Source organism: Coloeus monedula (genome assembly GCF_965178545.1).
Source record: "Coloeus monedula genome assembly, chromosome: Z".
Classification (NCBI taxonomy): Eukaryota; Metazoa; Chordata; class Aves; order Passeriformes; family Corvidae; genus Coloeus; species Coloeus monedula.
Window position 1 is genome coordinate 29,557,387 of NC_138822.1, and position 71,486 is coordinate 29,628,872.

At 45.2% G+C, this 71,486-nt stretch overlaps 1 pseudogene across 1 annotated transcript; it reads left to right on the forward strand.

Moving 5' to 3' along the window:
* The first annotated feature begins 29,511 nt into the window (after positions 1 to 29,511).
* LOC309584717 (3'-5' RNA helicase YTHDC2-like) lies at positions 29,512 to 58,670 on the forward strand (annotated as a pseudogene). The gene is made up of 29 exons: positions 29,512 to 29,572; positions 30,398 to 30,488; positions 30,848 to 31,044; positions 32,647 to 32,846; positions 33,452 to 33,618; positions 36,068 to 36,170; positions 37,370 to 37,526; positions 40,208 to 40,301; positions 41,400 to 41,548; positions 41,927 to 42,062; positions 42,412 to 42,538; positions 43,549 to 43,614; positions 44,381 to 44,563; positions 44,734 to 44,830; positions 44,907 to 44,994; positions 45,096 to 45,176; positions 46,121 to 46,203; positions 47,515 to 47,620; positions 47,755 to 47,874; positions 48,222 to 48,494; positions 49,015 to 49,141; positions 49,623 to 49,828; positions 50,545 to 50,740; positions 51,863 to 51,972; positions 53,419 to 53,708; positions 54,111 to 54,288; positions 55,295 to 55,498; positions 57,329 to 57,511; positions 58,581 to 58,670. The product of its transcript is annotated as a 3'-5' RNA helicase YTHDC2-like (transcript).
* The last annotated feature ends 12,816 nt before the right edge of the window (positions 58,671 to 71,486 follow it).

The following is a 71,486-nucleotide window of genomic DNA, read 5'->3' on the forward strand; positions in this document are numbered from 1 at the left end:
AGGAATAAATCAGATGCAAAGCTGTTTAAATTATTTCCAGAACAACTGAAAATTTCAAAATAACATACTTTCTCAGATTTCAGTCCTTCTGCTAAAGACTCATCCCAAAATCTGCTGGAGCCTTTGAAGAGACTGTGCAATTTAGTGCATATTCCTGAGTTCTGGCAGTGATGTGTGTATTCCAGTGGGGTGCTGGGGAACACTACAGGAGTTTTTCTTCTTTTTTTTCCTTGAGGTAATACCTGTATTGGGTTTGCATGACCTGGTTTTGGTAGAAGGGCTATAGGGGTGGCTTCTGTGAGAAGCTGCAGGAAGCTTCCTCTGTGTTCAGCAGAGCCAGTGCCTGGAAGCTCCAAGATGAACATGCCACCGACCAGTGCTGGTTCAATTAGAAATGGTGATAACACCTCAGTGACAACAGATTTAAGAAGAAAGGGGGGAAAAAAAATTACCGTGTGTGGAAGTGCAAGTGGCTCCAGCCACTCTGTCTCCTGAGAAGAATTCAACCAACTAGCTGTGGTGGTCAGCAACCCAAGTTTAGTATAGCACTTTCAAGTTACGGTGAGAACCCATGATTCCTTTGTTCTGATATTTGCATGTTTTCCCCTGATAGGTTAATATTTTCCCCTCCCAGTTTTATGTATGAGTGTATGTATATTCATTTCCCTTGTTTAATAGCCAAACATATGCATATTAAACAAGGGAAATGAATATAACAGATCCACTGGATCCATTGGATCCTTCCCCAAGTCCCTCCTATGTTTTGTTCTCACTGGTTCCCTTCCTGTCAACCCCGCCTACTTGCCCTTATCCCATTGGCAATGATCCCTTTCCCTGCCTATCTCATACCAAGTATAAAATCCCTGGACCCTCCTACCAATTTGGCTCTTCATCCCTGTCACTTCACCAGAATAAACCTGTGCGTGGAACACAAACGGAGAGTCCTCTCTCTTTCACTTCTTCTCCTCTGCCATTGTGTGCGCTCACATCAGGTCAAGGGGAAGCTCTTTCGGGTGAGGAGCATACCCTGTCTGCCCGCGTATATTTGTGAGTGCGTGCCTGCCGTAGTGCAGACGGGTCCGTGGCTTGACCTCCGGGCTCTCTTTTGGACTAGCACGCAGCACACCATCAATTGTGCAGATGTAGTTGCAGCCAGAGGAGAGCAGGGTGAGAACATGTGAGAATAACTCTGCAGACACCCAGCGCAGTGCAGGAGGAGGGGCAGGACGTGCTCCAGTTACCGGAGCTGGGAATACTCTGCAGCCCTCGGTGAAGGCTGTGGTGAGGCAGCTGTGGCCCTGCAGCCCATGGAGGGCATGGGGGAGCAGAGATCCAGCTGCAGCCTGTGAAGGAGCCTATGCTGGAGCAGGGGGATGCCTGAGAGAGGCTGTGACCCCATGGGAGGCCTGTGCTGGATCAGGGTCCTGGCAGGGACCTGTGACCCTGTGGAGAAAGGAGCCCATGCTGGAGCAGGTTTGCTGGCACGGCTTGTGACCCCTTGTGCCTGAAGGACTGACCCCATGGGAGCACATGGTATCCACATGGCAGCAGTTCATGGAGAGCCCTTGCCCACAGCATGGACTCACGTTGGAGAAGTTCATGGAGGGATCCCACGGTGCAGCAGGGGAACGACTCCTCTTCCCGAGCAGCTGGAGAAACCATGGGTGATAAACTGGCCATAATCCCCATTCCCTGCCTCCCTGTGCTGCTGGGGCAGGAGGTAGATCTGGAAAGAAGAAAGTCGTGGGGGGAAGGTGCTTTCAAGGGCTTATTTTACTTCTCATTATCCTGCTCTGGTTTTGTTAGTAATACATTCAATTCATATCCCCGAATTCAGTGTGTTTTTCCCGTGATGGTATTAACTGAGTGATTGTACTAGTTTGAAAACAAACTAGTGGGAGACACCCAGTCAGAATAACAATTTAATAGGGAAATAAAAGGAGGGGGGAAAAAGAAATAAAGGTGGATAACACTGGTTCAAACTGACAGAGTCAGGATACAACCTGGCACCCTGTTAGTCAGGGTGGTTGTAGCAGTCTGGTAGAATGGTGGCTGCAGTCCTCCTGAAGCGGTGATCCTCTAGAAAAAGGGTCTGCTCTTCCTCAGAAGGTCCAGTGGTGGCTGTGTAGCTCCTGTGCTCTGGAAATCCAGTGGGAAGGTTCTCTCTGGTGTTCAGAATCTCAGATTATATCCAGGATGGAATGCTTGGTTCCTCCCTCTGGGTGGAGCATCTCACAATGGGGTAATGAGTCATGAGGCCAAGTGTTGATTAGGCTCATTAACAGAAGATGGTCCGGAGGGAGTTATCTCTGAGTCATGCAGCAGGGCATTGATGGGCCATTAACAGAAAGATAGTCTGGGGGGAGGAGGCAAGGAAACACTGCCCCACCTGGTTTCAACAGCTCATGGGGATGGTAATAGAATACACTGCAACCCAGGACAATGATCTCTCCTGGTCCTTATCTCAACCTATGAAACTTTTGGTACATTTTCTCTGCCCCCAGCAACTGCATCAGGGAGGGTTCTGGCTTCTGTCATTGTCCCTTCTCAAAGGCTGCAACACACGGAAGCAGAGCATCTGCGCTCCAGAGAACTTTCATCACACATTTGAAATATATGGCAGAGGAAACATGAAATGAAAACTACTTCTCGCTTTACTGGTAGAAAATAATGCAATCTCAGCAATCTTCTTTTCCACTCCAAGAAGCTTAAAATATAAAACTAGATTAATTTTATTTTAAATTCTGCATTGTACAACAGAGAACAAGCCCCATAAAATTGTATTACTTGTTGTTAAATTATACAACTGAATTTTTGTTAATTTAGAATTGAGGCTTTCTTGGCCCCTCTAAATTTCTTCTCAGGTGAAGATGTGGCAACAGCAGAGGTTTAGGGAGGATTACAACTGGTCTAAATGTCTCTAAGAAGCTCCAATGGCAGAAAAGAGCTGTTCTTTCTATCTCAACCAGAAGAACAGCCTTGTCTTCCTGGAGGGCATCAAACTCCCCCTTGCTGCTTGCTGCCACCACAGGGGCTCCATCCACTGCTGGTTTGTGTCTGATCCCTGCTGGGCTCCCTCTGCCACTTCAGCCGATACCGCCCTGGAAAGGCCTCCATGCTCTGGTGTTCCCAACTTTGGGCTAAATTCTTACCAGCACTGAAAGAAGTGCAAAAACAAAGAGCCATTTTCAGTCCTGCCTGGAAAATCTTCTCCAGTGCCGCTGCCAGAGATCGATCATCTCTCTGTCAGCTTGGCACTGTGCCTGCTGCATCCTCATCCCTGCCCCTTCCATCAGCAGGAACTCCTGCACATCAGCACTCAGGCTGTCCTACGTCATGAAGAGAGCTGTGTCAGAAGAGCAGAGATCACATTTCCTTGGCATTCCTAACAGACACAGGAAACATGAGTCACAACAACTGCTTCTTGGACACGACAGAAAATATTACAGTCACGCAAAATTCAGTGGAAAAGACACTGCTGAGATCGAAGCTTCCAATGAAATGCATTGACATCTGTGAGTTTTAATTTGGGGTCCAGAAATTTCTTGAGTTTAAAAAGAACCAAACTTCATGTCAGAAAAGCTTTTTGTGCAGGGGATAAAATTGCCTGAGGCATTGGAACACAGAATTTCTGATTCCATCTCAGGTTACATATGTGACCCTGACAAGTAATTCTGTTGTCATGTGCAACAATAGCAGAGGTTTTAATATTCCAAAGAAATAAACACTTCAAAGCATGGAGCTCAGTAGAATCTTTTGAGATTCTGAAAGAGGAGCTTACTTGCTTTATCTCTTGATGCACTGGTGTCCTCAGGGGTGAAACACCCCCAATATGAGGAAATGCTCAGTGTGCCTGAAATCATGGATTCCTAGAGAGTGGGTTTTGGATGGAAGGGACCTTGAAGACTAGCCCAGGACAGGGTTGGTTTTCTGGGCTGCAACTGCAGCACTGTAGAACCTGGTGAGATTGCCATGGCTCCCCTTGTTGAGCTTGTCCAGGCCCCTCTGGATGGCATCTGATCCCTCAGGTGTGTCAACCACAGCAACCAGCCTGGTGTCATCTGCGTATTTTTTCCTGGCTTTGGGGATTTTTGACAGGTCGGACAGTTGGTTTTGTAATAAATGGTTAAAGAGTTCTTCTTTTTGGTTAAGAAGTTAAAAGTTGCTTGTTAGAGGAGTGGGGGTATGCAGTTAATGAGTTAATTGTTATTACGATTGTACGGGTGTAATGTTGCCATGTATCCACTAGCTGGGGACACCAATGGGGGAAAGTAGTGGGTCTACAGGAAGGAGGGGAATGCTCTAGAATGTTCCTGAAGACAACCCAATAATTATGATGTAAACACTTTGAAAGATTATTGGTCAAGGGGCCAACCAATCACTCGATGCCCCAGAGACTGACAGAATTGAACACCAATGAGGACCCTAGCAACGAGCCATCAGAGGGAGGATCTGAGCTGCACCAATCACAGCATCAAAAGAGACTATAAGAACTGCTCCGGGGCTCAGCCCCTCGTCGTCCTGGGGAACTTGAGTGGAAGGGAAAGTTGTGTGCGACACACAGTTTGTTTTTCTGGGTTGTTGAGTGGGAGTTGGGCTTACTTCGAGTCTGCGCTGCTAGTTTTCTTTTTAGTAAACGAGAAGACTTTTATTCCACCCAAAAAGTCCAAGCCTCATTTGTAACAGGTTTGCTTCTGCTTTTCAGTGATTTTTTATCAGCATGTTTGCAAGATCAGCTGCACGCAGCCTGTGCCCTGCGGCCGTGGTCGCGGTGGGGTTCCGGGCAGGGCTTTTCGGTCCCGGCCGCAATGAGCTGCCTGCCGTGGGGCCCCGGCCGCGGCGGAGGCTGGCGGGAGTGTGGCGGGGCCGGCAGCGGCGGGCAGAGGCCGCAGAGAGCAGCAGCCCGGCCGGGCCCGCTGCGGACGGGCAGGGAGCAGCCGGCCCCACTGCGGCTCCCGGCCAGCCCTCAGCCGGGGCCGTGCCCGCAAGGCAGCAGCAGAGGCAGGAGGCGCGGCAGGAGCTGGGGCCAGCGGCAGCTCGCCGTGCCCAGGCCCGCAGCCGCAGCCCCTCCGCGCCCGGCCGCCGCAGGGGCCGCTGGCCTGGGAGGCTCCGGCGCTGCCGAAAGAGGAGGGCCCGCAGGCCCCGGGACGCCCTGGAGCCTCGCAGGTTCAGGAGAAGGACATGAGGCTCGTGCTCTGCCACGCTGTGGGAGCAAGATCTGCTCTCTCTCTCCCTTGTCCTTGAGCCCTTTGCTGCTTCTCCCTGATCCCCATCCTTGGCCAAGGGCCCCCGGAGCCCTTTCCAGAGGTGCAGGAAAAGCTCCTGCAGCCACAACCATGGAAGAGCTTTGGGAAAAGTGTCTATCCCGTTGCTCTCCGTTAATCAGAATTGTTGTGAAGAAACATAACATATGGAGCTGTTGTATAGGAAGAGTTTTCAGGCATTATTCCTCCTCAAATTATTTTTGTTCCAAACCCGAAGGAAAAGAAAGAGGAGGTTCACTGCTAATGCAGCGTTAACGCTTGCTAGTAGTGTCATATTAGTTAGTATCAGTATTGGTTAAAAACAGTGCAGCAGGTATTTCTGAGGAAGGCTAGGGAGTAGATAAATTTCATTTTCAGTTCTTGTGAAGAAGCGTATACATTATGCAAACAACTCTCGCTCTGCGCACACACCTTCCCAGTGAAATGTTCATAGCCAGCAGAGGTGTCAGCAGTCTGTGCAACAGCTCTGCCTGGCAGCAGCCAGAAATACAGCACTGGGCTGTTGGGCATTCTTAGAAAGGAGCAGGGAACGCAACACAAAACATGATTAGGCCGCTCCGTGAATCTTGTGGTGCTGTTTCAGATATCATTTGCTGTTCCCAGTTATTTAAGTTTATTTTAACCCAGTTATTAAAATTACTAGAGAGATGCCTCTGCCCCAGTTAAGGTGCAAACAAGACCATATGCCAAAATCAGTAGCATGGACTTCATTTAACAGTTAATGTGAGGAAGAGCGAGAGATAAAAAGAAATAGAAAAAAAAGGGGGTTTGTAGAGGATGCAGATAGTACTGGCATGCAAAAGCTAAACTCTTTACTTTGATCCCATCTCCCAAGACTACTTGAAACACAGATGTTCCTGTCAGCTTTTGCTTTCCATTTTCTTTTAAACTTCACATGGTTAAATACTGAAACACAAAATCTTTAATTTGGGGAATTATTGATTATAAGAATAAGCCAGATGTTGTTAGACATGATTGTTTAACTCAGTAGTAGAAGTTTATTAATGGAATTTCTGTTTTATTCAGCTTCTACACTGTAGAGTCTCCCCCAGAACCTGTGTGGAGGAACTTCAGTGAACCCTGAGAGCTTTCAGTCTGGTTCCTGCCATTTTGCACTCCAGAGGATCTGAGCCAAGTAATTAAACAAGCTGGAGCTGAAATCAAACCTTGCCAGACGAGCAACCAACAGATTTATACGGAGCTGCAAAAATGCCTTTTCTTGTTGTAGCTGCTTGTATACGTGTTTGAATTGTCACAAGGTCCAGTAAATGGCTCATTTCTATCATAGTCAGAGGGAGGAAAGGCTCATGGAACTGCGGGGCACACAAATGACTCAGTACGACCATTTATTTCCCACTTTTCATTTAGAGCTCTTGGGTAGCCTTTAAAAGCAGTGGAAGTTTCAGTGAGTTTCAGTGAGTTAAGTGTATCTTAAGAAAGAAAAATTAGCAAGTTGCTTCCCATTTAATTAAAGAGATCTTCTCTACTGCAATCACAACAGTATTAAGGAAAGAATTAAACTCCTTGTGCACTGTAGCTACATGTCACAGAGGTAAAATGCATAGATGCAGACAAAGATCAAATCCACTAGAAGATTTTTCAATAGTGGTGTTGTCTAGCGTAGGCAAATATCACTCCTGACATTTACAATTTTTTTCATTTCAAATATCCATTTTCTCACCTTTTGTGTCCTCTAATATTCTTACAGGTGTCAGAATGTTTGCTCTGGACTGGACTAAAGTTCCACTTGGTTGAACAAAGAACTAAGCGGAACTTAGTGAACAAAGAAAGTTCCATCTTGTTTAGAACAACCCCTGTTATTTATTAGCAGGGCAAAAAAATTGTTTTCTTTCTTGGACAATGTGGTGAGACATTTGTTTCATGTTCTGGGAAGTCTCTGCAGTTCAGAGCACCACCTTTCTGGTGCTACCAGTGTGTTGTTTGGCCAGTTCAAATACAGCAGCAATTTCCTTCCAGAGTTGCTACAGTAGTGTAAAAATCAACAGATTAAGATCTGGCCACTGGAGACACAGAGTTTTGCGAGGAAAGAGACAACATCCTGCCTGATTGCTTGAGGCCATTTTGTCAACACCCAGACTGGAAGCACACAGCTGTAGATGCTGCCTACACCAAGCAGACAATTTAGGATTCCACACCTCAGTGCAGTAAAAGCATTACAAGTAAAAGCATTACATTTAAATTTCACAGTCTCTTGAAAGGACACAGCTCTCCCTTCTTGCTTACAGGAGTATCTTCCTAAATATTCCCAAAGCTACAGAGCGAGAATACTCTTTACCACTTCTGATACCAAATTGCATTTTTCCAGTCTACAGGATGTTCAAAGTGTTATGATCAGAGTTAGGAAAAGTTGGCTTCCGCAAAGTTGTTGATTAGTTGCTGAACTAAAGTTGGTAATTAGTGGGTAAAGAAAGTTGTTAATTAGCTCGTTGAGTGTTTCTGCAGTTGAGCAGTTGTGCATTGATCAGGTTTGGTTGTTATAACTTATCAAGATTGAAAGTATTAGTTAAAGTGTTCATTGTGTTTGTTGTTACTGAAATCATTATAGGGATTGGGGTACAAAATGGAGAACAGGGGAATGTTCCAGAACCTCTATGAAGTAATCACAAAAGGGAGGGCTTCACACCGTATCCGTGTAAGGGAGGAAATGAAGGACTATTACTGGATGTTCCCTGAACCATTCAGAAGACCCCAGACAACAGCCAGATGACAACGAGCCAGTGAAAGGACACCAGACATCAGTGAGCCAATCTCGACACTCCAGTTGGGTGGGGAAAGGGGTGGCCGGGAGGCGGGGACTGGGGGTATAAAATGTGTCACCGGAGGCTGGGAGGGGAGCCTCTGATCTGAGGTGTCGTGGGTCAGGCTCTCAGCACTGTGCCCTTTGTCTTGTGTGAGGCAAATAGCCTCAAGTGGTCTCTGATTGTCTTTCAGTTTAGTTCTTGTTAATAAATGTGTTTTAAAGCTCAATCTTGAGCCCGTTTTTAACAGAGATTTAGGTTGGATATTAGGAAACTTCTTTTTTTCACAGGGTTGTAAAGCATTTTCACGGAAATAGTAAAGCCAGTAGTTCTGGAAAGTGTTAAAAAAATGTGCAGCTATGCCATTTGAGGACATGGCTTAGTGGTGACTGTGAGATAGTGGTGCTGGGTTAATGGCTGGACTTGGTCTTAGAGGTCTTTTCCAACCTGAACAATTCTGACTCTACGTCTCTGGCACCCTGTTTGTGCCACACACCTGTTCATCAATGTGTAGAACACTTTTTTTAAAAAATTTTTTATTTGTTTCTCCGTTACCACCCTGTTAAGCTCTTGACAGCAGCCTGAGAAATGCTGGCAGTATTCTCAGTACTGCTCTGTTCAAATCCTCTTCCTCCAGCTCTTCCAACCCACAGCACAGGATGAGCAGGGACTGCTCTGTCAGTGGGGCATCCAAATGCTGCTGATGAAATTTCACCAGAGGCAGTATGGAAAAACCTTGGCAACAGATGATAGAGGGAAAACAGAGTTATAAAACCAAGCACAATCTCTTCAAAGGAGAGCATCACTGCCACAATATTCACAACACAGATCCCAGGTTGTTGGGTCAGGTTTGAAAGCCAGGAAGGACTTTCTGAGCCAGAAAACAGCTGAACGTCTCTGGCAGGAGGATTTCAACATGGGGCGGAAAGGCACTGGGATTTTTCCCCACTTTGTGTATATGGGGAAGGAACAGAGAAGGAAAACAACGATAAGTATTTATTGCTAAGTTTGCTCACAAGGCTGCTACTGCTTTATGTGACTGCATTTAGTAGAGTCATAGGTCAATGGTGTTCCTATGTGCTTTGGAAGGACTGAAAGACAAGGAAAAAGTTTCTGCCGCAGACTGTCTTGAACTTGTGAATGCTTTTGGTCCGTGTGTGTGTGTTTCCTCAGACGGATAACCTGCTGTTTCCATAGTGCAAGCCCTGAATCCCCTGCTCTGCACTGGAAACTTGGAGCAAAGGAGCCAGAGAATGAAAAAATCCACCTGTACATTGTAACTGGAAAACTGGATTGGAACACTACACATTAAATAATAAACTTGAGTTGTTGTGCATTCAGGCTAAAGCTGGGTTTGTTTTGGCAAAGACATATGAGTGGTTTAGCGCCACTGGAGAATGGGAATAACCCCTCAGCTGAAAGGCAGTTGTGAGGCTGCCTAATCCAGTGATTTACTCTCTCTTCACCAGTCAGCTGTGACGGCCTGAGGATCACATAGAATGGACAGGTATAAACACTTCCCTGCAGTGCAGCAGGAGACCAGAGAGGCAGTGCAAGGGCATCTTCAATAGCCTTAGAAAACCATTGTTTAACACTTGGATAATCCTCTTTGTACCAGTGAAGTGCTGCCACCAATGAAAGATAATTAACATGTTGTGTAGATTCCTCGTAGCTTAAAACAAAAGGTATTTAGAAAGACAGAGAAGGTTTTATTATGTTTGTATATATTTAGTTAATCTCCTCTGCTATCTTTGTCCCAAACTTTTGTCTACAACATTTTTTTAGAAGCCTGAGAAAGTGTTCAAGAGAAAAAAACATATGCTTTCTTCCTCTGAGTCACAGATAAGAAAAATTTGGAGAAAATTTGAGCTGTTTCTCTAAACCACACAGCACCATTGCTAATCCACAGCAGTGGAGGTTTTAACATTACAAGTGTTTATTGTTAAAAGAATAAAGTACCATAAGACAAAGCTGAATAGAATATTGAACATCGTGTTCAAGAGGGTGTGAAATCGTTCAGAGGTGAAAGGATGGGCTCACACAGTCCGCCCAGAGGATTCAACCTGGCAAGTTGCAGTCAGCCTACCGCCCGCTGGTCATCCTGTGGCCACGCCTCGGTCACTCCTTCAGCGTGGGCAGCAGAAAGCAGCCGCCAGCCGGGCGCATCATGTGGCTCTGGAGTGCCTGTGCTCCGGCGAGCAGCTGCTGGGGCAGAGGTGCTTTGTGCACGCCTCATGTGGCCAGCTGCCGAGGGATCAGCACTGGTACCTGCTGGACACCCTCTGCACGGGCTCCTAGTTGGACATGGAGAAAGTCTCCTGCTGGGTCCAAGAGTACGTGAAACCATTAAGAGGTGAAGAGGTGGAGCACACGCAGTTCGCCTGGAGGATTCAACTTGGTGAGTTGCGGTCAGCCTACCGTCATCCTGCGGCCACCCACCGGTCACTCCTTCAGCGTGGACAGAACAAAGCCACTGCCAGCCAGGCGCATCCACGTGCCTCTGGAGTGCCTGTACTCCAGCAAGCAGCTGCCTGGGCAGACGTGCTTTGTGCACACCTCTGGTGGCCAGCTGACGAGGGATCAGCGCCGGTACCTGCTGGACACCCTCTGCACGGGCTCCTGCTTGGGCATGGAGAAAGTCTCCCGCATCAAAGTTATTCCATGTGGCACACGGTCCTGTTTCAGGGAAGTACTAAATAAATCCGTGGCTGGAGTTCCAGTGAATAGATTGTACCTCTGCTCAAGTAAAACCAGGAGCTTTGGATAGATGGGAAACAAATGTCTGCCAGTGCTGGACACTGTTTCGATTGTGGAGAGAAAGCTAAAGTCGCATAGAAAAAATGGAAATTTCCTGCAACTAATTTGTAGTGTTGATCCTATCCACAGTATTTGCTCTGTGTATGTGTGTTGTGTTTGCAGCGGGAAGTTTGCAGCATTCCTGCAGGCACTGATTGCTGGAAAGTGCAAAAATCTACTGAGAGAAAACCTTGCACAGCTCCTGCAAACAACCCTTAACAGCCAGAATGTGCACAATAGGTCTGAGATGGGGCAAGAACAACAAAAAATGTTTCCAAGTGAAGGGGGAGAAAGAAGTGTTTCTGAAATTCTTTGTTCTCAGTGGAGTAAATCTGATCCTGAAAAGGACCAGTCATTAAAAAACCTTTCAAAATGCAGTGACTCCATGGAACGTCAGCAATTTGTTATGCAGAATATATTTCCTCAGTGTTTCAGGGTTTTTTGGCTGCCCGGAGTGTGCTTAAGGATGCACGGTTTTGCTACCTCTGTAGTACTTAAAAAAAAAGACAAAAGGAATTTCCATCTATTTTAAGATCAGAAGAATTTTGACGCTTAAGAAAGACAACAGCGGAGCTCTGAGCCACTGTAAATGCCTTAGAGCATTTGGTCATGAATGATACTCCTCAGAAAAGTCCATGCTGGCTATTTGTTATGACCCAGTTATTAAAATTATTAGAGAGATGCCTCTGCCCCAGTTAAGGTGCAAACAAGACCATATGCCAAAATCAGTAGCATGGACTTCATTTAACAGTTAATGTTAAATAACATTAAGGAAGAGGAAGAGCGAGAGATAAATAGAAAAAAAAAAGGGGGGAGGGGGAGAGAAAGAGAGTGACAAAGACAGGTTAAGTAGAAATTGGCACCACTCCATGGATCCTGACGGTGTCCTGTTGATCCTTTCCTTCTGGTGTTCTCAGTGGTGAGGGCCACAAAACACAGAGTTCAATGGTTTAATGCACATTTGGGCCAGGTGGGGATGCCCAGGTACCACCCCTGGGGAGGGGCAGCTTGACAGAGTCTCTTGCAACAGACTCTGGGGGTGTTGCATCACTTTGCATCCCCTGCAGTGCACTGGTGGCCTCAGCAGTGAGTCTGGGGGACACCTCTGGGTCTTTGATGGTTTATGACCCCTCCTCAGCTGCCTCTCATGCCAGTGTCCCATGTGTTGGCCTTCCCATGGTGGGGAATTTTACAGCTGAGCCGGCTTGTGTGAGGGAGGATGGTTGTTCACTGCCTCTGACCAGAGATCACACACCAAAAACTCTCTATTTCATTCTGTGTTTCTCTGGAGGAACAGTGGTAATAACTGGTAAAAAAAGGAGGCTAAACATGCCCAAAGTAAAAAAAAAAACCAAAACAAACACGATTGTATAATGAAACACAGAACCTAGAGTTTCTGAACTCAAAACAAAACACTGGCTTGTGATTTCATGTAAGATCAGGAATTGGGTATGTTTTGGTGCACAGAGATTGGGGTATATTCAATGGCTGTTTACTTTAGAAACATGATGGTTATTCCCCTGGGCAAGTGTCTTTGCCACTTAACCAATCCAGGTCCAAAATACACCTGCCAAAAGGTGCTGGGCAGGACTGCCCTGGCCATGCTAGCAAGAACAGAGCTGTGGCTGAAATCTCCTGATCACTGTAACACAGCAGAGGAAGGAGAATGAATCTTCAGCACAGAGGGCTCACACCTGAAAGAAGCCCCAAGAACAGGCAAATAATGTCATGAGCTGTCAGCGGGTGGTGTTCAGCTCATCAGGACATCCAAAAATCCCAGGGACAGAGGGTGCTGTGCTCACAAAATGTGTCTTGAGGATTGTTTGCTTTGTTACCAGTGAGAACAGGCTGGGATCTTTGCTCTTGAGAAACTTCTCTGAAGTGCCCTAATTCAAGGGAAAAAAAAAATCCTTAAACTTGTATAATAAAACGGATCGATTCTCATTACCTTTATAAAAAGCCTGAGCTAATTGTAGCTTTTAAGTGTCTGGGGGGAAAAAACTAGGAAGGAGCTTGCATTTACTCAAACAGAAAAGGGATGGAATTTTTATTTAAGCATCTGGTGGTTTGCCCAAAACTCAACTCCCAAACCACCCCATTTTAGCCTTATTGTTAAATGCCCTTTAAACAGGCTGTGAACATTTTACTTTTCATTGTATATTACAACATCAAAAGTATAACTTCTCTGCTGCTTTTGTCCTCCATATCCAGAAATCATTGATTTTTACCTATGCTACTAATGGAACTTGAAATTATTTTCTTCCGTGTTTGTGTGCTGCAGGTGTCTGAACTCAGAGCAGGATTTGGAGCAAGCTCTGCTCCCATGTGTTACCCATACGTGCCTCTTCCCAGAACTGTGTGGATGCTCATAAAGAGATCATCTTCAAGAACTATTTTCCTGAAGTAACTCTGTGGTCAGTCATCAGAAATGTGCCCTCAAGCCTCTTGAGTCATTCTGCCAAGTTATATTTCATAATATGTTCCCTGGTGACTTTTAATATTTCTGCCTGTGTGGATACGATTTGATGAATTTAGGCAAGTAAGGAGAGTTTCTCTCATGAGAAATAGATAGATAGATAGACAGACAGACAGACAGATAGGTGAGATAGGTGAGATACGTGCGTGTGTGTGTGTGTGTGTGTGTGTGTGTGTGAGATATACGGCAGGAGTATCAACAGAGTGCCTCTAAAATGTCTCTTAAGTTACATTAATTCTTGAGTCAGCTTTGGGATGGACATAAACAGGGCAAATAGAAATTGTAGGGACAGAGCTTGGGAGAACTGCAGTGGAACAGTGGAGCAGCTACAATGAAGGTCAGTGAGGAGAAGGCCCTTTGCTCGTCCCTGCCCTGCCTTGGAATCGATCCCACAGGCTGCCTGGGAGCCACCACTCCCTGCAGAGCAGTGACAATGGTGGCTGTGCAGCTGAAGAGCTGGATCTGATGAGCAGTTTTCAGGGAGCTCCAGTCCTGAAGCTGTAGACTTCCCTGCGTTCTCCTCAGGCATTTTCCTCCCACCATCCCCAGGTGGAAAAGAACAGCTTGCTTCCTCCAGCTGTCCCCTCACCCAGCTCTGTCACAGGGGTGTTTAATGCAGTGCAGATGTGTGGTGTGAAATGAGGCTGGATTATCAAGATCATGCCAGTCAAGACCTACAAAGGCATCTATCCACTATGGCAGCAGGGACTGCTATTCAGCTGAATCGAACCCACACACTGTCTGACTCAGTCGGCTGGCAGGCAGAATACCAAACTTGCTGAGAAATGGGATTCCAAACTGTAGTGCTTAATTCTCAGATTGCTTTGGAATTGGTGAAGGAGACTCAGAATGTCCCACAGGACTGTGTGGTGGATGTGCCACACTGCGAAATGTGGCAAGAGTTGGCCTGAGGCTGTTACTATTTGTTCATGGTGGTAGAGTGGGAGTGTGTTTGTTTGGTTCGGTCCAGGTCTCCCCTTTGGGTTTTGAATTGTTGTGACTGTCCAGTTTTGTACCCTCCCAGTTCTATGTTAATTGTCTTACCTTCCCTCTTTGTCTCCTCCCTGGCCCCTGCCAATCATTCCGGCACCCCTCCCAGGCTTCTTGAAAGTTCTGGCCGGAGCATCGGGTGATTGGCCAGGGGAAAAGGGTCCCTCCTTTCTTCTCCCATGATTGGTTCCGTTATGCGCCCTTTATCCTGTTCACCACACCCTCCCCTCTTCCGATTGGTTGTTCCTATGATCCCGCCCTTGTTACCGCCCTCCCATAAAACCTCCTGTAAGAGCTTTCCAAGCTCGCTGTGAGCTGGGCGCGTCTGGGAGGTGGGGCCTTGTGCTCGAGGGCACAATAAACTTCCCAGATTTCACCTAGATCTGAGCCTACCTCCTCCTTCCACCACCTGCCTCCATCGCCGCGGTCCTGTGGAAGGACCCACGAGCCAGACCTCTGGTCTCCCGGAGTCCGGAGGCTGGCCCCCGCAGCCGACTGTGTCCTGAGCCGACCAGGCTGAGTGCGATCTGCTCCAAGGGGACGCAGAGGCAGTGGCAGAAGTAAAATTTCACAGACAGTGACATCTCAAGAGTTGGAGGTACTTGAAATTTAATTTTACATGATGGTTCCTTCATTGGGCTTAATTTTATTTCTTGCTTTCTTAAATAAGATAATTCTGAGGTTTAAGAAACTTTTCACTGTAAGTAAGCCCAGATTTGAGGGACCTTAGGGGGCAAGAGGGAGTGTTTTTCCCAGGAATGTACCATTCCTATGCTTTACCTCAGGTTGGGTGGTGACTGTCTAAAGACTGGAACCACTGGAGTGTGAGGCACAGAATCACATATGGTGCCAAGAATGAAGCTCAGCAATCTCAAATCTAAGTGTGCAGAGTTTGTGCAGCTAAAAAACCAAGAAATGCCCAGAGCAGAACATCCCCGTTGTCCCCAGGAGCATGGCAGTGACATTGCACCAGAGAGCAGCGGGGCACTGCACAGAAATCTGTAACGCTCAGAAGGCGTGGATTTGCCCTGGCCTTTGCTGCTGGCTGCTCCAGCCAAATGCTACAACTCTCTGACAGGAGGCTGCAGCCAGGTGAGGATCGATCTCTTCTCCCAAGAGACAACGGACAGGAGGAGAGGAAACGTCCTCGAGGTGCAGCAGGTGAGGTTCAGGTTCCCGTGGAGGGCAGCCAGGGTGGTCAGCACTGGAACATCCACCTATAGTCCCCGTGTGCCTTTCCAGATGCCTTGAGGGAGGGTGCAGCCTTGATGCCGAGCGCCCTGGGGGGCTCCTGTGGCTGGGTTTGCACTCAGGGTGAGGATGCCCAGGAGCCACTGAGCTTGGCAGTGGGGACGAAGGCTGGGGCTTGTGGGGTGGGAGGTGTGGCTCTGGGGGCTGTGACATGCCAGGGGATGGGTCACAATGGGAGCTGTGAGCAGGGGCATGGCCCGCTTGGCAGCCAGGTGACATGGTTCTGCTGGCTGTGACATCACAGAGGACAGGTCACACTGGCACCTGTGTCCAGGGCCATCAGCAGGCATTTGGATTTGGGCAGCCAGTGAGGGCAGATGCAGAGGGAACGCTGGGCTGGATGGGGGCTGGCAAAGCTGGGCTGGATGGGGGCTGGCAAAGCTGGGCTGGATGGGGGGTGGCAAAGCTGGGCTGGATGGGGGGTGGCAAAGCTGGGCTGGATGGGGGCTGGCAGAGATGCCCAGGGGGGTTTAAACCCAGAGTGAGAGCTGGGGCAGGGCTCTGTCTCCAGAGCTGGGGCAAGAGGGGCTTGGGGCTCTCAGCGTGGCAGGGGACCAGAGAAGCTCTGGGGACATTCCAGGTGCCCCCAGCCCCCTGCTCCCTCCCAGCCACACCTGCTGAGCCCCCTTTCTCCCACCAGGCCATGTCTCCCACACTTGCCTTCATCCTGGCCCTGTTAGCCACCCACACTGGGCTGAAGGTGCAGGTACAGGTGAATGAAGATGCAGTCAAGCGGATGCAGGAGCGCGAGGAATACCTTCATCAGGAGATGACTCGGCTCCTGCAGGAGGTTGAGGGGAGCAGTGGCACCATGGAAACCCTGCTCCCTTCAGCACTGCAGCAGCAGTGGCTGTTCTGGGTCACTGTAGCAGCTCTGGTTCTGGTTCTGCTTGCTGTGGGCTGCTGGCTGGTGAGGAGAAGAAAGCGTGGCTCTGCCAGCTGCAGTGAGCAGGAGAGATCCAACAGCCTGGAGAAGGTCGGCAGCCAGGAGAAGGTCAGTGAGCAGGACGAGAAGGTCAAGGGTGCAGTCAGTGGTGGCAGCACTTTGGCTGTGCCCACCCAATCACCAATGGGCACATCTGGGATAAGGCTGGAGCGGGCTGTCAGCAACCTGGTCTAGCTGAGAATGTCCCTGCTCATGGCTGCGGGGTCAGACTGGATGGCCTTCAAAGGTCATTCCCAAGCCCAACTGTTGGGTGATTCTGTGATTCTGCAGCAGGACCCGCCCAGCTTGGAGGTGCTGAAGGAGCTGCTGGAGGACCTCCTCGGTGTCTGCCGAGTGCTCTCCAGGAGGAACTTCATGCCGGAGTTGCACCCAGCCACCGGGATGGACACCAGCTCTGAAGCCTGGAGCATCCAGGAGAACAGTGCCGTCTACCGCCCGCTGGTCATCCTGCGGCCACCCCCCGGCCACTCCTTCCATGTGGACAGCAGAAGGCAGCCACCGGCCGTGCGCGTCCGTGTGGCTCTGGAGTGCCTGTGCTCCGGCGAGCAGCTGCTGGGGCAGAGGTGCTTTCTCCACGCCTCTGGTGGCCAGCTGCCGAGGGATCAGCACTGGTACCTGCTGGACACCCTCTGCACAGGCTCCTGCTTGGATGTGGAGAAAGTCTCCCGCTGGGTCCAAACGTTGGTGCCATCGGCCTGGCTGCTTTTGCCCCACTCGCTGCACTGCCAGCTCACGGCGCTGCCCTGCGGCAAGTCCTGCAGCTTCCAGCTGACCACCACCTCTGGACTGCAGATCAGCCTTGAGATGGCTCTGGCAGTGCAGCAAGGCAGCTCAGGTGCCTACCTGAGCTTTGAGTAGGCAGCAGCCAGCTCTGCCAGCAGCACCGTGTGTGCCAGGGAGCTGCCGCCTCTCACACCCACAGCCAACATGACATTGCTGCTGAGGGCTGTGATAAAAATGAGTTGAGGAAGGTGAAGTCAACCATTCCTCGTGGAACATTTTTTGTCTTTTGTTAAGATTCTTTAGCTTCTTTTTTCATTAATCTGAAAAGTTTAGCTAGACCATAGTAATTCTGAAACCTCCCAAGGCAGAGCTGGGAAGGTTACCATGATTTCAAATACGTTTGTTTTTTTTTGTTGTTGTTGAGAAAAATATATAGCCATAGGAGCTTTTCCTATACCTCTTTTTTCCATAATCAAAATAAAATGAAATGCTTTGACTAATATTCAGTCTCCCAACAAGTCACTTGTGATGAAATACAGACAAGTCACAAATATTAGTAAATTGTCAATACTGTCAATTACAGTGGCAATTAAAAATTTCCTTGATTCTCACACAGCTCCATCTCATCTGTAAGGGGGTTCCTATAAAAGAAAGGACAAAATTGGGCCCACTACAGGCCTATAATTAAAGGAAGGAAAAGCCTCCTGTCTCTATCACAAAGGTGACAGAGGCTGAGTGAAAAATGATCATCACATCTCGATTTAAATCTGCCAGCAGCTCCCCTGCTCCCAGACTCGTTCTGACCTGCAGTAGGGAGGTGCTGGCGTTCCCAGGAAAGAAAACACCACAAACTTCCTGGGCAAACCCAAGCTGTGTAACTACATCAACGTGGGATCTTTTAGGTGGCGTTCTAACTTTTATTTAATGAAGTGCTTGCTGCACTGCCCTTGTTGCTTCCCCCAATTTACTAACTAATATTAGAGTAGTTGCAGACAGAACTTGGCACCAGCAGTGAACCTCCTCTTTCTTTTCATTGTTCTTTAGAACAAAGTTAATTTGAAGAGGAATAATCCATGAAAATTTGTTCCTTTACAGCTCCATGGTGAGATGTAACAATTCTGACTAACAAAACCAGAGAGCAATGGGCTAGAAACTATTCCAGAAGCTCTTCCATGGCCATGGCTGCAGGAGCTTTTCCTGCAGCCCTGGGGCTCTGGAGGCCCTCGGCCGAGGATGGGGATTAAAAGTATTAGAAATGTGTCTGCCCGAATTAAAGTGCAAATGAGACCATTTGCCAAATTCAATAGTATGGATTTTATTTAATACTAAATATATGAGAGAAAGGAAGAGAAAGAAATAGAAAAGAGGTGGCAAGACAGAAAGATAGTGACTGACAGATTAAGAACATATCAGCACTCTGTAGATCCCACCAGCGTCCCGATGATCCTCTCCAGCTGGTGGTGATGATGCCTTTTCTTGGTCTTAAAATCAAGAGGCATACACGGTTAGAAGGGGAAAAGGGATTTTACCTTGGTATTTATTCTTAAGGATCCTTAGGTGTACACGTCCAGGTCATATGCATCGAGATGTACCCCACCGAGTCTTTCCCTGTGTCTCTGTGTCTCTCTTCTTCCCATGTCTCCTCCTCCCCCCCCCACATTGGGTATAACATTATAGGCTTTACTAATTAGCATATCTATCAAAGATTCCCCAATGAGAGGTTCAAGTGAGCCCCCCCTTCCCCAAGGAACCTTCCCCTGGATGGTTTACAGAATATGTTCTGGAGAGGACCTTGGGGTCTGGGGCACACTGATCCCTAGCTACGAAGCTTCTAAAATGTTTAGTCTCTTAGCTTAACAAACAAGTCCAAGAATGTAGGCAAAAAGCACTAGGAATGCAGAAGCTGTAAAAAGGTATAACAGGGGTATAAAAGAAAAGGCAAAAATCTTCATGGCATCAGTGAGAGTCCCCTAACAAACACAGAATGCAATGGATTAATAGATTTCAGGCCAGCTGGGAATGCCCAGGTAGCTCCCCAGGGAAGGGGAGGGGCAGTTTGACAGAGTCTCTTGCACCAGGCTCTGGATCTGCGGCATCACTTTGCATCCCCTGCAGTCCTGTGGTGCAAGGCCTCTGGGCAGCGCTTCGGGGGGGGTGTTTGATGGATTCTGACACCCCCTCAGCTGCCCCTCACGGGAATGTCCTGTGGATGTGGCCTTCCTGCGCTTGGGGGTTCCACAGCTGGGCCGGTTGGTGTAAGGGAGGACGGCTGTTCTCTGCCTCTCACCAGAGGTTACACCACATGCCCAAAACTCTCCTCCTGCCTCCTTCCTCTGTGCAAACCTGGCCTCTGTGTGCTGTGGCTGCCCCCACCCTAAAGCCAGCCAGGATGATTTTCTGCTGCCTCTGGCTTTCTTCAGATGCATTCGTTTCCCTCAGCTTTATTTCCTTCTCCCTAGACCTGAAATGATTGAACAGTAGTGTTCCCTTTATCTTACCTAGGCGGCTTAACTCACAGTCCAAAGTTCCAGTCAGGCATCTTCAGGGAGGGCTGAGCTTTTTTTCCAGCATGGTTTTCTCCTCCCAAATGTTTGCAGTGCTCTGGTGTTGCCTTTGTAATTCTACTAGAACCTTGCCTGTGCTTTGGGAAACAATGGCAAATGATATCCAAAACAGCACCACAGATTCATGGAGCGGCCTAATCGTGTTTTGTGTTGCGTTCCCTGCTCCTTTCTAAGAATGCCCAACAGCCCAGTGCTGTATTTCTGGCTGCTGTCAGGCAGAGCTGTTGCACAGACTGCTGACACCTCTGCTGGCTATGAACACTTCACTGGGAAGGTGTGTGTGCAGAGTGAGAGTTGTTTGCACAATGTATACGCTTCTTCACAAGAACTGAAAATGAAATTTATCTACTCCCTAGCCTTCCTCAGAAATACCTGCTGCACTGTTTTTAACCAATACTGATACTAACTAATATGACACTACTAGCAAGCGTAACGCTGCATTAGCAGTGAACCTCCTCTTTCTTTTCCTTCGGGTTTGGAACAAAAATAATTTGAGGAGGAATAATGCCTGAAAACTCTTCCTATACAACAGCTCCATATGTTATATTTCTTCACAACAATTCTGATTAACGGAGAGCAACGGGATAGACACTTTTCCCAAAGCTCTTCCATGGTTGTGGCTGCAGGAGCTTTTCCTGCACCTCTGGAAAGGGCTCCAAGGGCAAAAAATCCCCAAACCCAGGAAAAAATACGCAGATGACACCAGGCTGGTTGCTGTGGTTGACACACCTGAGGGATCAGATGCCATCCAGAGGGGCCTGGACAAGCTCAACAAGGGGAGCCATGGCAATCTCACCAGGTTCTACAGTGCTGCAGTTGCAGCTCAGAAAACCAGCCCTGTCTTGGGCTGGTCTTCAAGGTCCCTCCCATCCAAAACCCACTCTCTAGGAATCCATGATTTCAGGCACACTGAGCATTTCCTCATATTGGGGGTGTTTCACCCCTGAGGACACCAGTTCATCAAGAGATAAAGCAAGTAAGCTCCTCTTTCAGAATCTCAAAAGATTCTACTGAGCTCCATGGTTTTGATGAGCAGGAAAGACTCCACTACTGGAATAAGGAGTAAAGTAGGTACGTTTATTCCAGCGCTGGGACGCATGGGGGATAATTCCTCCAAAGTCATGCTACCGACAGCTGCATTCAGCCTGGTATTTATTGGGTTACAAGTCCCATAGTCATTGAGTTTCCCAATACACCTATACATGTTCATTGCCCAGCCCTGCCCAGCCTCGCCTCGTATTACAATGAGCCCAAAAGTCATTTACATCCGCGTTGCGCTTGCGCGGTGTTGTCTGGTGGTCGTGGGCAGGGGTCTCCGAGATGAAATAAGAGTCTTCCTCAGATGAAGTAAAGGGTCTTCCTCATCCTGAACTTTTCACCTTTCCTCCCTGCGCATGCTCTTTATGCCCCTGGGCTAAGTCCAAACTTCAAGACTGGTCTGAGTTAGCTTTAGGTTAAAAACAGGATCTTTGGTCAAGGTTCCTTCCCTTTATCAAGTCTCGTAGCTTCTCATCCTGCTTTGGTAGGCACAGTAAGTGTTGGGCAAGCGGTATGCATTGCTTCTAACAAACCAATTCTTAGTAAATCTTTTAATCTCTGCTTCCCCATCCCCGATTCAGTTTGTGTCGCAATGACCGCCACTGACCACTGCCCAGGCTAGCTCCTGCAGTGTGCGACAGGAGTGGGGAGCAGCTGGAGGCTCTTGGCTTTAAAGCTGCTCCTCAGGAGTTCAGCTCTGCCCACGGGAGCTGAAGCTCCCTCCAGGCACAGTGGCTGTCAGCAGTCCGGATGAGGGAGAGGATAAAAAGTAGCAAGGAGGCTTGCCACACGGCATAACCCAAATTCATTGGAGGCAACTCCCAGGAGACAGGCCTCGAGCAGCTCCAGGGAACCTGTTATAAAGGGAGGTGTTACAATGGAGATGGCTTAACTGGGGACCAATAGAAATCTCTAAGGGAGGGATATGGACGAGGATAGACATTTCCTTGGGCCAATAGCCTCAAGGGGAGGAGGGAAAGGGATCACATACCCCAATGGGGCATCGAGGTTTAGGGGATTTCCAAAGGGGGAGGTATCTAGAGGCCTAGGGTTTCGGGGGATTGATGGGGACCATATAAGGGTAAATTGGGAGGTTTCAGATGATGGACACTGGACCTTCGGGAACAACAGGAGGGGTTTGGGTGATTGATAGGGAAAGAGCTAGAACAAGGGGAGGAGAACAACCATGTAGCACTGGAGGAGCGGCTTGGGTCTGGGGCAAACCAGCTGGGAATAGGAGTGGGGAAGGTAGGGATGAACCATTGGGGTACAGAAAGTTTATATAAAAATACAATAAAGGTATCACATCACCACACATTACATTTCTTGTTCCATCACTCTGTGATTAATGTGGGACAACTAATTTTTTTTCCTAACCTGTTTCTGTATTTGAAAAAAAAGACCCTGTTATTTAAGGACATGCGTTTCTCTCACAGTATCAGGTATTATCCTTCTCCTATTAATTAAGTCTTTGAAGACATCCAGTTCATGCCACAAAACATCTTCCTTGTTGCTGAGAGGGATTAATGAATATATAAATTCAGCAAAGTTATCACACTTGTTGCACAGGCCCTTTCAAGTACGCTAACTGATGGCAACAGTTTTAATTGTTAATATTTATTGTACCTTGATTAAGTAAGTCATTACAAGGTAAAGAGTCCCTCTGGCATTTTATTAACTAGAGCTGCTTGCAAGTGCAAGCACGCATACACTCACTCTCGGATTCTCTCGGTGTCTGCAGATTTCCAAATTGGGTTGCTCACATTAGTTCTTGCTGGATGACCAGGGCACTGTGGTATGGAGCCAACACACTTCCACACTCTTTCAAGGCACCGAGACCAGAGAATACTGGAACTACCCTTTCAGATGTTCCATCTTCTGACCTACAGTGGTCTGACTCTTAGTCTTAGCGCACGCTTTTTCTCAGTCCCAGGTAGGATGTTGCTGATGTGTGATACCAGCTGATTACTGCAGCTACTGGAGAAGATGTGAAGTCACACCACCACTTTGTTCAGCCAGACCCCATAGACCAGCTGTTCAATACCACAGACAAGAATCCGTGCACACATTCTGCAAACACAGTAACTGCTTCTTACTAAGAATGAAAATTCTTAACCACAGGGAGCTGGACGCGATGTATTCGTCTGCGTCCCTGTCATCTTGTGATATTCTTTGATTCTGTGATTCTTTACAGAGTCCTGAAACAGTGTTTCCTGACAAGGCCACCAATATCAATGGAGCAAGATCGGGTCCAAAATACAGCAATGAGAATCTCCAAGAACAACCTCTCTCCATCCTGACGCTATCTGCTAAGCCTCTCAGTTGGCCAGTTCTCAGCTTTTTTTAAACTAGTCTCCCACTTCTCCTCTAATCTAGATAACACTTCATCTTTTGTTCTCAGCTGCATGCTTCACACAGTAGCTTTCTCTGTGGATGAGGAATTCACCCATTCCTTATCTTCCCCCTGCTCACTGTGAATAATTTCTGAGTTGGTTGAATTGAATTTTTCCTGCTATCTTTTTCGTTTCTGGGGATCAGCTGTAGTTAATTTTTTTGCATTTGCACCAGTCCCAGGCAAACCTGGTGCAGTGGGTTCTGACTTCCCCTGATAACAAATCCCCCATACCAGTTCCTCCTTGCTGATAGGGACAGCTGATATCCTAGCTGTGGTACGGCATGCAAGACTGTAAAACCAGCTGAGCTTGCTGGCTTGTACCGTGATGCCCATCTAGTTTTTTAAAAAGATGCATCACGTCAGTTGGAAAGCAATGCCCTAAGCTGCAGTTCGCCACATTCCTGTGCCTGCTGTGATTTATGTGGCAGTTCACTCCTACAGCCAAGAATGTGAACTTCAAATGGCAAAACCCCCACATTTAAAACACAGACTGTGCTGTGCAGCAGAAAGTACAATTCTTCCTGAAGTGTCCCTGCTGTGAGGGGTGTGTGGTGCCTAGAAAGTTAGGAAGAGAGAACAAGGAAGGAGGGCAAGGAGTGAGACTTCCAAACTGCTGTGAGTAGCAAAATAGGCTTGATATTTCTCAAAAGAAATTTTTGAAAAGTTTGTATGTTTTCTATTTAAGACTGTGGATTTTAACAGTCAATCCACTGGGTATTTGTTTGTTTGTCTTTTCATATAAGTTAAATGGATCTGTAATTTTTCAATATTAATCTATATTCTACAATATAAATTTTCCATAATGCCCTGATTTCCAAATGCAAATAAACACATACCAGACAGTCGATGCAAACGGTGATAACAATGCTGGAGCACTACTAGCTGCACTTTTTCTCCAACATTTATAGACCCAAAATCTGACATCTCTGAAAGATGGGCAGGAGGCACCCGATTCCCAGAGATGCTGGACTTCTCTGACTTTCCACCAAATCAACAGGACACTTAAGTTCATGTGATCTCTGAAAGTCAAGTCTGCCTCAAATTAGGTGTTGAACAATAGAAAAAGAAAAGCACTGTAAACCTCTCAAAATTTAACTATAAATGCTTTTGCAGTAGAAAACAGCTTAAGTCACTCTGCGTAAAAGCTGCCAAATGACCAAAATCAATCGACCAAAAAAAGAGAAAAATTTCCTTCTAGATAGCATTCAGCCATAGCACTTCTCAATTAACCTCTTTCAAAACCCACCAACAAAACAAACAGTATCTTAATTTGCAAGCAGGAAGTTTTAATTTAGTAATATTCCTTTGAGCAAGATAGCCAGGGTGTGCAATACAGGACTTTCAACTTCCTAGATACTGCATCAGCCCTTTTCACACACTTGCTAAAAAGTTCCCTGTTGCTCCATGAGGTTCTTGGTGAACAGACACTGTTATCTGAGTGACACTGTCACCCAACACAGACGGGGTCTCTTAGGGATATTGGCAGAGTGACGATGGCACTAAACCAGAGGTACAACTAAAGCTTTGCTTTCCTAACAGGATGTTATGATTGACATAGAAGAGAATTTATTATTAGAATGGCACGGGATTTCTACAAGCAGAGTCAGCCTAGTACAGTCTGTAAGTAGCATGGTAGGGAATTTATAATACAATTTAACTTCTAATTTCTAATCCCTTGGACCCTCTGCAGATCAGGTCAGATCCCAATCCATGGTTGCGGGGACTGCCTGGGAAGGCATGGCAGGGCCTGGCAGCCAGGACCCACCCAGCCATCCCAGCCAGGTCAGCCCAGGGTATCAGACACCTCCCTGGGGACAACAAAGGCCAGCCTGGGACATGGGACCAGGGTGGAGCTGGCTTGGCCACTAGGTACTCTCACATCACATGACTTTGCACACGTATACCAAGGTACTAAGATGCGGATGATATGCCCAGACCTAAATCTGTGCCTAGCCTATATAAACCATGCCCAGGCAATATAAGGGCTAAGTAAAAGTTATTTCCTTTTTTTTTTTTTTTTTTAAATTAGGGAAGTGAAACTAAAAACCTACTTTATTTTCTATGATGTAACTTAGAAAATGCATACTTCTGATGTTGCTGTAGGGCAGACAGGGGAATTAGCTATTCTAATTGCTGCCACTGCTTAGGTATTCGGACTGGAGACTTTGACGTAGGCGATGATCAAAAGCAACGCCTGGTGGTATCAAAGGAGAGATTATCCTGTATTTCAGTCGGCTTCAGATGAAGACCATCTCTGTCTATTGATCTTCACGGTAACAAAATTTAAAGTAACAGACATCTAATGTCAGTTCAAATGAATGTTATTTAAATAACATCATTGTGTACAGCCAACTGCATCTGCTGCTAACAGAGCCATGGGTTAGCTAGGAAATTGCTAGTTCAATTCTCATCAAAATCTTGTGTCTGAAGTCACTGTCTTACCTCCTTCACATTACTTTGTTTAGATCCACTTCACATCACAGACCTGTGATTTAAAGCTCCATCTAGAAATCTAAGTCTTGTGCGGCCTCTACCATGGGATTCTCAGCAAGTAGAGCTGTTTGAAAACTCTTAAAACAGTATATTCAAAAGAAAATAAGAAAATACTTTTTTTTCTTTTTTTGTGAGGCCAATTTTTCTGATTTTTCTCCTCCTGCTCCAAGAGTGATCTGCAAAACTGAGATGTTTTAGTTAGGATTGAAAATATTTTAGATAGAATATGAATGTCTAAATAGACTATTGGTGCCTCTTTTGAGAAGCTTCCTACTCATTCTTCACCTTCATAAATGCTCAACCGCCTCGTAAAGCTGTCCTAAAAAGTGCAACCTTTTTGTGATGATGAATATAAATGAGAACAGGTTTGCCCCTTTTTCCAAAAATATCCTAAACCGCCCTCCTATTCAAACAGGTTGCTACTCCTGGATCTTACATACGGATCCACAATTCGGATACAGAAAGTAAGAAGTTCATTTTCCTTCATTAATTTCTTCTATATAGGTGTAAATAAAGATACTGAATATTTTCACTATCTGTTATTGAGTCTATCATTTGAAGGTGTATCTCTGTTAACAAAATACTACTTTGATCGAAAAAAGTGGGGGCACTTGTAAAGATAACTGGTCTTTTTGTAGACTGTGACCATGAGGTAACCTCAGTAACCTTTTTCTGCAAGCCGCTGATGACTGCGATAGTTAAATGTGTTCTGTGCTCCAGAAAATTTCTGCAACATAGGTATTATTTTAGTCAAAGTATTTCAGTGAAACGGTATTCTAACAGCAAATTACATTCTGGATAAATAAATCTCCCTGGGAAGCACATCAGTTCCACGCAGTTCCAGTTTCAGCAGAGACAAGCACATGAATCACAGGTATGAAATCCTTCTGCCTTCAGTCTATCCCTCAGGCTCACAAGACATGGGATCCCTGCAGTTTTCATGCTGCCTTTGTAACATGTTCTAGACACAGGAAGATCTGTTAGCACAGGATCATTGCACTCTCCCTCCTGGCCTCTGTCATTTGCTCACCCTGGAAACTACAGTTTCTCAATTTAGGAGTGAGGAGTAGTGGAGACAACTGTGGGAAGAACTGGGGTATATTTGACCCTGTTGGGAATCATGCTCTTTCCAGCCTTCATTCTGGAGACATTGCCAAACTCTGTGCATGCCTTGAGCTGCACTGAAGGCTTGCAGTTTTCCCCTGGAAGTTCAACAGCCCAAGCTCTGGACTGCTGCAAGTGAGGACCTGAGAGAGGTTGTTTTACAAGGACAGAACTGATCGAAAGGCTTTTTTTCCTTGATGTCTCAAAAAGAAATTAAAATGGCAGTGAATAAGGGAAGTGGAAAGACAGATAAATAAGAAATGATCTGTCAGTAGATGATAGGAGAGGTTACAGAAATGGGGCAGAGGCAATCACCCACATCGAGCCCACATCAGCAGCCAGAGTTCTGGGGAACTACCAGTGTATACAGTAGTGTGCAGTAAAGCAAGAGATGCCCATTTTCACTGCAGTTCATTTATTAAACAAGTATTGCTCCTTATAATTTGACATTAGTCTTACTTCCCTAAGTGTGTGTAAATACATAACTTACTTGATGGGATCACTAATAATCATAGCAGCCAACAGCTATCTGGTTACAAATTTACTATGATGCTTAAAACCCCCACATACTGCAATACCTTTTACTTTTTGTAGTCAAGGAACTGAAAAGAGAAATAAATCTTCTGCTCTTTCATTAACTTGATCTTAAAAAATAGTATTAGCTCACCAGTAATCCTTGCATCATATTTCAAGAGCTAACAAGCCTTACAACACTTAAAATCTGTAAAATATCCCAAACAAACAAAACCCAAAAAGACGACCTATTTTGCAGTCAAATCTGACACTATCTAACACAGTATGTAATAGATAATATTGTTTCATAAACTTCCTTTGCAGTTCTTTTTCTCTTCGATCTGACATCTTTTGTGGAATATAGGAGTGTTTGCGAGAGAGGAAATATCCCTCAAACTAAAAAGTCAGCAAAACCTGCTACATAATAGAAGTGCCTCCAGGGAGGGTAAAATAAGGATGCCTAATTGTATTTATACACGCAGATGTGTTTTTGCACAAAACTGTGCTGCCTCTTAATTCTTCTTATAAAAAAAAATACATGGGCATTTAGCTATATGTTAACAGAAGGAAATAATTCTTATTCCAGGAGTTATTTGTTTTGAGTAAACATTAGAAGGTATTTCTGAGGCCAATCACAAAAACTGAATTTTTAAAGACTTACAGCTTGTTAATTCTAATAAGAAAATCCACAGCTAGTCATTTTTATTAAGAGAATACGTATAAAGAGTCTATATAAACCTCCATGTCTAAGAGCCTGGGCAAGCACAATTCTGTCTTTGCTCATGTTTCTTCATATGCTGAGTGCAGACTGCAGTTCAGTCTTTAGCAGGAGGGCTGCAGCAGGCAATGCATGGGTGACTACATGCTCCCATTTTTTCACCCTCTGATAGCATCAGGGAGTCAAAAAAGCAGTGAGAGAAGCAAGGCATGTATGAAGAACTTTGTTATGCAGGATGCACTCAGGCTTCACCCCACTCTTAGCCGTATAAATGGACGCTAACCCAACAGACAGTTACCTCTGTGCCCTGCTGTATTTACAGGATTGCAAATTGAGAGCAGAACTGGGCTTGAGGAGTCATTTTTCAGGATCATGGGGGTTTCTTCTGTAGGAAGGCAAGATGATGCTGTTAAGAGGCAGAAACTGGTAACAGGTCTGGGTTCATAATTAAAGATTTCTGATGTGACTCCTTCAAATGAGCTATGAGCTCTCCTTTATTACTGTTGATACCAAAGATGGTAAGAGGAATCCTCCTCTTAGTCAGCTGTTTAATTTTCCATAATAACTGTGATGTGCTCTGAGGTGACAGAGCACATCAAATGTGCTCTGAATGTCACAGGAGCAGCTATGAGGAGCTAGCATTATGTACTTTGGTTGAAGATGCATTGGCAGATACCTGAACTGGAAAACTGAAAAAAAAATTAAAATAACCTTATAATAGATTGATTGTTCAGCTCCAGTGCGACCTCTCAGTGCAGAATTACGCTGAAGTGAGCCTTGCACACAGCTTTGGTAGACATCTTTTAAGAGCTATTTTTCAGCCAGCTCCATCAGACAGTGGGTGTTTATTTTCTATTCATTTAATTCTCCAGTTCACAACTGAGGAGTAGTTTGTTCTTCTTCAAAGTACTCTCCCTCTGACTTAATGATGTTTCTAAAGCAGCAGCCTTCAATACCGAGCCCTGTGTCATGCCCAAGAGGTTTGGGTTTCGTTTCTATCTCATGTCAAAGGACAGCAGGAGAAGACGATCCAAAATCGAGGGCGAGTAGCACTGTACAGCATGAGGAGGCTGAGGGCCGAGATGACCCTCGCCACAGCTACGTTCAATGCCATTCAATTAGATCACGTAATTTATGACCAGACAGGGTACCAGTGCCACTTTTTGGTCACCGCCATGCACAGGCCTCGGCACATGGGCGGGCTTCAACACCGAACGGGGGGGGAAAGACCCGATTTCCTTCCGTTCGGGGCCGATTCCGGCTGTGGATACCCCACGCACGCCCGGCCCCGCCCTGCCGCCAGCGTCGCCCCCCGGGCCCGGGAGCAGCGCCCGCCGATCCGTGCCGGTGTCGCGGCGCTGTCGGGGCCGTGTGGCGGCGCTGTCGGGGCCATGTCGCGACACAGGCGGGTCGCGCGGCGGCAGCCCGGCGGGGCCGCGGGGGGCGCCCGGGCCGAGGCCCTCAGGGAGCTCGGCGTGGACGAGGAGGTGGAGATGGCGGTGCAGCTCGCCCTGGAGCGGTTCCGGAGCGGGGACGAGGCGGGTGCGCGGCCCGGCCCGGGGCGACCCTGCGGGTGTCGGGAGGGCGCTGGCAGCGGGTCAGGGAGGGGATCCTGCCCCCCTGCCCTGCCCTAGTGAGGCACAGCTGGGGTGCTGTGTCCAGCTCTGGGCTCCTCAGCACAGAGACAGGGAGCACGGTCAGGGTCCAGCAAAGGCCACAGACGAGATGAGATGAGATGAGATGAGATGAGATGAGATGAGATGAGATGAGATGAGATGAGATGAGATGAGATGAGATGAGATGAGATAGATGAGATGAGATGAGATGAGATGAGATGAGATGAGATGAGATGAGATGAGATGAGATATGAGATGATGAGAGGTCTGGAGCATCTCTTCTGTGAGGAGAGTTGTGGGACCTGGACCTGTTTAGCCTAGAGGAGACTGAGTATAAATACGTATAAATATACGTATTGATACGAATGCGTATAGATATCTCCAAGATGAGTCCCAGGAGTGTGGTGCCAGACTTTCTGGTGACAGAACAAGGAGCAGTGGCCATAAACTAAAACCCAGGAAGTTGCACCTCAGCATGAGAAAGACCTTTTATCCGTGAGGGTGGCAGAGAACTGGAACAGCTGCCCAGGGAGGATGTGGAGTCTCCCCCTCTGGAGACATCCCAAACCCACCTGGGCGTGCTCCTGTGTCACCTGCTCCAGGTGACTCTGCCTTGGCAGGGGGTTGCTCTGGGTGATCTCCGGAGGTCCCTTCCAATCCTAACAATTCTTTGATTCTGTAACACCAAGATAACATGTCAAGAATGCCTGTTGCATTGTTACTGGTTTTTTACTATTATTTATCATTCTAGAGATGGAATTTCCTTCTAGTTTCACTAGTACTGAAAGCGCGTTTGTTCACCGGCTCTGTCAGTCTCTTGGACTGGTGTCTAAAAGCAAAGGGTAAGTTGGGGTACAATTTTCATTTCTTGGGTGCAGATGAATGGAATTTCATGACTGATGATAGCGTGATTGATGTTTCCAACATAGCCAACTCTGCTGCAAGGAATAGTATTAGAGAAAAAAGTGTAAAAGTAGGCATAGAAATAAGTATCTTTGTTTGTTTGGAAGAACTTGTGGCATGCTTTTTGAGATGGCTTGCTTTTATACTTCATGGGTTTCACGTGTCCATAAAAGGGCTTCTCACCATGATCTCTGCTTTTTTAAAAGGTTTTGCATAGAACCTCATACCTTGACAGATAAAAGTTTAACCTAGAGTAGGTCACTTATTCCTACGATATGTTTTCTTTTCCCTCCGACAGAAAAGGAGCAAATCGATACCTGACTGTAAGGAAGAAGGATGTCTCAGAACTGACACACGCAGTCATGGCTTGCGACTTGGCTCTCCGTACGAAACACGCCGTTCGGAGCCTCATTCAGAGCTTTCCCGTCACAAACAAGGAACGCACGGAACTCTTGCCAAGGACAGAGCGAGGAAGTGCCCGTGCTATTGAATCTGGTATGTTCAGCGTGTCTTCGGATTTGGACTTGTCCGTCAACACCACTCGGAAAAACAACGTACGACCCGAGTACAAAACAAACCCCTTTCTGTTCTGTCCCCTTGCCTGCCCTACCATACACCTTTAAACAAACACATGGATTTTCTTTACTTTCAAGGTCTTTTATAACTGGTGTTGTGAGGAACTTGGGCAGTTGTATCACACACATTGCGATGTCTACCTTGTGCTGAGTTAATTTAGGATCTTTGAGCCAGTTCCAGCCAAATCTTTTCGGAAGCACATTTGTGAAATGTGGCTTCATACAAGTTCCATGAGGTGGGATTGAAGAGTCAGGTCTTACCGTGATGCCATGTGAGAACACCCTTACGAAAGAATGAGGTTGGCTGTGCTGCTTACAGAAATTCACGTGCTTGACAAAGCAAGAAGTTTAGTTTTTGTTTCTTGATCTCTACAAAATAGATGTGATCCTTAAGACACTACTGTCCAGACTTCTTGATTTCTAGGATATGAAGGAGTTCACTGAAGACAAACATCTGATAAAATGTTGGGGTTTTTCTGAAAGCAACGCTTTTATCTAGATTACTGCTTTAACAGCTGTGAGTGGAAGAGCTATACTGTGTTTCTGTGTGCAGAGGTGGCTGTAGTGAAGAGAAAACACTTGTACCAATATGCCTTGTTTAATTAAATATTTCTGATATGTGGTGTCTGTTCTTAAAGTGCTTCCTTTGCTGCTTTTTTCAGTTGTTTCAGTTGTTTAATAGGATTGTTTAATGAACAGAGGGCAGCTATAATAAAAGTACTGAAACACAATGTCTTAGAAATGTAAGGGGTAAGCTAATGAAGAGTCTAACCTTTCTCTTTCTCTGCTTTTCAAGCATGTATTTTTAGTTCTCCTAATCTTTTAGTCTGTGTTTGTCTTGGTACAACAGAGCTTGTAATTTAGCATGTGAATCTGTTAATGACGTTAAATATGTATAATTGAGTTTGCAGCAAGCTTTTCATTCTTCTGGAAAATAATGATCAAGGAATTACAGAGTAGCATTTGCAGTGCTGGGTTTGAAGCAGCTCCCTCAGAAGATGTGCACGTTTTTTGGCTACTTACGCACTGCTTTCTAACACACCACGCTGCTGCAGGACCCCCGATACGGCGCGCTTGGATTAGTACGATTTGGGGCAAATGCATGGAATAGCTTAAAGGTTGAACTCTGTGAGCGTGTATTTCTAGGGAAACTGCAGATGTGAAACGTGCATGCAGATACGAAGGCCACCAAAATACACCAGGCTGGTTTTCTCCGGTTTAGTTTCTCTTTCTCCTTTTGCTCTTTGTGGGCTTTTTTGGCATGGAGCAATGCTCTGGGAGAGTCTGGTTGTGTTTGAAATACCTATGAAAGTAATAACTGTTCTGAAAAATGCCTATTTCAAGCACCGTAACAGGACGTGTTGCTATGAGTCTGACTTCTAAATGTGTGCCGGGTTTGTCACTTTACCCACAGGGGTGCAGAAAAAGGCAGGCAGGTTAATTGTTAAGTATAATTTTTGAGCAGTGTTTTAGTGACCTTCCTCTGTGTCTGTATAAGTAAATTCTTAATTTCTCTTCACAGAAAACAAAGAATTGAACAAGACAAACGGTCCACTTAATGACGGTATCCCCCAGGTCCCAGTGAAAAGAGGGGAATCAGAGTTCGATTCCTTCAGGCAATCACTACCAGTTCTTGAAAAACAGGAAGAAATTGTCCAAACAATAAAGGACAATAAAATTGTTTTGATTATAGGAGAGACGGGATCGGGAAAAACTACTCAAGTATGTTTCCTCAATGAAATGAAAAAGATAACAGTATTTATACTAAACTAATGCCAATTTTGTAATATTTGTGGTAAGGGATATTTCTATGCTATTTTAAGGCTTTTGTTTTCCTGTATGATTGAAAATCTTGTGTTCCAGTTCACTTTCTAGCTTTTGAAATACTAAGCCAGCAGATAGGTACTAAAAGCATAAATGGTTCCTCACAGTTTTCTGATAGATACAATTTTTTCATTAAAATATTACAAATTATTGTGGGGAAAGTAGCTGTGATGTTTGTATAACCCTTTTTCTTCTAAGGCTAGTTCTGTTCTTAGTACCCAGAGTAATATATTTTTTGTGTTAAAATGAGAGATTATCTGCAGGGCTTTTTTTCCTATAGATCTCTCTGAAGCAGGAGAGAGACACTTCAACTTTTTTTAAAAAAAACCCCTAAACAGGTTATACTTTGAAATTTATTTTATGCCCATTCAGGTGTATTTGCAGTGATAATCCTATTGAAAAGTCTGTTGCAACGTGTAGTACTGAGATGCAGTTAAATTGTTTCCCTGGGCTGAGAAAGCTGTGACTTTCTCAAAAAGTAAATTTGAACCACTTCTTTCCAGATCCCTCAGTTTATCCTTGATGACTGCTACAAGAATGGAGCTCCCTGTCGTGTGTTTTGCACTCAGCCGAGACGTTTAGCAGCTGTTGCTGTGGCTGAAAGGGTGGCAGCAGAAAGGAGAGAGAAGATTGGCCAGACAATTGGTTACCAGCTCCGGTTGGAAAGCAGGTACTAATGGTGCTTCTAAGTGTCAGTTGATCTCGTGCTGGTATCGTGAATCTTGTGTACCTTTAAACTGCAGTATATTTGGGATGCAGCCCCATAAATCATAGGTGGGGTATGTTATTGCAGGGAAGGAAGACTTAGGAGTGAAAAGGACGGCTTTCTTCCTGTATTTTGCCGTTTCATGTAGTAGCTTGTCATATTGAACTGAATTTCAAGTGCTTTCTATTGGTTTCTTCTAGGGAGTGTGTGCATGTAAATCCTTGTCTGATTTTCAGATCAAGTCTACACTTTCCTCTCTTCATTTTTTTTCCCCTCTCTACTTTTGACATGTGTGGATCCCAAAGTTCTGCAAGCTTTGAAGGTAGGTAGGAAGACCAGCATGCTGTAACAAACGTATATAGTGTGAGTTGGTATGGGTCATAAAAGGGAGAACAACAAAATTGGAAAGTGACTGATGAAGCTGAGCATTATTTACCAGTCCAGTTTGGGTTAAGTTTACTGTGCTTCAGCTTTCAAAACATGAAGTGATGTCAAAGTAGAGCTTTCAGTCACTTGATGAATTTGTCTGTGGAGCAGAGTGTGAATGGGTTTTTACATCTTTGCACTGTGTAGCCAGTGACATTTCAGGGAAGGGGCGACGGCTGGGATATGAGTGACCAGAAGGTGGCAAAAGGTTGTGTTGCTTGAATGAACGAAGATAACACACGGCGGAGGAAAATGAAAGTGCTTGAACAACAAAGCCAAGACAAGAATTGGAATGTGCATGGGAAAGCTCACGAGGCTATTAAGGGATTAGAAGAGCTAGTGAAGAGCTTATCACAAATAAGCTGAATGATTAATGTCTGGAATACTGGATACTGTGCTGGCAGAAGAAGAGCAAAGTCAGATGAAAATGGAAGAAAATCCATCTTGAGAAGAATCAATGCATTTGCTCCAGAGAAACACTAAAAGGGAGAGATGACAATATTTCCAGCTGTGCACAGAAAAGATCTGGAGTGGAGGTGTTTAGGGGTGCTTATAGTAAGGAAGAAGCCTTAATTTTTTAAGTTTTCTTAATGGTCTTCCAGAAAGAGCTGTGGAGGACAGTACAAAGGAGCTTTTTGGTTCCTTTGGGATGGCAGCACCAGCGAAAGTAGTGACAATTGCTGTTTTTACTGGGGCAGCTGACTCTGCCCCAGGTGTAGAATAGTTACACTTCAGTATTTTGACTTCCTGAAAAACCAAAGGATCAGCTGATTGCTTTGTGATTTAGTCAGCTGTAGTGTATTAGGTTCGCGTGACAAGGCTTTGGGAGCTGTGGGGCGGCTTTCTGTGAGAAGATGCCAGAAGCCTTCCCCGTGTGTGACAGAGACAGTGCCAGCCAGGACGGACCTGCCTCTGGCCAAGGCTGAGCCCATCTGTGGTGGTGGTAGTGCCTCTGGGACAGCAGGGAATGGGGGAGAAAAACCTGCACAACAGAGGCCACAGTCCAAGGAGAGCAGCGAGCGCATGTGAGAGGAGCACCTCTGCAGATGGGAAGGTCAGTGCGGGAGGAGAGGAGGTGCTCCAGGTGCCAGAGCAGCCCGGGGTGCAGCCCATGGTGAGGCAGCTGTGCTCCTGCAGCCCATGGAGGTGCATGGTGCAGCGGGGATCCCCCTGCAGCCCGTGCAGGACTCCGTGTTGCAGCAGGTGGGTGCTCGAAAGAGGCCGTGATCCTCTGGGAAGCCTATGTTGGAGCAGGCTCCTGGCAGGACCTGTGGCCCTGTGGAGAGAGCCCCCAGTTTGCTGTCAGGATTGTGACCCTGTGGGGGTCCCACGCTGGAGCAGGCTGTTCCTGAGGGACTGCACCCTGTGGAAAGGGACCTGTGCTGGAGCAGGTCCCTTTTATGAAGACCTGCAGCCCATGGGAAGGACTCATGCCGGAGAAGCTCATGGAGGACTGTTGCCCATGGGAGAGACCCATGTTCTCCTTATCCTGGTCCTGACCCTGTGAGTCTTCCATTGTATTTCCTCTCCCCTGCCCAGCTCAGGAGAGGAGGGATAGAGTGGCTTGGGTGGCACCTGGCACCCAGCCAGGCTCATCCCACCACGTGTAGGCAAATACAAAGGCTATATCCAAGCATATGCTGAGGAGTTGGAACCTGGTTTTCCACATGGGATTTTCTAGTAAATTGAATGACATGGAGAATGACTGTTTCTCATGGTTCTGTTTAACTTTCTTACTTATTAAAATTTGAATCTGATGTTTCCAATTAATCCACTGTTGAAAGTTAGGAGCGCAAGCACTAAGAGTTGTTAGGAAATGTCTGGGAATAGGCACAGTTTGAAAACAAGTGGTATGCAGGAGTTCTTTGGTGAGAGAACTGTAATGCCTCTTCTGGTCAGCAGCTGCTTTAATTTTTGAGCCATGGAAAGCTGCTAGCAGCCTTTAAGTGGTGCAAAACCCCTGAGTCATCTCTGTGCTCTTCCATAGGGTTTCTCCAAAGACACTGGTAACCTTCTGCACTAATGACATGCTCCTTCGCACACTGATGGCAGGAGACAGCACCCTCTCCACTGTGACGCATGTGATTGTGGTGAGCATCCTGTGGTCTTTCATGTGTTGCTTGTTAATTGGAAAATGAGGTCCTCGTTTGTTTTATTCAAATTTGCTGAGCGTTTTCGGTGGTTTTGTTTGGTGGAATCTGAATTGACTTTAAAGACTTTCTGAGTCCTTAGTGTAGCGTGCATGTTTTGTGCGCTTTGGTGCTTTTCTGTGTGTTTGCTTGTGTTTTTCCCTGGAAAAACGTCTTATTTTATGTTCATGCCAATAATTAGGTGTGGAATCAGGAGGAGTTGAGGAGGACAGAAGTGTAAATTTTTCTGAAATTCCTCTGTCGGCAGAAAAGCCTTAGGGAGGCTTAGATGTGGTTCGATATGATTGTGTCAGAATTTCTGATATCGTGTATTTGTTTCAGCAATACCAGGTTTTCAGTCCTTTTGTTTGCCCAGTGTTTCCAAGATAATGTGCAATCTAATTGCTAGCAAATTGTTCAGGAGCGTTCATTTGTGATTGTGTTAATATTCCTATTGTGGAATTCCGTAAGTAAGGGGAACCAGAATGTTGATGGCAAGATTTAAGTATTCCACTACTGAAGACAAAAAAGTCACGGTAAGTTGAGGTGCCTACCTGTTTATCAGAGTTAAAAAAGCATGAGAGTGGTCTATTAATTCTTGATGTCAGCCTACAAACCTTGTATTTGAGTCCTTGTTTCATTCATTCATAATACAAAACAAAACAGAAGAATGACAAAGATGATTAACCAGTTACGTCCTTAATTTATAGGCTTTGTGTATGACTTGTCTAAGCAATGTCTTTTTTTCTGATTATGTGGTGTCATACATTTCTTTAAATGCTCATCAGTTGTGAAGTGAGAATTTATTAAAATAAGATTTGTAGGATTTGTGGTTTGTGACCTTTTCTTGACATTTGGCTTCCAATACAAAATTAGAGAGGTTTCAGACATTAACTTTGGCCTCTGATTAAGGTGTGTGTGGCTTGTGCGTTGCAGTGCGCTCTGCTCTGATAAAAACTTTTTGAAACTTTTTTTTTGCTTGTGGATAGTTTAAAAAAACCCCCTTACCTTAACCTAGATTTACACAGTGTAAGGCCTCTGTAATGTACCACCAAATCATGTATTTTATTTTTTTAAAAAAAAGGGTTGTATTTGTCAGAAGTTATGATCTTGAATCTGTGATGTTTGTTTATCTCTTGGTTTTTTTCCTTTTATTACAGGATGAAGTACATGAGAGGGATAGGTTCAGCGACTTCTTGCTAATAAAACTGAGAGATGTGCTGCAAAACCAGAATAATTTAAAACTAATTATTTCTAGTGCTGCTCTAGATGCAAATCTTTTTATTAGGTATTTTGGAAGCTGCCCAGTAATACACAGTAAGTACTTCTCTTAACTCTTAAATCTGAGTATACCTGCCCCAGACGCACAGATTTCAGTGAACTGTAGCAAACTACTCTGAGTAAAGGCACGTGGTGAATACACTGAGAATTACAGCAGTGCCTGTTCTTTGTGTCTTCAGGTTTCTTGTTTCTTAACTATTTACGCCTACTTCAGAGGGAAGTGTTTTTATCGCTGGGAGTTCTGTAAATGCAGGAATGTCCTGGCCCTCTCCACGTTTAATTCAAGAAGTAGGAAAAGGTTATTGAAGTGCTGTCTCCATGCTGGTACAGGACTTAGGAGCTACATTAGTGTGATGCATATTAATACATTGCAGCAGATTCTAATTCTTCAGATCTCATAAAGGTTGTTACTGGATAAGTCGCAGATAACTGTACCTGTTCAGTTGAGAAATACAGGAGGCCTAGGCAGGTTTGGTTTCATGCTTCAATCACATGATTCTTTGTTTTAAAGGAAATTAGTAGCTGTTCCTCTGGGTAAATACTCAGAAAAGACATCCAGTTTCTGTTAGTTTATGGTCAGCCTCGGTTACCTGCAGTTAGATGACTTTCAGATGCAAAGAAAAGTTCCCATTATTGCTGCTTTAATTTCATTTGACTGATCTTTAGGAGAGGCAAAATACAGATGTGTGGGAGATGGGTGTCGCGATAGAGGGGAAACCCAGACGCTCAATATGAGTGATCAGCAGGAATCCGATTTATTGATTGTACCAGAACTCCTTATATACTAACAATAATAGGCTTTATGCATATTCGTAACGGCGCATTCTAAGTGGTTCACGTCGACTAAGCTGATTCTAAACCCCTCCTTAGACCCCCTCTCGTGGTCAGCAGTTCTGCCATTTTCCCTGGCCTTCTAACCACAGATGTCCATTGTTTTGCTGCCAAAACCTAACCTTGCTGGCTCTGCAAATAAACCCACAGTTCAGCAGTAAGGCTCAATGGTGGTTCAGTTACTGAGCAAGATACATGTAATATTCTGTAACTTCAGTTGTTACACAGGAGGTGTGGTGCATTGTCTTATGAGACCTTGCTCAGCTAGCTGCAAGGGTCTATGTGCCCGTTCTCACGTAGCCAGCTTCTCAGATCAGTAAGCTGCAAAGAATCTGTATATCTCGACTCTATATGTCCCTTTTCACGTAACCAACCTCTCACAGATGGGGGGTTTGCGTGGGCTTGTTTTGTTTTTCCCACCCTCCTGGCTTGCAGGTTTTCTGCATGGGTGACCTCCTCTGGCAGCTTGCAGTCCTCTTCCTTTTTCAACAATGATGTCCAAGTTTATTGTCTTTTCAACAGTAGCTTTTAGGAGAAATGCTTTATTTGACAATCAGGTAGACTCTCTGCATGTCAGCCTGTTTTTTTAAAAATCTCAACAGTTCTAGGAAATGGGTGGCATCAGTTATTGGTTTGTTTTAGCAAATGTTCGTGACAAGGAAACCTCGTTGGTTTTTTACAGATAGAAGTGTTTCTTTCTAGTGCCCAGTCCTGAACTTCTGCCTAGTAAAATAAGGCTTGTAACTTGTTTGAGACAGGAATCTGTCTCAATTACACATGATTTCATGTTCTCTGAATTTTTTTTTGCAAGGGAGAGCCTCAGCTGTGATTGCTGTGTGGCTTTCCAGTTTCCTCTTCTTGCAGCTTCCTATTCTTTTAGATGAGAGTATATTTGTTTTGGAAATTCTGCTGAGAGTCGCTCCAGTTTACCACAGTGGTTATGCTGGTTGTGTAGCAGGCCAGTAGCAATTGGAAAGATGTTTTTTCCTTTTTTGTTTTTGAGAATTTAAGAATTAAAAGAAGCAGCTTTAGACTTCTGTCTGTTAATGTAATGAAAAAGGTTTGCTTCTCCTTCAGCAATATGGCTGACAAAATCCTGACCACAGAAACCAACATTTTGTAGTTGTGGATTGCTGTAGTACACAGAGTTTGTGATGGGTGTTGGAAGGCTTCCTCTATGACAGCTTCTCGAAGTATGTGAACTGTAGATGGTTCTTTCTGAAGGAAAGTCCTGAGTGATCTAAAGTCATCTTAAGGGACCAGAAATCAAAATGTTGAGATTTGAATTCTTCATGTGAAAAGCATCCTTTAATGTTCACAGATAAGGTCTAGAAAAGAGTCATGTTGAAAAAGAAGTAAGGATAAATTATTAGGAGGTAAAGACCACTGGGATGTCTCATCTGTCCAGAAGTATTCAGTAAAGAAAGCCCAGCTTTGCTGAATCAGTTGAGGACGCTGAGAAAAGTCTTATCTCCTCACACACTTCTCATGAGAGAAAGTAGTTCAACACAAAGATGTACTGTCTCCTTGAGGAGTCTTGCACAAAGCTGTATTAATTGCTTGTTAAATAATTGCGTTTTTACTCCAGGTGGCAGGCTTACGTGGTGAGTTCTTGTTTGTAACCCTAAACAAAAATGGCTGTTTTCTTCTTCTCATTTTAAAAAATTGCAGTTAATAACTCTGAATCTTATGAACATCTCTTGCTATAACAGCTGATATAATTGAAGAGGTTAATGAGAAACAAGATAGCATTTGACTTTGGAAATGTTTTGTTTTGTATAATTTTAAGAAAAATGAACTCCATTGAAGATAATTTTTTTTAAAAAATAATGCTCTAAGTGAAGCTGGGGAATATCTCATCTTTTATGGAATTTTTGTACTTTCAGTCCAAGGAAGACCTTTTGAAGTTTAAGAGATGTTTCTGGAGCACTGGGTATACAAACAAAGGGATGGTAAAGTACAAAAAAGAGAAGCAGCAAGGTTGGTGACCTAGTTAATCGTAAGGGTTGGCAATGAGAAGCATTGCTTGATTGAACAAACAATTAACAGGATGATTTTCTGTTAAAATTCCAAAGTCAGGAGATGAAGTGAGACGTGATTAGATGACAGCAAGTGTCTTTAAGCTCTCAGCATTTGCATTATTGAAATGTAATGTTCATGGAAGTTCTTGCAATTAAAGAAGAAAATTCACTTTGATTGAGTGGTTGCATTCTTTTTACTTTCAGTTGATAAATGTCTTATTTTTTCTAATTGTTATGGTGTAGAATTACATATAATTGGGGGCTCTGCCCACATGAAAACTACAGGAGCAGAGGATGCTCTGTACCTTTGGGTGCAAATGCAAGTGCAGCTGTTAAAGGAGGCAGGATTTTGTACATCTTGCACAAAATGTACAAGTTGTTCCTATTAGTATTTTTCACTGCATTCTTCAGACATGGATGTATTTTTTAATAAGCATTCACACTCTTAAACTAAGTATAATTGGTTTTCAGTTGATTAAGTAGCTATTACTTCAGCAGTTTTTCTGGCAACTGAAAGTAATGATCCTAATGATCATTTAAGGAAAATTTTAAAAAAAGGCAAACCCCAAACTATAACATACAGTCCTGACTGGATGTTTATCCCGGTGCTCGGTTGCGATCCCTGTGGATAGAAAAGTTCAGTTAAGACACTGGTGTCTTCTACTGTTTCTTCCACTTGCATACAAAAATAAGTTGTTACGTGCAGGGGCTGTATCACTTGTCTCCAGAATTCCACTTCTGGAGAAAGATCTGGGCTGAGATTGTGTAGAAGGTAATTCCTTAGGAAGCTCCTTTGACTGCAGTAATTTGGAATAATGGAGGCTTAGGGGGTTAAACACCAAAATGGTGGGGTTTACCTTCTTCTCACAGCACTTGTTTGCAGTGGTGCCCTTTGGGTACCCTTAAACACGTCATTTATGTTGGACTGGTAGCAGCATTGTAGATTAAATAAAGCTGATTAGGTAAAACTTTGAGCTGCTGTAATTATTTTTTAATAGAAAACAATGGATAATAAAGATGACTCTAAAAATTTCTTGGGAAATACTTTGCATTCTAGAAGAGAAACAGAAAACCACTCTTGCTGAGTGGTGTTCCGCTCAAGAAAACACCAACAAACTGGCATGTCGGAGACAAAAATCAGTTCCAAGGGCAAATGAAGAGTACAGTCTGTTGGATGATGGTGGTGACACAGTATTTAATCAACTGGTAAGATTTTCCTTTTGTTGCGAGAGAAGTTTATATTTGTGTTCCATTACTAGCCGTTTAAAGTGTGTTATCTGAAGCGCCGTAGGCTCTCAGGTATTAACGCGTTTTAAGGGTCGCTTTACTAGGACGAGCTGCTCTGGCTGAAGTGGGCTTTTCGGTTACGGTGGTGGTACGCAGCTTTTCCTCAGATCAAATGGCTCGACTGCCCCTGTGTGAGTCCTTGCATAGGACACAGTCAGTGCTTTAACTGATGCCTGAGTGGTGGATTTCTGATTGCTGCTGGGAAAACGAGCTGTTCAAATTCTTTGTGGGTAATGTGTGAGAATAGAGACACCTCTTGGAAGAGATTCATCTTTCAGTGTTGTTTTGTCTCATCAGACTGAAAAAGATGTGAATTGCCTTGAACCGTGGATAGTAAAAGAAATGGATTCCTGTCTGTCTGACATCTGGTTGCATAAAGATATTGATTCCTTTGCTCAGGTGTTCCATCTAATTTTAACTGAAAATGTCAGTGGTAAGTTTTGTATGTTATTACATAACAAAAAAGCAACCACAAATTCATTTAAATTTCTATGGCTACTTTCATCTTCAGTTTCAAATGTTGTTACTTTTGCATTCTGATGCCTACTGAAAAAATGAATAGGGCTAGCAGAATTAATGAGTTGTTTAGTTCATTGTTGTTGTTTCGAAGTATTGGCAGAAGTGTGCTTCTAAAACAATGTGGAATTCCCATGAGCTGGCTGCAGAGATGAGTGAGGAAACAAATTCTCTTTGGGCTGGAATTTGAAAGCAGTATTTGTAGAATATTTGGAAAAAAAAATAACATTTCTCTTGGGTTTGCTGATTTTTTTTTTACTTCTCAGTTGATTATAGGCACAGTGAGACCGGTGCGACTGCTCTGATGATTTCTTCAGGGAGAGGCTTTTTGAGTCAAGTAGAACAGCTGATCAGTATGGGAGCAAGTATCCACTGCAAATCATCCAATGGCTGGTAACAAACAAACAGAGAAACCAAAAGATAGATTTATTTGTCAACATAGGAGAGAGAAAGAAAATTGTGTAACATCTGAATTAATTTGCTAACTTACCAGACTGCTGTAAGAGCTATAGATTTTGACAGCCTAAACTGTTTCTAACTTCTGTTGAAGCACATTGTTTTCTGTAAATTCTACATGGAATTCTTAATTACGCGGTCTTGATTATGGGCTATAAGCTTGGTTTCAGTATGTCTTATTTAAGACACTGGTTAGTGGAAAGACTGTAATCTGCTGAATTCCACCAGAATGTTTGGTGATTCTTATTTTCATGGAGTTACCTGTGTAAGAAGATCTTTGTGTTATGTTTCTAAATATGCTGTAGCATGTAAAAATATTTGTGAATCTGTCAAGACTCAAGCTTTGTGGTCATGAAGTGTGTCTTCATATAAACAGGAAGTACAGAAAGTAATTGTAGTATGGAAGGCTAAGAATTAGGATTCCAGGGCTCTGATATTTGGTACCAACACTTGAAAAACTTGGGAAGGAATGCAGTTTAAAGGTAAACCAGTGAACTGCACTGTGAGGAGGACAACTTCTGAAAGGCATGAAATAGCCCAGTATTTTCCCACATTTTGATGAAAAACACCTGGGGTGTGACTTTTTGGGACGACTTAAAGGGTACTGCAAACAGGCAGGTCTGATCTCTGCACACTGGTGTGGGCTTTTTAAAGGAATGGCACACTGTTCCTTGTTCCACGTTTCCTTGTGCGTGTTTGTGTTGTCCTCCTGTGTAAAACTGACACTCTTGTGTGGTAAGGAGCTGAGTTACCTGAAAATCGGGTCGCTGTTACACGTGTTCATGCACTTCAGAATGGGAAGTCGCAGATCCAGCAATAACAGCATTGCTAGCAATACAGAAGTGGACACAAAAGTGTGGTGTCAGCTGTCTCCTCGCATGACGTGCTATTCATAGTCGTCTTTTGAAGTGGAAAATCTGGTCAGAATACCTGTGCCACTCTTTCAGGACGGCTGTGGACTGGGCTAGGCGCTTCAGACAGACAGAGGTTGTTGATCTGTTGGAATCCTACAGGTGAGCTGTAACTGCTTTGCAGAAGGAGTTGTGGTGAAAGGAAGTTTGAGGTTTGTGTTCTTTTAATCAGAACAGGTTTTAGCTTTTTATGCTTTAAAATCTGGGCTAAATAGCAATACCTTTTTTTTGAGAATAGGAATATTTCAAAAGCAAAGAACAAAAACGTTTGTAGTCAGTGTCATGTTGTTTAGGCTAGCACAACTTGCTGATTCTATACTATGAACCATTTTATCTTCACATGCTTATTTTGGAAACAAATCTGTCATGTGTTTTTATCTGTGTATTGTTGATACACAATAGACATAGTAAAGAAACTTTATCGAAGTAACGTGTACACTAGGCCATTCAAGAATGCTTCTTTGATTGACTTACAGCTATCAGAGTTGAGGTAGTGTTTTGTAAAGGTTACATTATTCTGATTTCTCTTCGTGTAGTTTCTGCTAGTGGGAAATTTTTGGAAAATACGTATCTTTTAAATATTTTTCCTTGAACTGATAAACGAGAAATGTCTTCAAACTTTCATTCACTTACGGTTGTGTCTCAATGAAGTTTAAGAAAACTAAAGTTAACACTGAAAATTGGAAGTTGCATGCTTTGTTGGGTTAACATTTAAGTCAGTGAACAGTACTAGTACTGTGATTCTCTTCTGCTACACTTAAAAATAAAAATTCAAGACCGGTGGTCATGTTGGTCTTGATCTAAGTTTGAGTTGATGGCTGAATGCAAACCTGAAGGGAACAGCCTTCTGCGTATTTTTTTATTACAGTGCTTCATTCGGATTTGGAAATCTGGATGAAAGTTCCCTGGTCCAAAAAAGTGGTAGTGACCTTAGTGCAGAGGACAGACAGAGAGCTACTGACAGCTTATCATCACAGCTTTGATGATGAAAAAGTGGATCTGGATCTGACCATGCACTTACTCCACAGCATCTGTCGTAGCTGCGATGCGGGTAGGTAAATACCCACACTCCCAGTGAATTGTTGTGGATTCAGCTTCTGATGAATCCTGCTCGCTCTTTGGAAATCCCCAAAAGTTAAAACCTTCCGAGTGCTGGTCTGCGTGGCGCTGACGTATGTTTGAATCTTCTGTTTAACTCTGCAAACCCACTTCCTTCTTTAGGAGCCATTTTAATATTTCTTCCTGGATATGATGAGATAGTGAGCCTGAGGGACCGCATTCTTTTTGATGACAAGAGGTTTGCTGATAACGCTCCCAGGTAAAACCTTTAGTTTCTGTGGCTTTCCATTGCTTCTTTAAAGGATCCTTGAAACGTGCTTTTTGTCTTGCATTAGATACCAAGTTTTCATGCTTCATTCGAGTGTGCAGACTTTGGATCAGAAAAAAGTGCTTGAAACTCCACCTTCTGGCGTCCGCAAGATCCCAAGTATCAGAGGGCTTGGTCAGATGCAACAGTGATCTATTTTGCCTTTGCTTCTACAGTTACTATAGTTTTGGTTGTTTGGTTGGTTTTTTCATTGCAGATTCTTTCTACTAATATTGCAGAAACCAGCGTAACAGTCAGTGATGTTGTATTTGTCATTGACTCGGGCAAGGTGAAAGAGGTACGGCTGCCTTAAATTGTCTTTGGGAAGTGAACTTCCTAGTGCCATTCTAAAACACACGGTGCATGAATTTTGGAGAGCTTTTTTTTTTAACTTATCAGTAGGCTGAGAGCTAGTGCCTGTCAGGCAACAGACCTCACTGAGAAGTTTCAACATCCATTTGTTCTATGACAAACACTGTAAATAGCTAGCTGTCTAAAAGCCCTGTAAAAACTAACGTAGGTTGAGGTGTTGATGGATCTTTCTTTTTTTTTGTAATTTGGTATTTCGGTTTGATTTTTAAAACAAGTCCTCCGTTTAGACCACCACCTTCTGAGACTTGGAGGACACTGGGAGTTCCTTTTGTCCTACTATTGTATCAAGTCCAAAAAGAACCCATTAAGCTTTTAAGCACTTTTTTGGGTGTGTTGCATGCCTATTCCTAAGTTACTTGTTCAAGAAAAGTGAGATAACATAACGAGGCAATTTAAGACCTAGTGTATGGCTTTGAAAATGGAGTTGGATTTCGTAGGAGGTACACACACCAAATTTCTGAAGTTCTTACAATACAGTTTCTTTTGGTAATTTTACATCAAATCTAGGAAAATAAGGAGGTAATTTCCAAGTGAGATAAAGAGGAAAACTTTATTTGGTATAATAATGTATTTTTGCTTGCTTTGTGATATCTCAGGACGCAGACCTGACATATCTTTTACTGACTTGCAATTACCTGTTGACTAGAAAAAGTTTAATTTTGAAAACTGTGTAGCACAAAGATACTGCAAAGGAGGTACCATCATAAATTCACGGGAAACTGAGACGATATCTTTGTGCCAGAAGCTGCTGTATATATTACTATGTCATACTTTTTAGAGAACTTCTGTTGGTAATCTAAATAACTAGTAACTTCTATTTCATGTGCCCTATTCAGTCTTGGGCTTATGTACCTTTCTTTGTTTTTATAGAAGTCTTTTGATACACTGAGCTGTGTTACAGTGCTAAAAATGGGGTGTATTTCAAAAGCCAGTGCTATCCAGAGAAAAGGCAGGTAATAAATGCCTCATAATGGTTCTTATTTCGCAGATCTCCACCGTCCTGTGTGTTAAGAATAAAGCACACAGCATAATAACTGTTTCTAGCCTAGTCCAGTGTCGTGTTGGACAATGGCCAGCACTCATTCTCTGCAGATGAGTAGGGGTCAGCATGTATTTCCTTGGAATCATTTCCCAAGTTGTAGAAAAGTGATGCTCAGGCATTTCCCAAAGGTCTAGGTTGTTTTCCACCCCATTAATTTTTAGCGGGGGGGGGGGGGGTCCCACGTGCAGGAGAGGCAGCCTGAGACACAACACGAACACCGATACGATTTGAGCATCGTGCTCCCGTTTTATTGTTTACCTTCACCAAGTTAGACTTTTTCAAAGTTCACGCCCCTTTCCCATGAGAAAGCCTCTAAGCAGCGGGGCAGCTGACCAGTGTATGCCTTTTCCCAAGGCTGTTCAAGGCTGCCGGCTAGCAGGTGCCTTGCAAGCCTATCTTCAGCCTGAGGCCCCGTCAGGGGTACTTCTGCAACAGCCCTGGGATGCTCAAGCTCTCCTGGGGTATCTCATGCCCCTGTTCCACAAGGAATTCCTCTACATTAATTTGTTCTCCTTCCTCTTCCTCCCACGTAGCACCAGCAGTCACAGTGTCCACCTGTTTTCACACCTTGTCTTTGGGCAGAGGACTGCCTATTTCACTTTCTCCAAACTATCCACGACTTAACAGGCCATGATCATATTCTTCCCAACACTGTGGGTGAGGGCTTGGAAGTTTTGTAGCAACAAATGCCCATCAATTGCCAGCAAATGCCCAAACAAATGTTTCATCAATTCTGTTGGCATTAAGCTTCAAGTATTTGTGTGTGAATGTGAGAATTTGCTGTCTCTGTCCCTTCAGTCACAAGCTGTTTAATCTTTATTCTACCTTTTACTCCAAGAGTAACTTGAGTTTGGGGGATGCGCAGGGAAGAAACGAAGTTCGCAGCTTAGATTCCTTACAGCAAAGGATGATTGAGATTTGGACTGGTCTTAGGTTAGCAAAAAACCCACAGCCTTTACTTAGATGAGCCTTGTTTTTGTTTCTCCAGATTTCTCAGTGTTGGGTTAAAATTACAATAAAAAATTTCCATGCCATCAAAAATAATCCACGCTTGGAAAACTCACACTCTGTGTGTGACTTACACTTAGCAACACCTTCTTCACAGAACTGCTTCTGCTTTTCCATTCTAAGTTTCTGTGTCTGTTTGCTGGCTTTTGGTTGGTTGGTTTTGTTTTTAGAAAAAAATCCTAATTTTCACAACTTCCCATACTTTATTTTCAAGGGCTGGGCGCTGTCAGCCTGGAGTCTGTTTTCGTCTCTTCAGCAGGCTCCGATTTCAGAATATGTTGGAATTTCAGTCTCCAGAACTTCTAAGAATGCCACTTCAGGTGCATGTTCAGTTTGAAATTGTAACTTCAAAAAATTTAATGTCATCAAACCATACTATTAATTGCAAAAAATCGTGTGTTGGGTTTGTTTCCAAGTCTTAGTAACCTTTTTTCTTCTGCCTTTGAACTTGCAGGAGATTTGTTTATACACAAAGCTTCTGGCTCCAATTAATTGTCCAGTTGTGGACTTCCTTATGAAAGCTCCTGATCCTCCGCCTGCTCTAACTGTCAGAAATGCTGTGCACATGCTTAAGGTCAGGAAAGGAATAGGTTTAGGTGGGAATTTCATTTGATTCCATATTTGTGGTGTAGCAGCCTATCTTACTGGCTTCTGTTTGTACTGAAGCTGTTTTTAATTACTTCAGGATGTTTTGAATTTTTGCTTATTACCTGTTTTCATTTTGTGTGTGGGGATGTGTTTTTCCATGTCGGGGAAGAGAGTGATTCAAAGTCGTCTCTGTTAATAGCTGGACTTGCTGTTTTAGTGTTTGGGAAGAAGTCTGGTTAATGCCCAGTATTCACATCCTTTCTGCTTTCACTGTAAACTGATTTAGTCCACTGTCCCTGTCCCCCTCTCCTTTGTTTGTTTGTTTATAAACAGACCATAGATGCCATGGACCCTTGGGAAGATCTCACTGAGCTTGGTTACCACCTCACTGAATTACCTGTAGAGCCACACCTGGGTAAAATGGTGTTGTATGCTGTTGTGCTGAAGTGCCTGGATCCTGTTCTGACCATTGCCTGTGCTCTTGCCGGCCAAGACCCTTTTGTGCTGCCCACGCTGGCCTCCCAAAAGCGTGCAGCCATGCTGTGCAGGAAGCGTTTTGCTGCAGGGACGTTCAGTGACCACATGGCCCTGCTCAGGGCTTTCCAGGTAGGATTTCAGTTCAGAGAGTACTCATCACAGGAGATCACCCATCAAGGCAAATAATGTACCAGTCTGCTTGGATGTAGAGTGGTGGATTGTGATTAAGGCCTTGGAGAAGACGTTATTTTTGCCTAGTGGCTTTCCTGTGTGTTGGACTCATCAATGTGTGAGGGAACACTTTCTGTGGTATGTTTTGTTGATGTTTCCAAACCTTACAAGATTGTGAGCGTTCCAGCCATGTGCCAACAGTGTGGCTCTTTACATCCTACTACACTGATAACTTCAAATCATGATCTTAATGTAATGATCTTTATTGAATTAATCATTTTAACTTGACGTAATGATCACTGGAGTGAACAGGTAAAGAGAATCTAATTCTTGAAATTAGAAAAAAAATCTAGTTTGATGCATTTACTTCCAGAGTGGGTTTTGCCTTCATTTTATTGACATAAATGTAATTTTTTTAAAATGCATTTTTTAGTTTTAGCTAGTCAAAGTGATAGGCAAATGTGAAAAACGTTTTCAGGCGTGGCAGAAGGCGCGCGCTGATGGCTGGGAGAGAGCCTTCTGTGAAAAGAACTTCCTATCCCAAGCCACGATGGAAATCATCGTAGGAATGAGAACACAGCTGCTTGGCCAGCTTAGAGCCTTGGGTAAACAGCTTGGAAGAAATTTTAACCTCGTTTTAAAGTCCAGCCTATAGAAATTGTAACAGAAATAATGTTCACTGGTGTCATTTTTCTTACTTAATTTGAATCAGACCTTCACGTACACGTTGATGCAGGGTATGGTGTAGATGAGGAAGTGTGGCTGATCTAACCGGAGGCATCCTCATCTCATCTCCACATGGCACTGCATTTCAGTGTTGAGATGAATTTCTTTGGGTCATTATGTTTTAGTAAATTATTCCCATAGGAAATGTCTTTGTATTGTAGAAAGTAATTGTATTCTGTGTTAGTGTGCAACCCCTTATCGGGAGGGATTTCAGTGTAATGGTTTCTTCTTGATGCTGTTAAGGTTGGCAGTGGTGAAAGATGCAACAAATTAGTAGTTTATTTCACCTTTGCTTTCAAATTCCTTTTGGGAACCAAACACAAGCTAACATGGCACCGTTTTGTCCTGTTCTTCTGACAGGTTTTGTGAGAGCCAGAGGAGGAGCTGCTATTAGAGATGTTAATACTAACTCTGAGAACTGGGCTGTAATTAAAGCTGCCTTAGTGGCTGGGATGTATCCCAATCTTGTGCACGTAGACAGAGAAAGCCTGGTGTTGACTGAACCAAAGGAGAAGAAAGTGCGATTTCATCCTACCTCTGTTCTTGGTCAATCTCAGTATAACAAGGTAAAATCACTTTGAATTTATAGCTCACAAAATAGAGCACTAGAATCTATCAGATGTTTTAGAAACGTCTTTTCCTAGTTGTCAGTACTTTAAAAGCAGCAAGGGCATTAAACACTGCAGCTTTAGAAAATACTTTTCCTACCAGTTGGTAGAATTGGAGTTGGTTCATTTTTCCATTGTTTCAATTAGTCCTTTCTCCAGATGGAACAAGGCAAAATGACAAAAAACCACCCCTAGTTGTAAAATTGTTGTAAAGATATAATCTCTTAAAAGCAAGAAGTTCTGCTCTGAAACTTTTCTTCTTTAACATCTCTTTTTAAAGCAAAGTATTTTGTTTCATGGTGGTAGGATAATTTGTGCATCTGGTTGAATTCTCTCATGCTTTTTTATTTGCATGTATATTTTTATTTTTATTTTTATATAGGTATATATTATATATGTATATAATTATATACGTATTTCTTCCTAAAGATACAGAATCACAGAAGGGTTTGGGTTGGAAGGGACCTTAAAGCTTATCTCGTTCCAGCCCCCTGCCGTGGGCAGGGACACCTTCCACTAGTCCAGGTTGCTCAGAGCCCCACGCAGCCTGGCCTTGAACACTGCCAGGTTGAGGCATCCACAATGTCTCTGGATAAAAAATGAGAAAGATGTTAAAATGTATGTTAACTACAGGTAGAGGGTATAATAGCCCAGTCTTACCTGCTCTTGCACAGGTTCCCCCAGCAGATGGACAAGCTGCAGCCATCCAGGCCCTCCCTACAGACTGGCTTATCTATGACGAAATGACGAGAGCTCGCAAGACAGCAAACGTCAGGTGCTGCTCTGTTGTGACACCTGTCACCGTGTCCCTCTTCTGTGGACCAGCCAGACTGCCAAGTAATGCCTTGCAGGCATCTTCAGCCTTCCGAGGTACACTGGAGTGTGGATTTGGAATGTTTCCATTGGCATGCACCAGTGTGTGATGTGCAAAGCTTCTTTTTCAGTCATTTTTAATGCATATGTTGGTGACTTCTGAAATAACAGTGTAATGATTCTTGTAGCTATTCAGGAATAGTTTGTAGGTTCTGTAACAAATGTCTCAGTTTTGGGATTCCTTACAGATCCATATCCATAATTGACACAGTTCTGGGGTCTCAGAAACTACAGTGCAGTTTGTAAGGAGAGAATGCAGCCACAATGTCTAATGATAATACTAGTACTGAGAAGTGTAGCATGTGTGTTCTTTTTCTCCAGACTGCTTTATTTGATACTTCAGACCAGATTATTCAAACTGAATAATTTAGAAACAATCAATGTGGCAAACAAGACATACTGCTTCTAGCTGACACATGCATTTTCAAGATATTTTCCACTGATGATTTCTAATGTCAATTAGCTGTGCTGTTAACTAGAAGTAATGGAGAATATATAGAAATTTCCTTTTTTTTCTTATTTAAATGGAGTGCTGTAGGAATGGAAGCAAAAATAACTGCTGCTATTTCTCATAGGTTGAATCAAACTGAAAGTCCAACTTATTTGTGAAGCTTTTCTGTCTTGCTTTTAAACTGTTGACCTTAGAATAGTGTTCATGCTGATTGAATTGCGCTCTAGGAAATAAGGATTCCTAATTAATAGCCATACGTATCTATAATTTTCTTTTTCTTACTAGGTCTTTATCTAGTAATCTAGTAAAAAAATCTGCTCTTTTACTAGGAAATAGAGCCACGTGTGGTTTTACAAACAGCTTCAGGCAACAGCTGGATTGTGGCTTGTGAATACTGGTGAAGGTACATGAGTTGAGTCAGACCACGTCAGTACAGGTTTTTACACAGTAGGATCTTCAGCAGGTCTGGCTACTTGATTGCTCCTATCTGGAGCAAAGACTCTGCAGTGTATTTGCAGAAAAGAAGAAGTAGTTTTACAACAGTTTACATTGTAAAGTCAGTTTTAGAAGGAAAAGGATTTATTGCTGGTAATGCGGTAGTGTTCAGGTTTTTGTATATAAGTAGAAATAATACAGAAATGCTAATGCACCTTTTCTCTTTAATTCAGGGGGAGGGGTATCTAACGATAGCAGTGACAGTGAGATGGAGGACAAAACAACTGCTGATCTGGCACTACTGAAGCTGGATGAATGGCTTCATCTCAAACTGGACCCTGAAGTACGTAAGAAATCACTCCTGTGTTTGCTTCATGTAGAAGGATTATAAAAAGATGTAAAAAGGTTTTTGTAACGTTTGAGTAGCCAGGAATTTTCTCTAAGAATGTCATGGTCCGTTGGGGTCTGTCAAACTAAGTACTCTGTGATTTAACCCATATTTCGTGAGCTCATCAAGAGTTAAAGGGCTTCAATCCCCTTTGGCCCAGAGCTGTCACATGAATTCACGTATTCAACGTGCAAGTCGCAAGGTTTTGTAACCTACCACCCATACCTTTCAAACCTTGTACCTATGAGCAAAAAGACAAAAAATAATTGGTCACCTAATCCAACAGTGAGAGTGCTCTTCCCTCTTCCTCCATCATGGGGTGTGGGTGTCTTGTCTCTCACATGAGGGAGCAGGAAAGCCTCAGCAGTCCAGATGCTGTTGGATCTGCTTCAGAAACTTTCTGGGCAATATGATGTTTTATGTGTCTGAACTTGGCAGTTTTGTCTGTTTCCACAAGTGAGCACATTCTGAAGAGGCTGCCAGACAAAAGATAAGGGCTGCAGGGGACAGCAGGCTGCAGGTGACAGTGGCTGCATAATGGCCCTTTTGCTCCTTCTGGCCTCCTGTCCTGCCTGTGTGGTGCTCCATCAGGCCACAGCATGAGCTGGGATAGCCAAAATCTGAGCAGGAGCTGAGAGAACAGCCACATTGGCATATTGTGTTTTTCTTTCTCTGGGAGCATAACCACAATCGGATCGAAAAAGGAGCACTTGAAGCTGGAGCTGCTGAAAGAAAGTTGCTATCAGATTTCGGAAGGAGAAATAAAAACCTCTTTGAAACAGAAGGCTTTAGGTCATTGAAGAGCTGTGGCTGTGGTAGGAGGTAGTTTATGGATCATGAAACCCTGGAACTTACCAGCTCTAATAATAATGCTGTCTGTCCTAGACATGTCCAGAAGAGTGATTTTTAAAAATTCTTTTTTCAATGGAAGCATTTCTGATAACATGGGAATTAGACTCTAGTCTTCTGAATTTAGTCATTGCGTTTGAGCAGAAGTCTGTGTAAGAAAAATGCCGCTTAGAGCTCTTTTCCCTCAGGTAGGACTGAAGAGTGCATGAGTACAGATTGATTTGATAGGAAGGGCATAAAGCATGAAAAAAGTGGGTTTTCTGGAAAGATAAAAAGGAAAAAAATTCTGTGGATTTACAATGCAATGTTAAGTTTAGTACAGAGCTAAAGGAAATGTTCCAAAAATTACCTTGCGTCCAAGGAGAAAAATGTAAATTAACATCTTACTTTAAGTAAGAGTTATTCCCCCTCCCCAAGACCTTGGTCTTGCCTTTCAGTTTGGACCTTGTTCTCACTGGAATGTGAGGTGCTGCCTGATAGGAAGGAGTAGGGTACTCTCACCTGCCTGATGTAATTTTCATCAGTCTGTAACAGAATTGGAATTCATTACGGGCTGCTGGGATGCTGTTGCAACTCAGGCAGAAGTGGCACAGTTTGTTCCTGCGTCGTATGCGAGCTCCTTCTAAACCGTGGTCTCAAGTTGATGAAACAACTGTAAGAGCAATTACAGCTGTTCTGAGTGCTGAAGAGCAGTCTGCAGGTCTGCAGCAGCCTTCAGGAATTGGCCAGAGACCGAGACCTGTGACTTGTGAAGAGCTTCCTTTGGCATCTACATGGAAGTCAACCAACAGTAGAAAAAGCTCAACAGAAACTGAATTCTCTGACTCCTCTAGTGCTGAAAAGTAAGATGTTGAGGTCTTCTAGACACTGTAGGTTGCAATTTATGTATGCAAGCATCACTTAAATTTCTGCTAGTAATAAGGAGGTGGAAATAGTGGCAGTACAGTTGAAAGGTGTGATACTGTCCTATGCTGCATTGTAGTTTCACTGAGAAGTATTTCATACATGGGCCTGCTGTTTGAGAGAGCAGTCAGGAATATTGTCCATGATTTGTGATCTTGGAGAAGTAGCAGATGAGGTTTAGCAGTAACATTAAAAAACAATGCATGACCGGTATGGGTTTTTAGTTAGTGTTTAATATGTGTTGTAGTTGCTGTAATACATGTGGTCATGCAGTAGGCTGACAGGTATGTACGTAAATTGTTCAGTGAGTGCTTGTGAAACTCAAGGCATGTCCTTTTTAGAGTTTCGGTGAAATCTACATCTCCTGCACTCCACCAGCCAAAGAAGTACAAAGAAAAAGACATTTTGCTCTCCAAACGATCCTCAGATGACAGATCAGCTCAGTCCTCAGTGAAGCCTGCAGACAGCAGTAGCTGTCCCAGCCCCTGTGCTAGTCCTTCTTCTCCAGTATCTGCAAAGGTAGAGTTCTCCAAAGTACCACCCTGCTCTTCGAAAGTAAAGGGATGTCTTGCTGATACCATTCTGCAACAATTAGGTATTTTACTGCTAAATTAGGAACCTGACTTAACTTTTCATTTGTAACAGCTGCATAATGCTTCCTTCTGGAACTTAAAATCTAGACTAAATATCCTTGTTACGCTAGTTTAATACAGCAAAGATGGTATTTGTGGACTGCTGAGGTAAAGCTATCCAAAGTAAAAAAATGAGATTGTTTTTTTTTTTAATAAATGGTGAAGGTGTATTAATTTTTTTCAACTAAATTAGTACATTGTACACACACTTCTGAAAGTTTTGGATTCTGCCTTTCTGTTTCTGTAACAGCATCCATTGATACAGATTCTCTTTAAATATTTTGTTATCTGTGTTACCTGCCTTATTATGACTGCTTGGGGGTTTTTGTGAGGGTTATTTTAACAAAGCACACATTTAACGAGCTTATTGTCATAATTGTCCCCGTATACTTGAATGGTAAACTGCAGTGATACTAAACAGATCACTGAAAGGAAACCTCATGGACTCGCTGGAGGATTTAGTAATTCCTCTTGAGTTTTTCAGCTTTTAGGTTGAGCCAGTGTAAAAGGAAGAAAACATGTTTCCCGAAGGTAGAAATGGGAGTGGTGTGCTGTAGGCTGCAGTCTAGGATGATTCATTTTGGTGCCATCTCAAGGCGTGTCAGACTTAAACAAATTGTAATTAATCACTAAGCTTTTTACTCCTATTCTGCTCTACTTGTTTTCGGCCCCTCACAGAGGAACTGTTGAGAAGTGCTATCAAAATGTAAAATAGACGTCAGATACATTTTAAAGCTGTTTCAGACAGGACCAGCTGATTTTACATTTCTTCTAGAAGCTGGAGGAGGAAGGGAGGAGCACAGTCAAGGATTTCCATGTTCGTGTGTGTAAAGCTTCAGAAATAAAGCCTGGTTTATTTTGTTGTCTTTATTAATTTAATTTATTTTTTCCAGGGTTGCAGATCTCCTTCACCAAGCCAAAATAGGCCAGTTCGGTACTTTATAATGAAAAGTAGCAACTTGCAAAACATTGATATTTCTCAACAGAAGGGAATATGGTCCACTACGCCAAGTAATGAAGGGAAACTGAATGGAGCCTTTTGGGAGAGCAGCCTGGTTTACTTAATATTTTCTGCTCAAGGGTCTGGATGCTTTCAGGTGAGTCCTAATCTAAAACTAAGTATTAGCAGCGGTTGGTGGTTTAGGAGGCTGCAGCAGATGACTGTGTGTAGTGTGGACAGCTTTGCTTATGACTCCTGGCCTTCTGAGAAGCAGAGCAGTGTGCAAATGTCTGTGCTTGCTGAAGAAAGAGCATTTAATTCTTCTCTGAAACATGCTCTTCTAGTTAGCTCAGTTTGTCCCTCGAAGGCGGAGACAGAATTGCCTCCAAACATCATGAGTCAGAATAATGTTTATACCCTACATTAATCCTCTAAAACAACAAAAAGCGCCCCAAAAATCCTGACAAAGTCAGGGATTGCTACTCTTTGCATGCCAAAGTGTGTATTGTAAGTGAGCAAGGAGTTACAGGCAAGTCATAGCTTTCTAAAGCCAGGAAACTCATACATTTCTTTATTAAAATCTTAATAAAAACTGGTTTTATTCACTTCCAGTTAGGAAGCTGGCCGTGATTCTTCCAGAGCTGTGTCTTGACTTCATGTTCAGTGAGATATATGTCAACAGTTTGTTGGTCAAATCTCTGGTCAGTTTGAAGTTAAAAACTTGACCTGGTAGTGCAAAGTTGCGCATTAGCTTTGAGCCAGCTAAATTCAGTTGTTCCAGGTAAAGAAAGGCCCACTTACTTCTTCATATATAAGCTCTTTGTAAAAATCAGCTGAACTGAAAATCTAAGGAACCAACCAAAACACAGCTGTCTTGGCAATACCACTGAAGGACTGCAGTGGCATACTGTGTACGATGATTTGGCAAACGCAGGTGTAATACTGGCAAGTAATTTTCAGCAAGCCAGTTGATACCGAAAATGGGCGGTTGCATTGGTGCTCTCAGGCAGGGAAGCGGGGGAGGGAAGACACGCCGACGTCAGGAGTGCAGGTGATTGACCTTGCCCTGCCCTTCCAGTTGTGACAGGGCACTGCACCCTCATGGGAATGTGGGATTAACTTCCCTATTAATCTTCTGTTGTCCCAACTGTCTCTTTCTAGTCCACATTTATTTTTTTTCCACTGTTCCTTTCATTAACTCTCATGTAAGTCTGCCTTGAGCTATGTAGGACTGCATGTCTTACAACAGCAGTGAGTGCTGCTAATTTACACAGTGAACTGCATCTTTTGGACTGCTACATCCTAACTGGCATCAATTCACCTGAATAGTTGATACGTTGTCTGTGGGGTTGGGTTCACTTCTGGTTTGGTTGGGGCGTGGGCAAATCAGGGTGTCCTGAAGTAAGTTAAATGCTATCTCGGGTTTGGGGTTCCTTTCATTTTCTTTCTGAATACTTGTCATGGTGGAATTTTGTCCAGCTTCACTAAAGAAGGAAATAAAAGCAACTTTGACTTCTTTCTTGGAAGAACAGCTACACTCTCCTGATTCTATGTGAAAGTTAATGTAGAGGGAACACGAGAAGGAACAAATGGATTTCTGCAAAAATAACCTACAGCTGACGAGGAATGTGAATGTCTAACGGACTATTCTGTACTGGAATATTCATCTTGATTTCCTTCTGCTTCAGGTGGTTTTGCAACAGCTTTTTAATCTGTTACGAAGCTCAAAAAACCTTCAGTGATAATTTTGTCATTGAGAGACATTCCTTACGGTCAAACCCTACAAGGCATATTTGAAGTGGAAAAAGAAGTGCTACCTCTAACTTTCTAGATGTAAAACATTTTGGAAGCTCCAGCTTCATGGTGGAGAGGGTGTTAATCACTTTGAAACTATTTTGAAAGTTTCACAGGAAGTTCAGTTATTTATCTCGTTCTGCCACAGACAGATGTGGTCCCATTATGTCTGTTCTTTCCATTTTTGTCCCAGGGGTTTGCTAGAATGGGTTCAGCAATTGGGCGTGAGAAAAGTCAAGACTGGGGATCTGCTGGTTTCGGAGGTGTGTTTAAGGTGGACTGGATCCGAAAAGAAAGCATTCCTTTTCAGTTTGCACACCATTTGCTCAACCCGTGGAATGACAGTAAGAAAGTACAGATAAGTAGAGATGGCCAGGTAATGTTACCCTCTTCTAAAGTTTTCTTTACTTGGTAGAACTGTGTATTTTTTATTGGCTTGTTCAGTTTATCGCCACTTGTTCGTGTGTCTGCTAATCTGAATCCCAGTTCATTGGTGCATTGTACCTTCAGCGAATGCAGAATTACCGCTGAAGTAATGGAGACATTTTGATAAGATCAAAACAGTTTCTTGCTTATGTGTTTAAAAAATTATTTAAAGGTGGATGCTTCCAAAAAGAAGTTGTTGGGGTTTTTTTGTAATTTAGTTCTGGAGGTTTGTGCCATGTTTGGTTGAGATGTATTCTCTTAGACAGTCTGTTACACCCAAATAAATGTTCATAATTAAAAGGTTTTTTCTGTAAAGCCTGAAGAGAATCCCGAGTTTTGAGGTAGAGTAAAGCTTAGGACCGTTCTCAAATCTGTTAAAGCTCTAACTGCAACTACAAAAAGCCAAAGAATTGGCACAGAATTTCTCTGTGGCAGTTTCTGCCCTCTCTCCATCCCCTCCCAAAACATCTTGATGACTCAAGAGCTAAAGCTTTTGTTTCACCTTCTCTTCTCCAAAACTCTCTCCAGTTGTAAGAAACTGGAGGAAAGAAGTACAAGGAAAGGACAGCCACTGTATTTCCTGTGACCTCTCTTTCCACATTCTCCACCACGCTTGATGGAATTCAACTTAAAAGATGTGGAAAATAATGATCTTGAGTTAGTAAGTGAGTGACCTGTGGGAGGTACAAAGTATCTGGTGCGTCTGTTCTTGTGTATGGAGGTAGTGTGTTCACTGGAATTATCTTTGTGAGAACTGACATCTCACTGGGAATGGAAACACCCCAAACACCCTCTAGGCTAGGGTGGCTTATGAAAGTTTTTATCTCCTGCTGAGCCCTAGTAAGAAAACCTTGCTCTGCTGGGAGTTCTAATGTTTGTCCCAATAGCAAAAGGGATGAGCTCTTGTAGAAGGTTTGAAAGCAATCACCGGCAACCTCACCTAATTCAGTAATAAATCGTTTCTGTATGCTCAATAGTAGCAGTGCAGATAACTTCCCGGATTTCCTGATCCTTTCTAGGAGCTGGAACCACAAGTTGGAGAGCAGTTGCTGCAGCTTTGGGACCATATTCCTTTGGCAGGAAAAAACCTGCCTGAGCGTGCCAAGTAGTATGGCAGAGGTAGTTACTCCTGCGTTGCTTCCTGGTTTTGTGGTAGAGGAAAAGCTGTCCACACACAGTGTATCATCACTGTCCAGTCTTTGTAGCTTGTGGAAGGACAGGTACACTTGGTACTAAATAGTCTATTCATTTTGATTTTTTTCCAGCTGGTTTAGGTTGTTGAAACATCAGCCACGAGAACCAGCAGCATGTCTACAGTAAAGATGAGGAAGAAGGCGGCGCAACAACCTCCTGACGTTCTTAGTCATGCTGTGCAGCTAGAAGTGGAAAAATAAGAGGGAATTGTGTTGTTTTCAGTGTTTCCTTGCCAGCCTGGTTTTTGGCTGAGTTGGTTTTTTTACAGTAGTGTGCAGCTGATACTTAAAAATACAGTGAAGTTCAAAACAAAGTTTGAAACAACGGACCCCTTGTAAGTTGTCTGTGGGTTTAAAATAGCATAGCAGACAGTTGAGATATGCAGTTTACAGTTAAAGCTTTCTCAGCCCAGTACAAGGTATGAGAATGTAAATGTTAATTAATCGGTCTTGCAGTTGAGTTAAAAAAATAATAACTCCAAATATGTTGAAAGGCTCCATAAGTGTTGGTTGAACTTCTGCATCCACAGTGCAAGAGAGAAGAATGTAGTCATACAAACACCTAAGCAGCTGGAGATGTGAATTTTGAAGTTATTTAAATGTAATTATTTTTAATTAAATTTATTTTATTTATTAATTATTTAATTGTTATTGGATTTGATTATTTTAATTAAATTTCATTTAAATAAAGAAGAAGGAGCATGAGACTTGTGAGATTGGGTGCGTCCACTGATGTTTCAATTATTTTTCACCTTTAAGATGGGACTCACACCTTGACAGGCTGAAACAGTCTTTCAGAGGCCTGCGGCCAAGTGGCACTTCAATAGTTCACTAACTTAGGCACTGGTAGAAGAGTTGTATTTCTTTAAAAGAATATAAAAAATAATTACCAGTACCATTTCCTTGATCATTTAACATAGTCTTCATGCTTGCTTTCAAGTTGTTTCTTCTTCTTCCATACCACTACTGTCTTGGTTTATTTGGCTTTTTCTTAGTCCTTAACGTACTGTACTGTAAGGCTGGTATAAATTCAGTGTGATCACTGTCAGCACTGTTTGTGGTCATTCTTTGGCTAAACCAAAACTTTTTTCTGCTGCTGAGCATCTACCTATTTTCTCATGTCTGTTCAGGATATTACCCTGTGCATCCATTTTGCCTTCTGTGTAGCGACCTCCATACATGAACCATCAGTTTTACCTTTGCCAGGACTAACTGGGTGCATGTAAGGCTCTACTGCCTAATACACTGTGTCTCAAGACAGTGCATGAGGCTCTTGCTGCCTTTTACAGTACTTCCAGGCCTGTGCCCACGCAGGAATGCGGGGCAGTAGTGCCTTGTACAGATCTACAGGGCCCTGTGCACTCCAGGGACAGAGATGGCCCAGAGAGGGAGCACAGGTGGGGTGTAATGTTTGGTTAACCAGCCCAGGTAGGACTTCTGCAGCTTGATGATAAAAAGGACAGTCCAGCCATGGAATTTGCATTCCACTAGGCCACTGGCCAGTCTAGAACACTTGAGTGGAGAAGAGATTGTACCCTCCTTGCCTGCCTGACAGAGACATGGTCATGGTAAGTCTTTGTATGGCCAGATGTTAGATCTAGCTCAGTCATGGTGAAGTACATGATACTATTATTATTATTACCCAAGTAACTGTGCTACTGATCTGTATTTTCTCATGCACTGTATTTAGAGGTGGACTGTTTATCCCTTAAGCTGTTGGTCTGGTGTCTGTAACCATCTCCTTTTAGCAGGGCTGCCTAAAGCCCTTTCACTCCAGTAGCACAAGTGGACTGCCACTTTCTGTGATGATACCAACAGCATCATCAGCCTGCAGAAGAACTCCAGCACTGCAGCATAGTTTTTAGACACCTCACCTGCCTGATCATGACTGAGTGTGATCATCGTACCTGAAGTGAAAACTAAAGCAGGAAGAAGGGCAAGGACCTGAACCTATCTGAAAAGTAATAGGGCAGCAACAGCCAGCAGTTCAACACAATCCTTGCATTGGTGATGACAAACGGGGGAAATGGCCTGTGACCATCCCCTCAGCAACAGTAAAAATCCCAGATTGGAGGTTGTTCTGTGTTAAAGAGTAAATTAAGTTCTTGCAAGCTAGACCCTTGTCCATAACTAGAGTGTGGAGGAAGGGAACATAAATAGGGTTCTGAAGGATAGTCAAGAGTTTTGCCAAGTTTGTTCATACATGAACAAAACTTGGCTGAGAAGTGCTGGTTCAGGACAACTCCAGTCATGTTCCTCAACACAGAAGGTACGAGCTTTGCCAGTGTCTCATGGGAAAATGCTGAGCTGTGCTGCCTCCTCAGGAACATATTCCTGCAAACAGGTAAAGGTGGCAAGCTGTTTAGTCATAGACTTTTTTGTTGTTGTTAAATACTGTGTAGCATGAAATTGCTAATCTGTCACAACTATTTGCTTCAGTATTTGCTTTCTTGCATTTTCTTTTTCCCACTATTGAACTGGTGTAATTTCTGCTCCGTCATCACAGCATCTACAAAGACATGGTGGGCTTAATTGTAGTGAGGGATTTTTTGAAGCTTCCATTTTAAATGCTTGGCACTGGCTGTTGTAGAAATGAAATCACAGCTCCTACCTGGCAGGCCCACCACAGGCTTGTGGTTGGATTAGTCCATAGTTATTCCCAGGCACTTTGTCTTTAGAGCGAGTTAAGAGTGGTTTTTGCAGCTACTAATTCTAACTTTTGTTTCTGTGAAATGATGCTGTAGTGATTGTTCAGAGCAGCCACTTCTCCAGATGTATTCAGTCGTGGTGTTCACTATCTGGAAAACATTAGCAGTTAGTCTCGTGTTCTCTGCATCTTCCTGTTGCCACTTAGCTGCTCTGTTTTCCTTCCCTGTGGATCACGCTGCGTTGCTTTCAGCCGTCACCCCCGCTGCCTTTGTTGCATCTTCTAACAGGAACCGCAGTGCACAAAGCAGGTGATGCTGCTGGATTAAAAGCTTTATTTGCTGTTTTGTTTCTTTTGGCAGATGTTGAAATGTGTCACCTAAACAGGAAGGGTAAGTCTGGGTTTAAAAGCAAATTGGTTCTAAGGAAAGCAGATTGGGGGTTGTATTACATTAGAGAATAGTCCTGAAAACACTAAAAGCCATGCCTCATTGCCAAATCAGGCAGTCTAGAGAGGAGGCTCTATTTTATTTGTGTCAAGCCAAGAAGCAATTTTAAAGCTGATTTGACACCATGTGGGTGTAAATTTACTAATTTTTGCCTTGTGCTGTATAGTGCACAGCTCTGAGATTTATGGCCTCATCTCTTTTAAGTTTGCAGACATGAGCGATCGTACTGCATTTGGTACTGCTGGGCTGTGAGTAAAGGTTGTAGCACAAAGCTCCTAAATCATGTACCACTTCCTTCTATCCACAGGGAATGTCTGGTGAATCCTGGCAGCAGTCATATAAGACCAAGGAATAGGGAACAAAACACAGCTGCCAAAGTTGCTTCGCTGTGAGGGCAAAACGCAGTCCAGTGGAGACCACCAGGCCAGCGCAGCCTGCCCTGCCCTGCCTTCAGCACCGCGCGGAGCCGTGCGGCACCCCTGGCAGGCAGCCGGCAGCCGCAGGTGGGGCTGTGGCACGGGGGCTCCTGAGAGCTGGCGCGGCGCTGGGACAAGCCGCCCCAGCCCTGGCCCTGCCCTTCTCCAGGCTGCGGGCAGCAGCACAGGCTCTCTGTCCCTGCTCAGTTGGCTGCAGTGGCCACCGCCCCGAAGGGGCCCTTGCCCGTCCAGGGGATGTCCTCGCTCAGGGTGCCACAGCTGCACAGCCGCACTCGGGGGACGAGCGAGCGCAGCTCGGCCAGAGCAGAAGCTCGCCTTACCTTCCCAAGCTCACCTGGGAAGTGAGCGGCCAGGTCATCCTCCCTGGTCGGACGGGGCTACGGCAGGACCGTGCTCGGGATCAGCCTGCAAGAAGCCAGGTGCGCTCGCAGAACAGCACAAAGGGCCGGCGGCCGGGTGCCAGCCAGCCCTGGCAGCCTGAGCGTGGCACACAGCTGGCAGCCTCTGGCCCACCGGCCTCTCTGCCCTGCGCAACAGCAGTCCTGCCACTGGCCACAGCAAGGACGTGCCAGTGGTGCCAGTGGCTCCCCAGTGCCTCTGCGTGCTGAGTAGCACCACAGACAATTCCTCCCTCCTAGCCACACATGCCTGGCACGGCAGCGCAGCCAGACGTGGGTGAAAGGCAGCCATTCTCACATTTGCCAGGTCCTCAGTCAGCCTCTCCACCCTCCTGGCACTCAGTGTCCTCCTCGGGGCAAGAGAGAAGTGGAAGGAGGTGAGCGGTGATGTCTCTGCAGCTCGGCTGGGGGAGCGGTGCTCAGGCACAGAGCCCAGAGCAGGGAGACACTCACTGCACAGCCCGGCTCAACTCCTTCTCCAGGGCTTTCATGGATGGGACACAGGTCACTCGGGCTCCCTTGGTCCTGTGAAGAGGGAGAGAGCTGGGTGACCCCCAAGCTGCCTCTCCTCTCTTTGTCAGGCAGCTCTGCCTGAGAGCTGCCCACAGCTGCAGGGGCAGCTCTCCCCAGCTGGCGAGCTGTGTTCCACTGTCCGGCTGCTCCTGAAGCCCTCCCCAGCTTACCCCTGTGGGGTGCCCACCCACAGCTCCTTCAGCACCTGGGAGCCTCAAAAAGAGGCGAGCACAGGCCCTGCTGCTCCCCAGCCCGAGGGCAGACGTGCACCTGCCCGGTCCTGCGGGAAGGACACAGGAGCAGGACGAAGCCCCATGGTGGGGGTAGGACAGAGTTGCTGCCCAAGCCCTGGTTCCCTCTGACGTGCCCCAAGCAGAGGCTTTCACCCCTCCCTTCTGGGGACCAAAGAGTGCCTGGGGGATGCAGGACGTGGAAATACCCACATCCACTCCCTGCCCAGCCTCGGCATGAAGGGCAGAGGTCATTCCCAGGCTGGTGTGTGCATGGCTGGAAACCTCTCCTGCCCTGCCATGGCGTGTGGCACCACAACTCACCCAAAAGTGGCAGTACAGGAGCTGGTGGGACAGGTGAGGATGTTGGAGGTGCCATCTTCATTGCTGCCTTCCTGCTGCTCCTCCACTTCTCTCTCCACCACTGCTGCTCTGCACCCACAGCTGCTCCACGTCCAGGCAGAGCTGTGGGCAGGGGGTGGTGTCCCGGCTGCAGAGAGCAGAGGCAAGCAGGGAGTTGCACGTGGCCTCCCACACACTCCCTGGTGCAGAGCCCTGGCATCCTGCCCTGCTGATGTTGGGATGACACTGGTGCGTCCAGCACCAAGGTGCTGGGGCCTGGCACTTATGGCAGGGTGTCTTTGCCCCAGAGCCAGGGATGGGGCAAAGGCAGCTGGGCTCTGAAGCTTTTACTGCACCTTGGCCACCACCAGTTCCTCCTGGAGGAGGAGAAGGCGCTTGTCACTCATTTTTGGGCCGCGGCTCAGAGCCACGTCCGTGCTCAGCACCGCCTCGCCGCCGCTGAGAACCTTCCTGCAGTGCAGAGAGTGGCGGCCGTGAGGAAGGCGGCCCCTTCTGCTGCGGGACCCGGCCGTGCCCGCGTGTCCCCGAGCTGTAGGGGAGCCTACCTGGAGCCAAAGCAGCTCCTGGCCTGGGACAGGAGGACCCTGGCCTTGCCGCAAGGACGCGGGCCAGTCGCTGACAGCGAGGATGGGAAGCAGGGTAGCAGGGTTGGGTTGGTGCCGCTCGGCCAGACCCTGCCTTCTCCTGGTGTCCATCTGTGCCGGGACAGCTCCTTGCTGCTGGTTCTGCTGGACGCTGGCTCCAACTGACCAACAATTAGAGCTCAAGAGAAGCTGGGCTAGGCACTGAGGAGGGACACAGGGACAGGACTTGCTTCCAGGATGGACAATGCCTGCTTTGCACTGGGGAGCCCAGACACACTCGAGGCCAAGGCTCATCTTCCTCCACCTGCTGCCAAGGCTTTGCCTCCTGCAGCCCAGCATGCAGTCAGCTGCCCTTGCCCCAGGGCCATTTCAGCAGCTCCAAATTGCTCAGCCTGCAGTTGACCATGACCCCAGGTGTCTGCACAGCTGCTTTACAGCTGGCTCTTCCCCAGCATCTCCTGGTGCGAGGGCTTGTTCCTCCCCGGGTGCAGGACTCAGCTCTGAACATCACAGCCCCTACTGATGGGTTGTGACACATGGCCCCGCCCTCCACGCCCTTCCTTAAGTAAACAAAGAAAAATTAAACAAGTAAAACTGTTTACAGCTGGTTCCTTGTGCTATGTGAAGCTTTCCTCCCTCTCAAACACTCACTGGTGCCTCTTCCCCAGCAAAAGTCTTTCCTAGGACAAACCCTCCATTTCTAGGAGAGGCGCTCTTAACTGGATGCCCGTGACATAGTCTATTCCAGGAGAGCCACAGCTGCTAAAAGCTTTCCAAGCCCTGGATTGGTGATTTCTGGGACCAGCTCCTGGGCCCACTTGCACCAAAGCTCAGGACAACTGTATCTCATGGAGGTCATTCCGGTTGAATGCTGTGTCCCCCGACCACCCCCACAGGCCCATCAGCACAGTCCGTCCTGGTGGGCTGCCGGCAAAGGTGGTGTCTGCATCCCCGCTCTTCTGTCCTCCCTTTAGGGGCCTGGCCAGCAACACCGGCCTTTCTCCCTGGGCATGAGGGCATGACCATGGTGGTAGAAGACAGAGTCCTCTTGGTGCACACCAGCCAACCTGTGGGAATGTCTCTGGCACACCTGCTGTGCCAGCTTTCAATCCCCAGCATGCTGGAACTAAGCCAGGTCCAGGAGGAAGAACAGCTTTTGATGTGTGTTGTTTTGATTCTTATGGGTGTTTGGAGCTAAATCTGGAGGTGCCTAAACCAGAAATTTTGGAGGCAAGAGACAGCCTGGAGTAGTGACTGTGAGAGACTGCGCTGTCTCTTAAGGATCAATGACTCAACACATTTGCTCACTTGTACAGGGCCAGGGTGCTTTGCAAGGCCAGGTTTGCATCCCTGGAGGGAGGAGGTGAGGTTTTGGTGAGTAATGGCTACTGCAGAGGGGGTGAACTATCACTGCCTGGAGGCTACAAATCGGGCTTTGAGGCTGATTAAGAGGCAAATCCTGCAAGGCTTCTTATCTTGCTAATTGCTCTCCCTTACACAACTCCCAGCTGTCCAGGCAGGTACCTGGGCATTCCCACTGAGCCTGACCTTATTTAAATCCACTGGACTTTGTGTTTCACGGGCTTCTTCCCCCATCCCTGACAGATGATGACCGTCACTTTGACCAGCAAACGTCTAAGCTGCAACAGCCCAGTCCCATCGCAAGATCTGTGAGAAGCGATACGTTTTTTACTCTATCTTTTCTCTCTCTCTCTCTCTTTATCTAGCTCTCTCTCTATCTTAATCTTACATTTCCTTATGTAATATTTTTGTGTTGTCATATTGCTATATGTCTACAGCTAATAATAACCAAAATGGCTACATGCCTGCTTTCCATTGCAACCAAATTGTTCTATAAGAAACCCTAAATTTATAGATATATTTACAAACACTGATCATTCATTCATTCATTCATTCGCTCATTCGTTCAGTATTGATTCACTCTAAGCTGATCCGCGGGATTTTTAACAAGAACATGGCTTACTCCCGCCTTCATGGACATGGGTTGTAACAGCGACCGACTGCCGAATCGCCGCCTTAGCTCTGCAGAGATGTTGCTTTGCAGCAGCCACGTCTCGCCCAGGACACCTGTCCCACAACAAACTGGAGGAAGCTGTGATGAAGAAGGATCTGAGCAAAAGCCCTCTCCAGTTGACAGCTACCCCTCCCTACCTTTAATTTGTAGGTATTTTGGACTTGGATTAAGCACATGCCTAAGGCATTTGAGAAACAACCTGTCCGGTTTTCGTTAGATGTGTCACTGCGGGGTGAGGAAGGAACCCCAAAGGCTCACGACATGGGCTGTCAGGGGGAGGCACAGCAGCTGCTTGACCTCATCAGAAATTCCCCACCCTTGTCCCAGTGCTTGTGAAGCTGACATACCCCTGCCCCTTGGGCTCCACCACAGTGTCTCCCCCATCTCCTCTGAGGATGTCTGGCAGAGAGAGGGGCATGCATCCAGACAGGTTTTTGCCTTTTGGTCCTTGACTGCTCTGCCTGCAGGGACACTTGGCTCTTCCAAACACAGGTCAAGAAAGCAAAAGCATGTGCAGCTAAGCGACTTCTTGCAAGACAAGAACACATAAAGCAAAACCCGCCCAAGCCCTTCCCCAGTTATCTTCTTGATGTTGACATTTCTCATATCCCAACTCCAAGGCTGTGACAACCCTCCACCCCTCCTCATATCTGTGGATGTGCCTGTGGGTGCTGGTGGTTCCTCCAGACCACCCTTCTACTCCCCCCCCGAAGGTCATCCAATTTTCCCATCATAAACTCCACCAGCACCTTCACCTGCACACAGGAAAGCCTTGCTCTCAGCCCAGGTGCTGACAGTGTGCCAAGCTGCCCTTGCCATCTCTCCCGAGCCTTTTCCTCTGCACAGAAGGCTGTGGCTGAGGGCAGCTCTTGCAGGCATTCATTGGAGAGAGGTGGCTGCCAGGCACAGGCACCTCTGGGCAGCCAAGCTCACACGGGCTGGGCTGGCCACGGCCAGCTGCTGAAGCCAGCGTGACCTTCTTGGTCTTGGCCAGCACAGCCTCGAGCTCCAGCTGCTCCTTCTTGGATGTGCTCAGCAGGCTCAGCCCCAGGCAGACGGCCAGGTTGCTGCAGGTCATTCTCCTGGGGGACTTGTGCTGGACAATGTGCCGCAGCAGTGCCAGCAGCTGCCTGAGGAGGAGCAGGTTTGCCGTGGGCAACTTCCTGGCCACTCTGAGGGAACAGGAAGGCAGCGTCCATCAGGCAGATGTTGCCCACCGCCGCCCCCAAAGCTGGCACGAGGCAGGGGGCAGCCAGCGGCTGTGGTGCGCAGCTTTGCAGGCTGTATTGAGTGAGGGAGTGCCATCTCGGGCTGGGGGGCCATATGGCATCAGGGGAGTCATTTGGGGCTAAGGGGGAGCAGTGAGAGGGCAGCAGTGACGTCTGGCACAGTTGTGTCCCAATCAGAGCGCCAACAAAGGCAGGAGCCGTATCCAGAGCTGGCAGCACTCGCACAAGGTGTGCTTGGCATTCTCACCGTGACATCGTGTGTTGGAAGCAGCGGCTTTCAGCGTGCCTTGCTGGAGGGTGCATGGATTTTGTAGCTGACTTTGCAGCTTGTCTTGCTTCCCCTTCAAGGGACCTGGCTGCACTTTCCTGCCCTTTTCCCCTTATTTCCAGCCCTTTTCTCTCTTCACATTTCCTGTCCTTTTCCCCTTCACATCTCCTTCTCCCTCCAGTCACAATTCTCACAATTTTCCCACCCTGTTTCCTGCCCGTTTTTCACTCACGTTTACCACCCTTTTCACCTACTTTCCTCACACTCTTCCTCTTACATTTCCCATCCCTTTCCACTCATGTTTCCTGCCATTTTTTTCACTCATGTTTTTCACAATTTTCCCCTCATATTTCCTGCCCTTTTCTCCCCTCACCTTTCTCTCTTTCCAGTCATGTTTCTTGCCCTTTCCTCCCCAAGTTTCTTACTTTTCCTCTCATGATTCTTGCACTTTTCTCCTCATGTTTCCTGCTATTTTCTCCCCTCATGTTTCTCTCCTTTTTTCCACTCAGCTTTCTCACCCTTTTCTCCTCATGTTTCCCACTTTACCCCTCACATCTTCCACCCTTTCTTTGCTCATATTTTCTGCCTTTTCCCTGCTCTGGTTTCTCACCCTTTTCCCCTCACGTTTCTCTTACTTTTCCCTTCGTGTTTCTCAAAATGTTCCCCTCACATTTCCTTTCCGTTTCTCTCTCTTTGTCTGTTAAGTTTCTCACCTTTTCCCCCTCACGTTTCCTTCCCTTCTGTCCTGGGTTGCAGTGTATTCCATTACCATCCTCATGAGCTGTTGAAACCAGGAGTGGCAGTGTTTCCTTGCCTTCTTGCCCCAGACTATCGTTCTGTTAATGGCCCATCAATGCCCTGCTGCATGACTCAGAGATAACTCCCTCTGGACCATCTTCTGTTAATGAGCCTAATCAACACTTGGCCTCATGACTCATTACCCCATTGTGAGATGCTCCACCCAGAGAGAGGAACCAAGCATTCCATCCTGGATATAATCTGAGATTCTGAACTCCAGAGACAACCTTTCCACTGGATTTCCAGAGGACAGGAGCTACACAGCCACCACTGGACTTTCTGAGGAAGAGCAGACCCTTTCTACAGGACCACTGCTTCAGGAGGACTGCAGCCACCATTCTACCAGACTGCTACCACCGCCGTGACTAACAGGGTGTCAGGTTGTATCCTGACTGTCAGTTTGAACCAGCATTTTCTTCTATTTTTTTCCTTTTCTTTAATTTCTCCATTAAATTGTTATTCTGACTTGGCACCTCCCACTGGTTTGTTTTCAAACTAGTACACCTCCATTCCCCTTATATTTCTCACCCTTTTCCACTCATGTTTCTTAGAATTTTCCAGTTGTGTTTCCTGCCCTTTTCTCCCCTCACCTTCCTCTCCTATTTTCACTCACATTTCTCACCATTTCCCCCTCAGGTTCCTACGCTTTTCTGCCCTCACACTTCTCTCCTTTTTTCACTCACATTTCTCAACCTCTTCCCCTCATGTTTCTCACACTTGTCACCTCACATTTTCTGCCCTTTTACCCCTCACATTTCCCACACTTTCTCAGCCACTGGTTCTTGTCAGTGACTGTTTCTCTTTAGTAGTTTATGAGCTTCTCTTCTTTTTTTCCTGCAATCCCCTACTCAAAATAATGGATGCCAGAGCAGCGGCCCGAGAAGCTCCTGCCTGTGTGTCTGCTGAACAGAATGTCTGTGCTCAACCTGAGGAATCTCATTAAGAACAACCTAAAGTGCAATGGACTTCCAGCTGTAGTTTTGGTTTGTTTTTTTTCTTCAATTCTGTATAGTTTTCATAATGTTCTAAATAAATAGGTACCCTGAGGGATACACATTGCAGGTGAGCACCCACTGCATGATCTGCTTCAGGTAGATCCCATCTCCTTCTTCATCACCACACAGTCACTATGACTCCTGCCTGGAATAAACTGGTTGTGCTGCCTCTCTGTATTGAAGGACCTCCATCTGCACAGGAAATGCTTTTGGTCTTTTTTGGGGGGGGGAAGGGGGCAGGGGGAAAGAAAAAGTTTTTATTTCAAAATGTTCAAACCCTGGAATTTTTTCTATTTCTACCGATTTGAATTGACTTGAGATCAGATTAAAGCACTGCCAGCCGGGGTTACAAACTGGCTCCTGTATCCCTGTGCGCACAGAACAAAGGTGCTGCCACACTGTGTCAGTCCCCCAGCTCTCTGTTACTCTCCATTTAAACAGGCGGCTGAAAGAGGGGGCTCCGCCGGCCCCGCGCTGCTCCGGGCCGGGGCTGGGCCGGGAGGGGCCGCAGGACGCGCCAAGAGGCGCCGCCTCAGCCCGGCCGCCATCTTGTGCGTGGCGGCAGCGCCGGCGGCTGCGGGCGGGACGCGCTTCCCCAGCGCTGTTTCCCGTCTTTCTTTCCCGGGCTGGGATTTTGAAATGTCTTTCCTGGGTTCCATTGCTTTATGCTTGTGCATATACAAGTCGCTGTTACGCATACTCACACTCATTTTACTCTAAGAAATGGGAGTAAGAGCAGGAACTGAGAGGGAAAACAGAACCAGGAAGGTTCCACATTATTCGTTTTAAGAAGCAAACACTGTTTTGGGTGCACTACTATCCTTTTCAGCTGAGGACTGTGAGAAAGGAGTCTCTCTTTTTCTTTGCCATTAGTTTCAAATCCTGCCACCAGCACCTTTGCTTTTACAGGCAGGGAACGCAGTGCAGACAGGCTCCAGGCAAACATTTAGAGAGGCAAGGTGGAGAACAGCAAATACAAATACAAGAGACAGAGCGAGAATACAACAGCAGGAGATAAGAATACAAGAACTGAGTACAGTGAGTGCACGCACACTGCCACACAGGTCACTTGAGATGCTCTTGCTTCTCCATAGCATAGCAGCAACACAGAAACAAAGCTTGGCACATGAAGTCTCTGCTGTTCTGAGCCCCTGTTTCCCAGACAATCCTGCCCACGCCCTCGGAAGGAAGCACAGGTGGGATCCCTGACCTCCCGACTGACAGCTGCAATCTCTTCTTCAGACATGTGCGTCTCACTGATGACATCACTCAGAGTGCCTCTGTCCATGTACTCCATAACTCATCCACAAGGTAGCTGAAGGAAGGAAACAAGGGCGTGGAGATGAACATACATGGCTACGTTGCTGTTTGGAAAAGACAATGGTTGATTCTTGTTTCCGGGTCCCTTTGAAATGAGGACAGAACAAAAGGAATAGACATTCCCTCTAGGCTGTGCAGTGTTTGCAATCTGTGCAGTCTCAAGGAGAAAGGCACAGCTGTGAAAAAGGGGATATCTTACATGGCAGTTTAGTTTAGCCCAAATAATAAAAATTTTCCATGTTTCTGGAAATAAGCACCTAGTCTTCCTGGCATCCACAGCAACAGAAAAGAGTCCTCTGGGCATGGTGCTCCCAGGCAGCACTTCTGCGCACCCCTCTGTCACCAAAAACGTTGGGATAATAAAACTTTGTAACTCTGCCAGCTCAGCGTTAGAAAGGAGGCATTACTTTATTTCGGCACCGGGTGTGTGGGGGATCACTTCTCCAACATGTGCACACCCAGCAATC